Genomic DNA, 67027 nt, shown 5'->3' on the forward strand with positions numbered 1-67027 from the left:
GAGGAGGCCACCTTTCTCCCTTATCCTCTCCTCCCTGCGTGCCCTAAGATGCAGAGGGATTGGGCCTGGGTCCTCCTCTGCCCTCTGCCCTTCCCCAGCCTCCTCTACAACCTCCAGAACCACTTCCACTCCCTGTCGGCTGTTCCTCCTCTCCCTCGGAGTCAGTCTCCACCAGGGGCATGACAGATTTACATTCAGCTTCCTGACAACTGGCTCACATTTATGACCGTTGCGGTGTCCTTTGGCGACCTTGCGACAAGCAAAATCAATGGGGAAACCAGATCCGCTTGATCACCGCGTCGCTCGTTTAACGATGGCAGCGATTCCCTTAACAACGGTGTCGAGAACCGTCGTAAAATGGGACAAAACTCACTTCACAAATTTCTCACTGAGCAACGTCCACGTTGGGGCTCAAAATTTGTGGTCGTAAGTTCAGGACTGCCTGTAATCCATGTCGGCAATCTTTCTCCACGATCTGCAAAAAAAACCAAAAAACACCCCTGTTTGGCTGCCCATTTTGAGGCAAGGAGAAGAAGAAGAAAAGTCAGAATTCAAAGCGTTATTCCAAGTTTCCTTCTGGATTTTTCCAAAGGTTCCTGCAGGGAAGCAGGCGAGGGGGAACGCCATGATGCTGTTTTGTGAGAACACCACTTTTTTATTTAAGTTTTTTTTATTTTTAATATAATCTCATCAAAAAAAGGGCTGTGAAAGTATTTACTCACATCCTGGACATAAACTGTTTCAACTCCTTCCCTCAAAACGACGCTATATAGAGCACTGCACACCAGAACAACTAGACACAAGGGGAGTCTTTTCACGAAAGCCATCACTCTGCTAAACAAGTAATTCCCTCAACCCTGTTCAACTATTACAAAGTCTGCACTATTATTACTTTTAATCTTCTCATCACTCCTTATCACCCATCCCCTCCCACTTGTGACTGTAGGACTGTAACTTTGTAACTTTGATTTATATTGACTGTTTCCTAGTATTATTTGATTGCTTATTGTACCCTATGACTATCATTAAGTGTTGGACTTTATGATTTTTGATGAATGTTATCTTTTCTTTTATGTACACTGAGAGCATTTACATGAAGACAAATTCCTTGTGTGTCCAATCACACTTGGCCAATAAAGTATTCTATTCTATTCTATTCTATTCTATTCTATTCTATTCTATTCTGTTCTGTTCTGTTCTGTTCTGTTCTATTCTATTCGATTCGATTCCTTATTCATTCCATTCCATTCTGTTCTGTTCTGTTCTATTTTATTCTATTCTATGCTATTTTCTATTTTATTCCTTATTCTGTTCTATTCTATTCTATTCTAATATTCTATTCTGTTCTGTTCTATTCTGTTCTGTTCTATTCTATTCTACTCTACTCTATTCCTTATTCATTCTATTCTATTCTATTCTATTCTATTCTATTCTATTCTATTCTATTCTATTCTATTCTATTCTATTCTATTCTATTCTATTCCTTATTCATTCTATTCCATTCCATTCCATTCCATTCAATTCAATTCCATTCTCTTTTCTATTCTATCTTATCCTATCCCATTCCATCTTCAGTTGAACAGTGCATTGTCTGGTTACAAATATTCTTTGTATAACAACAATCAAAATTACCGCATCCTTCATTACATTATATTTACCATAGTAATATTCCACATATTAAATTCTACAATCTTAATAAAAGTAATATTATCCCACACCACTTCTGTGGATCTCTTTGGTACCCGCTGGACCTTTTCAAACACACACACACACACACACACACACACAAACATACACACACACACCCCGCCACTTGAGCTATGTGCGTCTGGATCCAGGTCTTCCTTCCAGGGAATTTTCTCTCTCTCTGTGTGTGTGTGTGTGTGTATGTTTTGCACAGCCTGTACGTGTCTGTCTCTACACGTTCCTTGGCCTGCGCTTGTGCCAAGAGTTTGGAATGTTAAGACAGGGAGCGCCAGCCAGCTCCCACCGCCTGTTGCACGCTTTCCTCGCTCTCTGCTGTGCTCGCCCGCCTTTGCGTTTTCAGATTGGCCCCCTCTCGCCAAACAGGTTGCCAACGGTATGTGGTGGGGAGACCCACCACGAGGCACGTCGATCTTAACACCTCGCGTTCGTGTTGCCGCCTCTGGAATATTAATCTCTTCCGCCGCTGCCTGCCTCCCCTTTGCCAAAAAGCCACCCTTGGATTGGCACAATTTGGGGTGCGCGTTAAAAGGCAAGCAACGGCGTCGTTGTTCAGTTCCAGGACGGCGTCCACGAATCCAGTGTGGATACGGTACTGACAGCTCAAGCGGATAACAGAATAACAGAAAGTTTGGAAGGGACTCTTGGAGGTCTTCTAGTCCAACCCTCTGCTCAAGCATTTCATTCCAGACGAACATGGCTGTCCGATTGCTTCTTAAAAACCTCCAGTGTTGAAGCGCTCCTGATTTCTGAAGCCAAGCTGTTCCACTGATTAATTGTCCTCACTGTTTGGAAATTTCTCCTTAATTCCAGGTGGCTTCCTCTCTCCTTGGTTAGTTTCCATCCATTGTTTCTTGTTTGCCTTCTGGTGCTTTGGATAATAAATTGACCCTCTCGTCTTTGTGGCAGCACCTCGAATAATTGGAATACTACTATCATGTCATCCGTCCCCCAGTCCTTCTTTTCTCTGGACCAGACATACCCAATTTGTCCAGATTTTCTGAAAACCCCCTCGAATGGATGTCATTCACACAGCACATAGGACTGTAAAAATGCAGCCCCAAGGGAAATGGGCGGTTTAAAACACAACATATAAATATATAAGTGACCTGGTTTATTGTACTGCCTTTGTACAGCCGTTCTCATTTTGAGCTTACAAATATTTATTTCTTCCTTTTCCTCCCTCCCTCCCTCCCTTCCCTCTTTCCTTCTTTTCCTTCCTTCCCTCCCTCCTTCCTTCCATCCTTCTGTCCTCCCTCCCTTCCCTCCCTCCTTCCTCCCTCCCTCCCTTCCTTCCCTCCCTCCCTTCCCTCCTTCCTTCTTTTCCATCCTTCCTTCACTCCCTTCCTTCCCTCCCTCCTTCCTCCCTCCCTCCCTTCCTTCCCTCCCTCCCTTCCCTCCTTCCTTCTTTTCCATCCTTCCTTCACTCCCTTCCTTCCCTCTTTCCTTTCCTTCCCTCCCTCCTTCCTTCCATCCTTCTGTCCTCCCTCCCTTCCTCCTCCTTCCTCCCTCCCTCCCTTCCCTCCTTCCTTCTTTTCCATCCTTCCTTCACTCCCTTCCTTCCCTCTTTCCTTTCCTTCCCTCCCTCCTTCCTTCCATCCTTCTGTCCTCCCTCCCTTCCCCTCCCTCCTTCCTCCCTCCCTCCCTTCCCTCCTTCCTTCTTTTCCATCCTTCCTTCACTCCCTTCCTTCCCTCTTTCCTTTCCTTCCCTCCCTCTTTCCTTTTCCTTCCTTCCCTCACTCCTTCCATCCTCCTCTCCCTTCCTTCCCTTCCTTCTTTTTCCTTCCTTCCCTCCTTCCCTCTTTCCTTTCCTTCCCTCCCTCCTTCCTTCCATCCTTCTGTCCTCCCTCCCTTCCCTCCCTCCTTCCTCCCTCCCTCCCTTCCCTCCTTCCTTCTTTTCCATCCTTCCTTCACTCCCTTCCTTCCCTCTTTCCTTTCCTTCCCTCCCTCCTTCCTTCCATCCTTCTGTCCTTCCTCCCTTCCCTCCCTCCTTCCTCCCTCCCTCCCTTCCCTCCTTCCTTCTTTTCCATCCTTCCTTCACTCCCTTCCTTCCCTCTTTCCTTTCCTTCCCTCCCTCCTTCCTTCCATCCTTCTGTCCTCCCTCCCTCCCCTCCCCCCCTTCCTCCCTCCCTTCCTTTCCATCCTTCCCTCCCTCTTTCCTTTTCCTTCCTTCCCCCCTTCCCTCTTTCCTTTTCCTTCCTTCCCTCACTCCTTCCATCCTCTCTCCCTTCCTTCCCTTCCTTCTTTTTCCTTCCTTCCCTCCCTCCCTCCTTCCTTCCATCCTTCCATCCTCCCTCCCTCCCTTCCTCCCTCCCTCCCTTCCTTCTTTTCCATTCTTCCTTCCTTCCCTCCCTCCTTCTCTTCCCTTCCCTTCCCTTCTGGTATTTATTTATTTTTCACACTTCTTAACAGCCCATCTCTCTCAGCAAAGGGCTCCAGGCAGTTTATAATTCAATCCATAAAATTAAGCAGTAAAACCAGAATAATTTAAGATTAAATATTTTTTTTAAATATAAAAGGACATTTTAAAATTTCATAAAGATGCAGAGATCCAAAATGGAGAAATTAGTGGTTATTTTTCGACTTAGGACCATAATTGGGACTGCTAAACGATGCGGTCATTAAACAAGTCACCATGGGACCAGATCTGATAATACGACCAGCTTAGAGTTGCCTGAACAATGAAATGGACAGCAAATAAATTTCATAATGATAACAATAAGAATCACTTAACAGAATTAACAGAACAGGGTTGGAAGGGACTTTGTAGGTCATCTAGTCCAACCCCCGACCCAAGCAGGAGACCCTACACCATTGCTGACAAATGGCAGGCCAGTCTCTTCTTGAAAGCTGCTCTCTCTGGCAGAAAATTTCTCCTTATTTCCAGGTTGAATCTCTCCTCGTTCAGTTTCCATCCATTATTCCTTGTTTGGCCTTCGGGTGCTTTGGAGAATAGCTTGACTCCCCTTCCTCTCTGTGGCAGCCCCTCAAATATTGGAAGACTGCTATGCTGTCTCCCCTGGTCCTTCTCTTCACCAGACTAGCCAGATCCACCTGAACACCATCGGCACTGTCAAATTCACCTTCGGTCAATTGCAAAAGGCAGATTTTAATCAGAACCGCTTACAACTTGCAGCAATATCTTTAATATTATTAAACACCCACATCTGCCTATCCCAGGTTCTTGGAAAAGACCCAATAAGGGGACGAAATTGCCAAATCCAGTCTGAACATCTGGCTGACCGTGCAACAAACCATAATCATTTGACCAGTTTTATTGCAGTTTGTTAAGCAAATCAACTGACTTTGTGTGTCGGAAGCTGGGAAGAGGGCAAATCACCAATTGTGTAACTTCAGGATGCTTGCAATCATCATAAATATGAACCGGTTGCCAAGCACCTGAACTGAGATCCTGGCTGTAGCCTCGATAGTGGTTCAGTGTTTGTAAGATCAGGCTGTAAGTCACTATTTCCAAGGTTATTACAGCTTCAAATGGAGCTGTGGACTTCAATTCCCAGAATTCCCCAGCCAGCTGGCTGGGGAATTCTGGGAATTGAAGTCCATACCTCATAAAATACCTAAGGTTGAGACACACTAACTAAAATGGCTGCTCATTTATAGAAAATGATCTAGCTGCTCAGAAAACCAACATAAAAACCTCAAAACCACACACAGACACAGCAAAACACGCTGCACCCTGAATGCAAAGGCCTCTTCACTCGAAAACCTGCTATCAATAACGTTCCAAAGCTGATTTAGTCATATCTGTATATTTCCCCAGGCCTCTTAATCTCCAGTGTGGCACCACAGAGTGCCAATAGGCTCACAATTATCTCTTTGGCATCTGTGCCGCCCTCTTATTTTCCACTCTGTTTAAAGCTTCTTTTTTTTTTTTTAATGAAAAACTGGCACGGCGCAAAAACTCCATTTTTCAGCCTACATTTTCCTTTTCCAAGAATACCAGAGAGGGAACAGCTTGCTTCGGAAACAGGGAAGATTGTTGGCTAAAACACAGGATGCCTTGGAAATGGCTTTCTTTCTGGCACAGCATGAAAGTGAAGTTGGGCCAGGCGGTTCCCTTCGGCCCAGCCTGCCTCATAGGGTTGTGGTTGTGGGGAGAATACAGGTAGTCCTCGACTTACGATCGGCTGTTTAGTGACCACTCGACGTTAGGACAGACCCCAAAAGGGGGCATTTTACGACGCACGTTTGAAATTCTGAATTTCTGGGCTGCTCTACGTCCTTGCTCCAACTCCTAGCAATTCAACCTAGCAATTCGGAAGCATACAAATGCGAGTAGATAAATAGGTACCACTTCGGTGGGAAAAATAACCGCGTTCCATGACATCATGCCGGCCACATGATTGTGAAGCGTCTTCGGGAAACGCTGGCTTAACGGCCTTGGAATGGAGATGAGCACCAAGCCCTATAGGTCTATGGAGATTTTCAGTCACCCAGGACATCAGAGCTGAAGAAGCTTCTGGGACCAGAAGCGAAACGTCTTCAAAGAAAAAATCAGAAAGTCCAGTTGGCTCCTGAAAGAATCAAAAAAACCCTTTGGGACAACCAACCCCTAGAGTTGGCAATAACTAGTGGAGTCAAATCTGCAGGGATTTCTTGATCCTTTTTACCTGTTTCATAAGATATTCTTTCTCTAGATGAGGGTACTTGTTTCAGATGTTACACCAAAGGCTGTTTTATAAATCTTAACAGGTCCAGGTAGAAGTTTGGGCCTTGACTTAGGACCATCATTGAGCCTAAAAATTATGTTGCTAGGGAAGACGTATGTTAAGTGAATTTTGCCCCCTTTTTATGACAGTTCTTGACCCAGTTGTTAAGAGAATCACCACTGTTTTAAGTCAGTGACATAGCGGTTAAGTGAATCTGGCTTCTCCATTGACTTTGCTTGCCAGAAAGTTAATAGATTAGGATAGGATAGGATAGAATAGAGTAGAATAAGATACAGTATAATATAATATACTAAAATAAATATAATATAGAGTAGAACAGAACAGAATAACAAACAGAGTTGGAAGGGACCTTGTAGATCATCTAGTCCAACCCATCGCTCAAGCAGGAAACTCTACAGCATTTCAGATGACAGTCCAGTCTCTTTTTTGAATAGAATTACAGAATTGGAAGGGACCTTGGAGGTCTTCTAGTCCAACCCGCTGCTTAAGCAGGAAACCCTACACTACTTCAGACAAAGGGTTATCCAACATCTTTTTAAAAACTTCCAGTGTTGGAGAATTCACAACTTCTGGAGGGAAGTCATTCCACTGGTTAATTGTTCTGTCAGGACATTCCTCCTTAGTTCTAAGTTGCTTCTCTCCTTGATTAGTTTCCACCCGTTGCTTCTTGTCCTGCCTTCAGGTGCTTTGGAGAATAGCTTGACTCCCTCTTCTTTGGGGCAGCCCCTGAGACATTGGAAGACTGCTATCACGTTACTCATAGTCCTTCTTTTCCTTAGACTAGACATACCCAGTTCCTGCAACTGTCCTTTAAATGTTTAACCTCCAGTCCCCTAATCCTCTTCGGTGCTTTTTGAAAGCCTCCAGTGATGAAGATCCCCCAGCTTCCAAAGACAAGCTGTTCCATTGGAAAATGTCTCCTTATTTCCTGCTTGTATCTCTCCTTGATCAAGTTTCCATCCGTTATTCCTTGTCTGGCCCTTCGGGTGCTTTAGAAAAAAGGTTCACATGACCCCAGGACACTGCAACCATCATAAATAGGAACCAGTCCAAATTTTGACCTCAGGGATTCTACAACGTTTTTAATTTTGAAAAACGCTCATAGCTTACTTTTTTCAAAGCCCTTTCCAGTGGTGGGATTAAAATTTTTGTGACTACCGGTTCTGTGGGCGTGGCTTGGTGGGCGTGGCAGGGGAAGGTCACTGCAAATTCCTCATTCCCTCCCCACCCCACTAACCTGCTTTCCAGCTCCGTTCTCCTGTGCAGGGCAACCAAAGGAGACCCAGCCGATCAGCTGGGACTCAATGGGAGGCAGAGAAGAGATGGGGTTGGTGGGGCCAGTCAGAGGTGGGATTGGTGGGGCCAGTCAGAGGTGGGATTGGCCGGTTCTCCCAACTACTCAACTTTCTGCTAGAACTGGTCAGAACCTGCTGAAAACGGTCACTAAAGGAACTGTGGTAAGTTGAGGAGTCCTTGTACGTCTCCATGAATTGGTATTGGCTTTATCCAACTCTTTTCCTGATTGTTTTTAATAGATTTCCTTTTCCTTTTCTTTTTTTCTGAACAGTCAGCATACAGTAATCGGTTTGAAATTCGCTCTTCCTGAATTCATAACGACTCACCTAAGGAGTTTCTTCAACCAACCTTAAAAGGATCGAAACTTTCATTTCTTTTGCACACTTTTCTCGTCATCCGTGCAGAAAATACACGTATTCAAGCCCTCCCCACCCCCAAATTCCCATGAGAAATGTCTGCTGCTCAGACTGTTTAAGTAATTTCCTTCTCTCTTGTGGTAGCACTGAAAGCCCATAATTTGGAGTTTTTCCCATCCCCCTCCTTGCTAAAAATTTTGGATTTCAAAGCTTTGGTAAAAATATGATCATTAGCAGCAAGAGCAATAAAACAAAAACAAAAAGTCAGCAGGGACTTAAAAAATTCCGTTTCAATTTTATTCAATCTTGCTTGATTTTATCCATTGGGAAACGCAAACCCGCCTGTACAAAAATTTGATATCGGAAAGATATTGCCTCATTTTAGCAGTTTAATAAACATCACTGATGTCCAGTATTGGTACTTCTTATGGCCTCTCAACCCGGACTAAATTTTAAGATATTATCCGGGTGACAATTTGCTTTTTTTACGGAGCAAATCTGGGATATTTAATCTTGGCAACTTTAAGACCGGTGGACTTCAACTCCCAGAATTCCCCAGTCAGCCATGGCTGACTGGGGAATTCTGGGAGTTGAAGTCCATCGGTTTTAAAACTGTCAAGATTGGACACTCCAGAGCAAATATTTCACATACTAGGTCATTTCTGAAGGTTTGTCTGCATTCAAACACAAACTTCCTTTAAATTCCCCATCAGGCCCCTAAAAGGGGGGAAATGGGGGAAAAACCCACATAAAGGTATTAAAAAACACCATATCAATTTTGAGGAATCCTTCCAGGGTTTTGGGGAGAGAGAGAATTATCAGATACCCGCTAACTGTTGCAAAGCAAGCCGTTGCAAACTTTTGCAAAGCCAAGAGCGAAGTCCAGATAAAACGTCGAAATATACACCGGCGTGTTATTATTATTAACCCCACACAGAAAAAGCAGGCTTGTCCAGAAGTTTTTCAGCAAGAGATTAAAACAAAAAAACAAAAAAAAAAAGCTGGAACGTTTTTCAGATTCTGCCTTGGTCTTTGGCTTACGTGGCGGTGAGGCAGGCATTTCCAAGTGTCAAACGTGTGTTGTGTCGTGCTGTGCAGTGGCATCGGGCATAATAATAATAATAAAAAAAAAATGGTTTAAAAACGAACGAAAAAGAAGAACGAAAGGGAAAAAAAAACCCCAAATCTTCCGGTTTCCCCTCTTCGTTGGATGAGTTCCAAAGGAAAGTAGAAAATACCGGATTAAAGGCAGATCAGATGGTCGCTGCTGGAATCGAACCAATTCAAAATCGCCCCGGTCACATAGAGACCTGATAGTTGCAGTGGTTACACTCCGACTCGCTTAGCGGCAGGGGGATGCTGGGTTTACGCCCAAGGTCCTGTTCTGCACACGATGACTGGGGCCTCTCCTTGAAGAAGTCGGAAACATAGCGGACCTGGGAAAAAAAGGGGGCTCAGATGAGAAACTGCCAAAGATGGACAGCTTGATTTAAGTGGTTAAAGCACAAGGTTAGAAACTGGGAGACCGTGAATTCTAGTCCTGCCTTAGGCATGAAAGCTGGATGGGTGACTTTGGGCCAATCACCAAGAGACGGTGAGTTCTAGTGCCGCCTTAGCAATGAAAGCAGGCAGGGTGACTTTGGGCCAATCGTCAGGAACAGTGAATTCTAGTTCTGCTGTAGCCATAAAAGCCGGCTGGATGACTTGAGGTCAAACACCAGGAGACAGTGAATTCTAGTTCTGCTGTAACCATAAAAGCCGGCTGGATGACTTGAGGTCAAACACCAGGAGACAGTGAGTTCTAGTTCTGCCTTAGGCATGAAAGCCAACTAGATGACTTTGGGCCAATCACCAGAGACTGGGAGTTCTAGTCTTGCCTTAGCCTTGACTGTCAGCTGGGTGTCTTTGGGCCAATCACCCAGAGGCTGGGAGTTCTAGTCCTGCCTTAGGCTTGAATGCCAACTGAGTGACTTTGGACCAACCACCAGGAGAGAGTGAGTTCTAGTTCTGCCTTAGGTTTGAATGCCAGCTGGGTGTCTTTGGACAATCACCAGAGACTGGGAGTTCTAGTCCTGCCTTAGGCTTGAATGCCAACGGAGTGACTTTGGACCAACCACCAGGAGAGAGTGAGTTCTAGTTCTGCCTTAGGTTTGAATGCCAGCTGGGTGTCTTTGGACAATCACCAGAGACTGGGAGTTCTAGTCCTCCTTAGGCTTGAATGCCAACGGAGTGACTTTGGACCAACCACCAGGAGAGAGTGAGTTCTAGTTCTGCCTTAGGTTTGAATGCCAGCTGGGTGTCTTTGGACAATCACCAGAGACTGGGAGTTCTAGTCCTGCCTTAGGCTTGAATGCCAACGGAGTGACTTTGGACCAACCACCAGGAGGGAGGGAGTTCTAGTTCTGCCTTAGGCAAGAAAGCCAGCTGGGTGACTCTGGGTCAATCAGTCCATTGCTTACCGTAAGGATAGCAATGAGTGCTCCCTGCAGGAGGCCAACAAGGACATCGCTCCAATGGTGCTTGTAGTCTGACACTCGGCTGTAGCCCACAAAGATGGCGAAGCAGAGGAGAAAGAACTGGATAGTTGGGCGCAACAGCCGGGCCCATCGGCCAACCAGGCGGGCCTGAACGTAGAGCTAGAATCCAAGAGAAAAGGGGGGGGGGGGCTTTAAAGATGGCCGCCTGAGGATTCTGACTTTGGAAGAGAAGGCCTTCCTTTGGACCCCAAGGCTGAACTCAATGCCCAAATAGAATTCCACCCATGCCGCCAACCCTAAATGAGCTCCGAAGCTGGGTTTGTCTGACGAGGCCACAGGAAATTAGGAAGGAGGGAGAGAAGGAGGCAGGGAGGGAGAGAGAAGGGGAGGGAGGGTGGAAGGAAAGGAGGAGGTAGGGAGGAAGGAAGGAGGGATGGAGGAGGGAGGAAGAGGAGAACGAGGAAAGAAGGAAGAAGAGAGAGGGAGGAAGGAAGGAGAGAAGTAAGGGAAGGAGAGAGGGTGGGAGGAAAGAAGAAGGGAGGGAGGCAAGGAGGAAGGGATGGAGGAAGGAAGGAAGGAGGGAGGAAGGAAAGAAGGAAGAAGGGAGAGGGAGGGAGAAGTGAGGGAAGGTGGAAGGAAGGAGAGAAGGAGGGAGGAGGAAAGGAGGAAAGAAAAAGAAGAGAGGGAGGGAGGAAGGACAGAAGTGAGGGAAGGAGGGAGGGTGGGAAGGAGGAGGGAGGGAGGAAAGAAGGGAGGAAGGGAAGAAAGAAGGGAGGATGGGAAGAAAGAGGGAGGAAGGAAGGAAGGAAGGAAGGAAGGAAGGAAGGAAGAAGTGAAGGAAGGACAGTGGGTGGGAAGAAGGAGGAAGGGAGGAAAGAAGGGAAGAAGGAAGAAGTAAGGGAAGGAGGGAGGGTGGGAAGGAGGAGGGAGGGAGGAAAGAAGGGAATAAAGAAGGAGGATGGGAAGAAAGAGGGAGGAAGGATGGAAGGAAGGAAGGAAGGAATGAAGAAGTGAAGGAAGGACGGTGGGTGGGAAGAAGGAGGAAAGAAGGAAGAAGTAAGGGAAGGAGGGAGGGTGGGAAGAAAGGGAGGGAGGAAAGAAAGGAGGGAGGAAGGAAGAAGTGAGGGAAGGACAGTGGGTGGGAAGGAGGAGGAAGGGGAGAAAGAAGGGAGGGTGGAAAGAAAGAGGGAGGGAGGGAGGAAAGAAGGAAGAAATAAAGAAATAAAGGAAGGACAGTGGGTGGGAAGAAGGAGGAAAGGAGGAAAGAAAGGACGAAGTGAGGGAAGGAGGGAGGGTGGAAGGAAGGTGGGAGGGAGGAAAGGAGGAGGAAGGAAGGAAGCAAGCAAATAAAGAAAGCACACCAGCGGTAAAGGAACAAGGGAAGCAAGTAAATAAATCAATAAAGGAAGCAAATCAATAAAGTTTGCAAGTAAATAAACAGGGCATGAAAATAAACACCGGGGGGGGGTCTCCCCAAAAAATAAATAAAGGAAGGAAAAACAAACATAGGACAGAACTAAGTCAATAAAGGAAGCATGCAAACAAACAAACAAACAAAGGGAGCAAGTAAATAAAGCGTGCAAATAAACTAATAAATAAAGGATGCAAATAAAAGGAAGCAGGCAAAGAGATGAATAAATAAATAAAGGGAGCAAGTAAAAAAGTCAGCAAATAAATAAAGGAGGCCAATGAATAAACAAAGGGAGGCTACCAATAAATATCCATGCAACATTTCTCGCCCTCCCCTCTTTGGGGATTTTGAAGGATCCTCAAAGAAACCCCCCTTCGCCCCTCCAGTGATCAAGGCAGCTGCTAAGGGGTTGCTGTATCTGTGCATTGTGACGGCCCCACTCGGTTCCTTTTTAAATGAGTAGAAAATCCCATCAGTGTTTTATAATTCAGAATTGAGGTAGAGAAAGCCTTGAGCGTAGGGAAAGCAGTACATCTGCTACCTTTTTAAAAATATATATATATATTTAGTTTAAAGAACCGGGGTCCTTTGGAAGTCAATCAGATCTCTTTTTTATTTTTTATTTATTTTTTCCTGCATTTGTGGGGAGAATGTTGGCCGCCTCCTGCAAAACTTTTCTGAAGAGACCTGGAGATGCCAACGATTTTTGAAGCTTGGAGACTTGAAGGCGGGCGGGGGGTGGGGACGGGGACTTCAACTCCCAGAATTCCCCAGCCAGCCATGTTTCTGAAGCTTGGCCCCTTGGAAGGTGGGTGGGCTTCAGTTCTGGGAGTTTGAAGCCCACACCCATTTTCTTCAGGTGGCTAAGATGAGAAACCTTTCTCATAATCGCTACCCAGCTGATTGTTGGGAGGGATGGGGAGCCGATCATGGGAACAGCTGATTGTTGGGAGGGATGGGGAGCCGATCATGGGAACAGCTGATCGTTGGGAGGGATGGGGAGCCGATCATGGGAACAGCTGATTGTTGAGAGGGATGGGGGAGCTGATCATGGGAACAGCTGATTGTTGGGAGGGATGGGGGAGCCGATCATGGGAACAGCTGATTGTTGGGAGGGATGGGGAGCTGATCATGGGAACAGCTGATTGTTGGGAGGGATGGGGGAGCCGATCATGGGAACAGCTGATTGTTGGGAGGGATGGGGAGCCGATCATGGGAACAGCTGATTGTTGGGAGGGATGGGGAGCTGATCATGGGAACAGCTGATTGTTGGGAGGGCTGGGGAGCTGATCATGGGAACAGCTGATTGTTGGGAGGGATGGGGAGCCGATCATGGGAACAGCTGATTGTTGGGAGGGATGGGGAGCCAATCATGGGAACAGCTGATCGTTGGGAGGGATGGGGAGCCAATCATGCGAACAGCTGATTGTTGGGAGGGATGGGGGAGCCGATCATGGGAACAGCTGATTGTTGGGAGGGATGGGGAGCTGATCATGGGAACAGCTGATTGTTGGGAGGGATGGGGGAGCTGATCATGGGAACAGCTGATTGTTGGGAGGGATGGGGAGCCGATCATGGGAACAGCTGATTGTTGGGAGGGATGGGGAGCTGATCATGGGAACAGCTGATAGTTGGGAGGGATGGGGGAGCCGATCATGGGAACAGCTGATTGTTGGGAGGGATGGGGGAGCCGATCATGGGAACAGCTGATTGTTGAGAGGAATGGGGAGCCGATCATGGGAACAGCTGATTGTTGGGAGGGATGGGGGAGCCGATCATGGGAACAGCTGATTGTTGGGAGGGATGGGGGAGCCAATCATGGGAACAGCTGATCGTTGGGAGGGATGGGGAGCCGATCATGGGAACAGCTGATTGTTGGGAGGGATGGGGAGCCGATCATGGGAACAGCTGATTGTTGGGAGGGCTGGGGAGCCGATCATGGGAACAGCTGATTGTTGGGAGGGATGGGGAGCCGATCATGGGAACAGCTGATCGTTGGGAGGGATGGGGGAGCTGATCATGGGAACAGCTGATTGTTGGGAGGGCTGGGGGAGCTGATCATGGGAACAGCTGATTGTTGGGAGGGATGGGGAGCTGATCATGGGAACAGCTGATTGTTGGAAGGGATGGGGGAGCCGATCATGGGAACAGCTGATTGTTGGGAGGGATGGGGGAGCTGATCATGGGAACAGCTGATTGTTGGGAGGGATGGGGAGCTGATCATGGGAACAGCTGTTTGTTGGAAGGGATGGGGGAGCCGATCATGGGAACAGCTGATCGTTGGGAGGAGAAAAAAAAAGAATGAAATACCATAAGGCCGTGATGGCGAACCTACGGCACGTGTGCCACAAGTGGCACGCAGAAGTCATTTGTGCCGGAATGCGAGCCGCAGGCAAACTTACCTCGCTGCGCAAGTGCGCGCCTCACAGCTGATTTTTCGGCTGGTTTGAGGCCCCTGCAAGGCTTTTCGGACTGAATAGGCCCATTTCATCACTTCCTATAATACCAGAAGTGATGAAACAGGCATATTACTCATCCTGAAAAGCCTTGCAGAGGCTTTTTCCAAGCCACTGGGAGGCCGAAAAATGCCTCAAACCAGCAGAAAAATCAACTTTGAGGTGCAATGCAGGTAAGGGGGTGGGGGGGAATGGGGTGGCATTGCACGCATAGGCGCAGAGAGCATGGGGGAGGGACGCATTGCATTCTGGGCGCTGTCACGAGAGTGCGCGCGTGCTAACGCGCATGCAGTTTTTGCCACAGCAGTCCAAAAAGGTTAGCCACCACTGCTTTGAGGAGTGACTGGGCAGGAGAGAATGTAATCAGTGATGTTGGGCGTACGTGCGATGTCGCGCATGCGCGATAAGGACTGGCTGGGCGGGGAGGGGAGGGGCGGGTGGGGGAGGGGCCAGCGATTTACCGGTTCTCTGAACTGCGCAGAATCGTAACAATTGGTTCTATAGAACTGCTCCGAACCGGTGGAATCCCACCCCTGAAGCTGCGTCTTTGGGTGACAAAAAAGGGCATCCATTCTGCTTCGCCATCACCCCTTTCTTCACCAAAAACCATTTGAACCCCGCGAATCCGTCACTTACCGCTAAAAACATCATGCAGTACATCCCGAAGGAAGAATGTCCAGAATAGAATGACAATCTAGAAAGAGAAGGGAACCAAAAAAAAGAGAGAAATATATAGATGACAGGTAAGTCCTTAAATTAGAATCCCACCATTGAACCCAAACTTTCTATCGCTACGTGAAAAAATTGGTTAAGCAAATTTTGCCCCCATCTTACGACCTTTCTGGCCACAGTTGTTAAGTGAATCACTGCGGCCATGAAATGAAAACACGGTTCTTAAGTGAATCTGGCTTGCCCCATTGACTTTGCTGGTCGGGAGGTTGCAAAAGGGGATTACGTGACACCCCCGCCAGGACCCCGCAACTGGCATAAGTACATGCCAGTTGCCGAGCATCTGAATTTTGATCCCGTGAACCCTGGGGGATGCTGCAAGAGTCATAGATGTGAAAAATGGTCATAAATCATTCTTTTCAGGGCTGTTGTAACTTTGAATGGTCATTCAATGAACTCTTGTAAATCCAAGACTCTCTGTATTCATTAACTATGATGAATCATTATTAATTTTTGACTATTTCCTGTTAATGGTTATAACTGCATTGATTTTAAGAATTGCCAGGAAATCCACTTCCTTATTTGCATTCATCTATTCTTGAAATAAGAGTTTTTTTCCTTTTACGTACTTCGCCCCCTTGGGGGAATGTTATATTTGAAATTCCCTTTTTGCACGTAGCTTTGCACACTGATCAAATTGCTGCTGTCATGTTTTGTGGCCTTTGCAAAAAAACGATACAGGGAAGTCCAAGACTTACGGCCACCAATTGAGCCCAACCTTTCCGTTGCTAAGGGAAACGTTTGTGAAGTGAATTTAGCGCCATCTTACAAGCTTTCTTGCCATGGTTGATAAGTGAATCACTGTAGTAGTTATTAAGTTGGCCACATGGTTGTTAAGTGAAATCTGGCTTCCCAGTTGGCTTTGCTTCTCAGAAAGTCGTAGAAAGGAATCACGTGCAGGGGTGGGATTCAAAAATCCCAGCAACCGATTCGCTGTCTGGTGGCTGGGTGGGTGTGGCCATGGTGGGCGTGGCCTACCGGAACTGTTTCCGGCTTCCAGTGGGCCTCCAGAGCCTAGGGGAGTCCGTTTTCACCTTCCCAAGGGTCTGGATGCTTCCCTTGGGTCTCCGGGAGCCTCCCCTGGCCTCTGGAGGCCCTCCGGAAACTGGAAACAGGCCCGTTTCCGGACCTCTGGAAGGCCCATTTCCCACCCCCTCCCAGAGCCTCCACACAGACCCTGCACCGAAAATGGAGGGGAGGTGCGAGGTGGGCGGGGCCATCCATATCGGTTTGGCCAACCGGACTTTAAAACCTGGTTCACCCGAACCGGTAGAATCCCACTCCTGCGACGGTCATCAACAGGAGTCAGTTGCCAAGCGGTTGAATTCTGGGGATGCTTGCCACGGTTGTTAAGTGTGGAAAACGGTCATAAGTCACTTTTCTACGTGCTGTTGTAACTTGGAACGGTCACTAAATGCACTTTTGTAATGGCATTTGGGTAACCACTCCCTCACCTCAATGACCCTGTTTGGACAGAAGCAATATTGTGTGTGTGTGTGTGTAGCCACTGAGTAAGCAAATCCTCACAATTTTTATAGACTTTAATTAAAAGGGCGGTTTGGTGCAGTGATTAAGGCAGCTGGCTAGAAAATGGGGCCTTTTTAGTCCAAGTTCTGCCTTAGGCAGAAAGCCAACTGGGTGTTTTTGGGCCGGCCACTCTCCCTCAACCCTAAGAAGGGAGCAATGGCAAACCACTTGCCAAGAAAACTGCAGGGACACGTTCAGGTGGTGACTGGAGTCACGACTGGTTCAAAAGAATCCAGAAAAGAACGGTTAATAGTTAATTATAGATACAGATAGTCCTCCTTTATGACTGTCTCATTTAGTGACCATCCCCTTACTACAGTGATGAAAAAGTAACTTTTCAAAAATCCTTGCATTTACAGACTTGCTGGTCTGTAAACAAAGCTAAAGTAAGAGTACAAACACCGTCACAGTTTATTAATGTATTTATTTTAGAAAATGTATATTGCCGCCTCCTCACACATTATGTTTCATTTAATGACCAAATTCCAGGTCCAATTGTGATCACTAAATAAGGACCAGCTGTTGTGTATTTTCCTGGAAGAAAAATTTCAGGGAATATTCCACTGCAATACAGAATCTATCTATCTATCTATCTATCTATCTATCTATCTATCTATCTATCTATCTATCTATCTATCTATCTATCTAAAAGCAAAATACCACTCACACATCATCACAAAATCTCCAGAACTGTAAAGCCAACAAACTTGAAATTTGGTCCCTATGTTCCTCTTGGCTTCTAGGTGCTCACTAAGAAAGGGTTTTTCAAAATGACCATCAGAGCATTTAGAGCATTTCCTGTATTATTATTATTAACACGCTCTGATGCTAAGGAGTTCTACTCCCCCTCCCCACCTGAAAAGAAATCTGTTCCAAATGCAAAACACAAGCAGAGGAGAGGAGTGTCAGGTTCAGTTTCAGTTTCACAGCACTAAGCAGCTTTAGTACAGAACAGTTGAGCTAAGCCACGCCCCAGGCTCCTTGCTGTCTCCTTCTTGCTCACACAGCAAATACTGTTTCAGTTTCCAAACAGCCCTCAACTCTCTCACACACTGACAGGACACTAGCCAGATGAGTAACGATGGATGCTGGTAGGCAGAGGTAGAATTCCCCCCACCCTTATTTTCCTCCCCCATATCTAAGCTCTACCACATAGTTTCGTAGCAAAGCACGGGTATCGAGCGAGTATGAAATATGGATACGGAAACCGGGATCCAACTGCGGTCGTAAATCCGAGGACCCTCTGCATCTCTGACGGCGTTGAACGTACCTGGATTCTGTGATGCTTTTGGAGTTGCCCTGGCACACGTCTTCCACCTGGATGTAAACCGAGCAATTCATTTTGGTCCAGTCTGGGTCACAGACGGCCAGGAAATTGGGGCGCAGGCGGCCGATCGTGTACTTGGCCAAGTCAGTCAGCGACTGGCTGACGGCGCTGCCAAACAGGAACGTCCCAATAACTTTGTAGAGAGCGGCCAGGTAATTGTTAAACTGGGAACGGGAGTACAAGCGTTCGGTGTAGACCAGGTAAGCCTCGCCTACGGAAATCTGAGGAGAAAAACAATGAAAGGGGAGGTTCCCCCCGGGACATCCATTACGCCCTCCCCCTCCTCAATTCCCCCCCCCTCCAAAGCTGGTGAGTCGAACGTGGGGTGACGCTACTTCCTTTAAGTCATCTGGTGACCATCCACAACCGAGGACACCTCTGTGAACTCTAGACTGGATGTTTTTAAGAAGAGTCTAGACTCTGCAGTCACTTATCTGAAATATTAATAGGTTGTCCTGCTTGAACAGGGGGCTGGACTAGAAGACCTCTAAGATACCTTCCAGCTTCTATTCTATTCTATTCTATTCTATTCTATTCTATTCTATTCTATTCTATTCTATTCTATTCTATTCTATTCTATTCTATTCTATATTCTCTATACTCTATACTCTACTCTATTCTATTCTCTATACTGTATTCTATTCTATTCTGAAATTCTATTCTATATACTGTATTCTATTCTATTCTATTCTGTAATTCCATTCTATTCTATTCTCTATATTGTATTCTATTCTATTCTATTCTATTCTGAAATTCTATTCTATTCTATTCTCTATACTCTATTCTATTCTATTCTATTCTATTCTATTCTATTCTATTCTATTCTATTCTATCTGCAATTCTATTCTATTCTATTCTCTATACCGTATTGTATTCTATTCTGCAATTTTATTCTATTCTGTTCTGTTCTATTCTCTATACCGTATTGTATTGTATTGTATTGTATTGTATTGTATTGTATTGTATTGTATTGTATTGTATTGTATTGTATTGTATTGTATTGTATTGTATTGTATTGTATTGTATTGTATTGTATTGTATTCCTCAAATGAAAAAAGGACCAATTGTGCTAAAGGCAGTCCTCAGTTTACATCTGTTCATTTAGGGGCCATTCGAAGCTACAACAGCACTGAAAAAAAGTGACAGGATCGTTTTTCACCCTTACGACCATTGCAGCATCTCCATGGTCAAGTGTTCAAAATTCGGGTGCTTGGCAACTGGTTCATCTTTATGACGGTTGCAGCGTCCCAGGATCCCCCTTTGCAACCTTCTGACAAGCAAAGTCAATGGGGAAGCCAAATTCAATTAACAACCGGGTTGCTAACTTACCAGCTGCAGCAATTCACTTAGTGACCGTTGCAAGAAAATAGCCATTGCAATAGCACTTATATACCACTTCACAGGGCTTTTACAGCCTTCTCTAAACCAGTGGTCACCCACCAGTGGGCCGGGGACCACTGGTGGTCCATGAGAAAATATTGGTGGTCCGCAGAGAAATGTCACACACACACCCCAAAGCAATTAATCCAGGCTGTGCGGGAACACAAGGCTGTGCCACCCACATGGCCCACAGGAACACAAGGCTTGCATCGCTTGCATTGCGAACAACACGAGGTAGTGAGGGGAAGGGGGAAAGGGCGGAGGGGGGAACTTGCCCCACTCGCCCCACATGCTTCGCTTGGCCACCAAGCTGCTTCTTTCCGTTTCTTTCTTCTGCCGCTTTTGGCTGCACGCAAGGAAAGCAGCCAAAGTCTTTCTTTCTCTCCCCCAAACTCCCCCAGAAATGAGTCTTTAAGACCCTGCAAGTCATCCTGCTCCAAGAGGCTGCGCCGGTGCAACAAAGATTCATTTCTGGCAGAGTTTGGGGGAGAGAAAGAAAGACTTCAGCTGCTTCTGCTGCTTTCCTTGCATGAAGCCAAAAGTCTCTCTCTCTCTCCCCCTGAGAACGGAGCTGGAGACGGTATCCTGAGATCCCAAGTAAAGAACTATTGATCGGTAGGAAAACAGGGTGGGGAATTTTCCTGCAGACTTTTTGGGGGATTTTCCCAGGGTCTCCGGTCCTCGGGATTTAAAATTATGTGTTTGGTGGTCCCTGAGATCCAAAAGGTTGGCGACCCATGCTCTAAACGGTTTACAAGTCGGCCTCTGGCCCCCAACAATCTGGAAAAGTTATAAAATGGGACCAAACTCCCTGAACAAACTCTGAACAAACAAAGAAACTTTGGGCTCGTAAGTTGAAGTCTACCTGTACTGGGAAAATGCAACGCCGACTTCTGCCCTTAAATTTTTTAGCTGGAGAACAAGCTCTTTTATCCTGTTCAGCCACCTCGAGTCGGAAACTTTAATTTAGTTTCTCATCAAGAAAAAGAGAGAGAAATTTAGAATGGCTGAGAAAAAACACACCAAGTTTTTAAAATTGTGTGAGGGTTCTTTGTTCACATCTGCAAACAATAGTAGAGTTCAGATGCTGGCATTAAATTTAAACGTTTAAGCTTCCTTTTTACATCATACAAAACAATTAAGCTCACTGCTCCTGGTCTCTTTTATTAAGGTTATATTGAGCAATTATTGTATAACCTCAGGAATTACCTGCTCATTCTTACTTTTTCTTTTGAGACTACACTTTTTGATTGTAATCAGATAAAAGGATTATCACAAGACCAAACAAAGACTGAGGACTGTTGATGTACTTTCCAAAAGGAGGGAAGTAAAGGCCAACCTTTCTCTATACCTGTGTATAGGCTCTATTGTGCTAAATAACGTAACGTAAATAAATCACATTTTAACTAAAAAGAAACTGGCTGCGGGGTATTTCTCCCTACACGAATTCACTGTACTTTTTAACCAATAAAACCACCTGCATGATATAGTAAGATACTGGGAAGGACTGGGTGAAGTAGGGGGAGAAGACTGCACCCCAAAATAGAAGTTTTGGATTAAAGAAAGAAATATGTCCACCCCTCCTCACCTGATCTGTCAGAAGGTCGCAAAAGGGGACACTGCAACCGTCATAAATATGAGTCAGTTGCCAAGCATCGGAATGTTGATCAGGTGGCCACAGGAATGCTGCAGCGGTCGTAAGAGTGAAAAACGGTCCTAAGTTACTTTTTTCAACGCCGTTCAGAGGTGGTATTCAGCTGGTTCTGACCGGTTCTGGCGGACCGGTAGCGAAACTGATTGACTGGTTCGGAGAACCGGCAGATGCCACTTCTGGCTGGCCCAACCCACCCGCCACTGCTCTTAGCTCTCCTATATTCTGTTGTTTATTAGCTCAGCTGATTTGTGCAGAGAGCAGATTCCCACGCCTCAGCTGAGCTAAAAGACAGCACAGCTGTCATGCCCTTGTTGGAGTCTGATTCTGAGGGGGAGATTGAGCAGCTGACGGAGTGGGAGTGTGGCTCCAGTGGTTGTGGAAGAAACGGTGGACGGGCACAGTCCAGTGGGCATTCAGAGGAAGACCCAGGGTCATCCCCTTTTCATCCTAGGGCACGCAGGGAGGAACGGAGAAGGGAGCAACATGGCTTACGGGAGAGAAAACGGCCCTGATCCCTTTCATTAGTTGCAGCTGGGAGAATAGGATATAAATGGGGCGTTTTACAAAACTCCTTGTTGGAAGCAAAGCGTGCATTATCTTGGTCAAGGCTTATCTGGGTTTTGGCGTCCTCCCAACTGTGATTGCTGAATTATCTTGTGGAAGTCTGCAACTTATCATCCTGGCCTGCCGTGTTAATGACTTCAGTTCGGTTTGTGTTGGGTTTTTTAAAATTTCTAATTATCTTTTACTTTGGGCTTGGACTGCATTTACTCCATTTGTAGACTGTTTTCGGAAGAGTTTGATATCCAGGATAATTGGACATTGAGGCCCAAGTTGGAGGCATTAAAGAGAATTTATTCTACTTTTGTGACTGTGTTATTTTTGTGTCACGCCCCAGGTCCTCACAACAGCTTACCAGTGTTGATACAGAGGGAGGTGTTTGAGTGTGTGTGCGAAGGGAGCTCTCTTGAATCAGAAGAAAAAAATTTTTTTGAAACCCACCACTGGTGCCACTGTAACTTCGAATGGTCGCTAAATGAACGGTTGTACGTCGAGGGCTGCCTGTATTCTGAGCTTGTCTTAGGTAGAGTATTTTTTTTAAAAAAACAACATTGTTCTTACTATAAAAACGGTGCAGGGGATGGTCACGCCAGCCATCACCCCGTGCGTAATGGTGTCTGGCTTGTGGGGATAATGGATGGAAGTGTCCTCACAGTAGAAACCCCTTTTGTAAGGAGAATTGACCAAGGTCAGGATGGCGAAAGGAAGTGAGGCTGCAAGGGAAAAAAAAAAAGACAGAACATTCAATAAGGCTCCTTGCCAACTTTTATCTCGCATCCATCCCTGCTCAAGCGGCTACGGTATGTAACTCCATTTATTGTCCGCAACTGTTCTGACCTAGGCTTCCCCAACTAGCACGAAGATCCTCATCCCAATAGACCTCTTTTATTGAGTTTACAGTGAATTCCTCTCCAATAAAGTCCTGGCCAACAGTCTTTCAAGAGATTCCACAGTTACAGACCTTTATCAGGCTTGGAGAGTTACCAGGCCGATATCTTTCAGACTCCACATTGCAGCAGACAATAATTAGCAAGAATGCAGCAACAGATCTTCAACCCAATGAACTAATTGTCTCCTGTAAAACCCCACTCTCCTTTCATTCCTTTTTTATTCCCTATGGGAAGGGCCATTCACCATCCACCTGTGGCTTTACTCCCCTGTTGACCCTTGTTCCTTAGCTGTTCTCTTCTCCTGGCAGCTCTGTGCATGCGCACACTGGGAACAGGCTCCAGCTGGTCTTCTGCCTCACTGATGTCTGACTCTGAAGGCAGCTGATAACTGTCAGATGGCCTTGGCCCCATCTCTGCCTCCGACGCAGAGCCCTCGTCAGAGCCTTCCCCAGACTCCAGGATTGGCCCATGTTCCTCCCCAACCTCCTCATTGTCCGAGTCTGCTGCCAGCTGTTTCCAGCTTCTGGACAGCCGTTTTCAGTTGTATTTATAAATTATATTATAAATCACATTATAAAAAAGAAGTTGAGACTCTAGAAAAAGTACAGAGAAGAGCAACCAGGATGATTAGGGGACTGGAAAAATGGCTGCAGGAACTGGGCCTGGCTAGTCTAGAGAAGAGAAGGACCACGGGAGACAGGAGAGCAGCCTTCCAGTATTTGAGGGGCTGCCACAGAGAGGAGGAAGGGGTCCAGCTATTTTCTAAAGCACCTGAAGGCCAGATAAGGAATAATGGATGGAAACTGATCGAGGAGAGATTCAACCTGGAAATAAGGAGAAACTTTCTGACAGTGAGAACAATCAACTCATGGACAGAAGTTGCCCTTGGGAGTTGTGGGAGCTTCATCACTTGAGACTTTCAAGAAGAGATTGGACTGCCATTTGTCAGAAATAGTGTAGGGTCTCCCGCTTGGGCGGGGGTTGGGGGTTGGACTAGATGACCTACAAGGTTCCTTCCAACTCTGATTACCTGTTAAAACGTTCTCTACTTTGATCAAAAAAATAAAGCTGGGATACGAATAATAAGCAAACAGATAAATGCCACATTCCTTTCTTTTCCACCATCACTTTCTGATGCTTTTAATTCCAAAGGAATAAAATAAACCAAAATGATCATATCTTCCACCGATGTTTTTGGAAGCTCAAATTCTGGAGCCTAGAATTATCCAAGCAATGTCATCAAATATAATATGTTCTCAGCAAAAAAAAAAAAAAATCCACATTGACATAGTAAAATTATTTAATTTTTTCTGCCTTAATGTACCAATAATTCTAGGGAGGAATGAGGAGATTTTTTCCATAATGTCACCCTTTTGATGGTCGACCATTGGCAATTTTTTTCCAGATGTTTTTTTCTCTCCATCAAATCAAAACCTTTCTAATGTCCTTTAAACCAGAGAATGCTGCCGTTTCCCTTGAGATCGTATAAATCTTTCACCTTTTTTTGCTTCCATTCAGCTGTCACATTGACAAATATTCCTCTTTTTTTCACCATTGTAGTTGTGTCTTGTGGTCTAAATAGAAAAGACTCCAGTCCTCGAATTATAACAGTTTGTTTAGTGACCGTTCACAGTTACAACGGCACTGAAAAAAGTGACTTACGGCCCAGAGTGTAACACAATGACCCAGAGTGTAATACAAACGTAACAAAATCCAAAACGTAAATAATTGTCCTTTAATGCCTCCAACTTGGCCCCACTGTTCAAAAATACTCAGCTGGAGATAAAACATACTCAATAGTAGTCTTCAAAAGAAAGCAATGCAGTCCGAGCTTAATGAGCAGATAGAGGTGAAATAAAAAAAACAGACAAACTACAATGATGAAATTTCCACAATGGAACAGGAGAAGTATTTACCAAATTCAAGGAGATAACAAGGCAGTCTGTTGGAAGGACGCCGACTTCAGACCAAAATAAAGCACGCTTTGTTTCCAGCGTTCGCCAGTACGCAGGTCCAAGCTCTTATTCAGTTATCACAGCTGCAGCCCATGAAGGGGATCAAGGCCCTCTCCTCCCGAGGAGACCACCTCTCTCCCTTATTCTCTCCTCCCTGCGTGCCCTGGGATGGAGAGGGGATGGGCCTGGGTCCTCCTCTGACTGCCCAGCCGGCCTCTGCCCTTCCCCAGCCTCCTCCACAACCTCCGGAGCCACACCTCCACTCCCTGTCGGCTGTTCCTCCTCTCCCTCAGAGTCAGTCTCCACCAGGGACATGACATTCACACTTACGACTGTTGCAGCATCCCCATGGTCACGTGATCAAAATTCAGATGCTTTTGGCCACTGACTTGTATTTATGACGGCTGCAGTGTCCTGGAGTCAAACGATCCCCCTTTTGTGACCTCCTGATGGAGCAAAATCAACGGGGAAACCAGATTCACTTAACAACCGTGTGACTAACTGAAACGACCGCAGAGATTCACTTAACATCTGTGACCCAAAAGGTCATAAAATGGCAAAAAAAATTACTGTCTCACTTAGCAACAGAAATGTGGGGGTCGATTGTAGTCGTAAGTTGAGGACTACCTGTAATTAATTATAGAACAGCTCAAGGTAGCACACAGTCATTGTGATGACCCAAAGGGGCGTGGCACAAAGGCAACACAGTCAGATAATCAGTAGAAGTCCCTTTATTAGATCCAACTTCGCCCCCAAGGTTCTGGGCTGGAGAAAAACTCTCCCAGGTACAGCCTTTGGATGCAGAGAATCAAGTCCAAAACATGGTCAACACAAACTGTAACTATAAGTCCAGTGAAGGCAAAATGAGGTAATTAGTCCGGCAGGGCAAAAGAAGGAGTTCCAGATGTGAAGGAACAACAGTACTTCAACCCGGTTGAGAGGATGCCAGGAACGCAGATAACCAAAGTCAACACAAGATAAACTCATGTTTGTTCCCAGCAGATGCCGCTCTCAGCTTGCCGCTCTTGTAAACTCTCTTCCCAGCTGTGGTAAATGAAGGGAATCAGGGCCCTTTCCTCCCCTGTAAGCTACGCAACCCATGTTGCTCTCTTCTCCATTCCTCCCTGTGTGCCCTAGGATGAAGAGGGCCTGGGCCTGGGCCTTCCTCTGAATTCCCTCTCCCTTGTTCTATCTCTCCCCTGCTCTGCCCAGCCGGACTTTGCCCTTCCCCAGTTTCCTCCACAGCCAACGGAGCCACACTCCCGATCCCTGTCAGCTGTTCGTCTTCCTTCTCTGATTCAGACTCCAACAGGGGTATGACAGGCATCGCTATATATATTGGTGCCTATTTAAAATTACGTTTAATGTACTTACTAAGCTTTCATTAGTCTCTGCTAACATCGTCAGAGTATTAAGCTACCAGAGGCTGACGAAAGCTTAGTAAGTACATTAAATGTAATTTTAAGTTTGAGATCACAGGATGTCTGTTTCTTCTTTTACAATATATATATATATATATATTATATATATATATATAATATATATATATATATAATATTTGTTTTCTGAGGTTCTCATGGGTATTTATATGTGGATCTTTGGTTGTTCGGGTTTTCTCCCGCGTAAGATTCAAGTATCTAGGCAACGTTTCGATGAAGTCTCATTCATCATCTTCAGGCTTCTGTCTCCGGCTCTGTGCTTCTCAGAGTAATGTGAGATTGCAGCTGCTTCCTCCTTTTAACTGCCAGTGTGGGTGGGACTTGATTGGGTGGGGGCTTGGCTGTGTTCTGATTGGGTGGGGGTGTGTTCTCATTGGTAGGGGGTTTGGCTGTGTTCTGATTGGTTGGGGGGTTAGCCGTGTTCTGATTGGTTGGAGGCGTGTTCTGTTCAGGTGGGGGCTTGGTTGTGCTCAGGTTAGTCTTAGTTGCTGGGGGATTTGAGCTGGTGAGTTGTGGTCTTGCTGTTTGGCTTCTAGTTCGTGGTCCTGCTGCATCTTCATAGTGGGTGTCGGTTTGCTTCATGTATGGCTCGGAGGGGTTTGAAGTGGGTAGTGATGCAGCTGCAGTGCAGCTTCTGGTCCATGGTAGTTTCTCATTTTCTGAATGGGTGGGAGTCTGTTTTCTACATGGAAGTGTGGTGGTGGCACAGTTCATCGAGATCATAAAGAAACAAAACTTACAACCTAGCGACCTACTAGTAAGCTTCGATGTCATATCCCTCTTCACCCAAGTGCCAATAAAAGAAGCCTTGACAGCCATCCAAAACAAATACAACCCCCCCAAGCACATCCTAGATCTAACCAACCACTGCCTATCCAATACTTACTTCACCTACAATGGACAAAAATACAAACAAATAGAAGGAGCACCCATGGGATCACCCCTCTCACCTGTCATCGCTAACCTCTACATGGAACACTTTGAAACACAAGCTCTAGAAAAATACGACCACAAACCCAAACTCTGGCTCAGATACGTAGATGACACCTTCATAATCTGGCCACATGGGAAAGAAAAACTGAACAACTTCCTCACACACCTCAACAGCCTACACCCCAAAATACAATTCACCATGGAAACAGAAGCCAACAACCAACTTCCCTTCCTAGATGTCTTGGTATACAAAAGATCCAATGGCTCCCTAGGACACACCATCTACCAGAAGAAAACACACACTAACCGCTATCTACATGCACTCTCACACCACCACCCAGCACAGATCAATTCCGTAGCCAAGACACTCATCTCCAGAACAAAATGCTTAGCCGATGAACAACACCAAAAAGCCGAACTACACACCCTCACCAACGTACTTACAGCCAATGGATTCCAAAGAAAGAAGATTACCCACCTAATCCAAAAAGAAACCCCAACCAAAATCCAAGACAGAGAACAAGAAAACGGCAAAGCCCTCCTCCCGTATATAAAAGGCACTACAGACAAAATTAGCAAGATCCTCCAAAAACACAACATCAAAACAGCATTCTGCACAAACAGAAAAATATCCACCATCCTAAGAAACCCCAAAGACAAAATTGAATTAGAAAACCAAGGAGTATACGAAATCCCCTGCACTGCCTGCCCTACCACATACATTGGACAAACTAACAGAAGAATAAGTGCACGCATTGAAGAACATAAGAACTCAATCAAAAAAGAAGAAACGACCTCTTCCCTGGTCCAACACCTCAAAGCCACAGGACATGAAATTGATTTTAAAAATACCAGAACCATCGCCAAAACCGAACACTTCAACAGCAGAATAATCAGAGAAGCCATAGAGATAGAAAAACGCCCACACAGCATGAACAAACGAGATGACACCTCCCGCCTTCCAGCCATTTGGAAACCCGCCCTCATGAACAGACGAGTACCTAACATGAAGAAGGACACCAGACCCACACCCATGAGAGCCACACAAGATGCCACCACCACACTTCCATGTAGAAAACAGACTCCCACCCATTCAGAAAATGAGAAACTACCATGGACCAGAAGCTGCACTGCAGCTGCATCACTACCCACTTCAAACCCCTCCGAGCCATACATGAAGCAAACCGACACCCACTATGAAGATGCAGCAGGACCACGAACTAGAAGCCAAACAGCAAGACCACAACTCACCAGCTCAAATCCCCAGCAACTAAGACTAACCTGAGCACAACCAAGCCCCCACCTGAACAGAACACGCCTCCAACCAATCAGAACACGGCTAACCCCCAACCAATCAGAACACAGCCAAACCCCTACCAATGAGAACACACCCCCACCCAATCAGAACACAGCCAAGCCCCCACCCAATCAAGTCCCACCCACACTGGCAGTTAAAAGGAGGAAGCAGCTGCAATCTCACATTACTCTGAGAAGCACAGAGCCGGAGACAGAAGCCTGAAGATGATGAATGAGACTTCATCGAAACGTTGCCTAGATACTTCGAATCTTACGCGGGAGAAAACCCGAACAACCAAAGATCCATATATAATATTATATATATATATATATATAATGGGGGGGGGGAAACGGGACTATTTTTCTGAAAGCTAGCAAAGTTGGAGCCATGCAAATGTTTTGCAGGAAAAACTGTGTTCCCAAAAAACAGAAGTAGGTCACACAATAAATAAATCTTAATATTTGGCTAATAGCTTGGTTAAGTCCCTGAAGTTTTCTTGGCGTCATTTTTGGATGTTGTTTTCCTTTAGTGTCTTTTTCCCAGGGCCGAGTGAGTGAGTAACTGGCCCAAGGTCAGCACCAGCTGGCTTCGCGCCGGAGGCAGAATTTGAACTTGCATCCACCTGGTCTCTAGCCTGAGGCCTTTAATTACCGCACCAAACTGGTTCTCGGGGGGAGTAGGTTAATGATACATTTTTTCTACATATTATTAGCCTGCTTCCGAGGCTCTTTTGACTGAAAACATGCATTGTGTATGTGTGTGAGGTGTCCTTCTAGATAACAACAGGGTACAAGTCCCTGTTGTTTTCTTGCCAATAAATTTCGGAAGTGGTTTTGCCCATGTCTTCTTCTCCCTGAGGAGAAGAGAGAGAGGGACAGGCCCAGGGCCTCCAAGCTGGTCTCATAACTAAGGCAGAATTAGAACTCAGCATCTCTGGTTTTTAACCTGGTGCCCAGTGTATCCTGAACTTGGCCATTTAAAGACATGCGGACTTCAACTTCCAGAATTCATCAGCTAGCCACGCTGGCTGGGGAATTCTGGGAATTGAATTCTGGGGGTTGAAGTCCACCTCTACAATATAGCCTGTACGAATTCTGAGATCTCATGAAAACAACCTGAAAATCGAAGCACAGGCTAAAGAAAAGTAGGCTGTCTTTTTATTCTCATCATAGTTGGGAACTAAAAAGGTCCATGCATCCACACAGTCAAATGATCCCATTTTGGGTGTTCGGCCAAATGGTCATTTATGACCATCTGTAGCATCCCACAGTCAAGTAAACCACAATTTACGACACTTTTCCTGGAAACCAGTATTAACAAAAATCTAGAAAAAAATGCCCTTTGTGAACCATGAATTCACTTAATGACCACGGTGTTTGTTTAACAACCACTGCAAAATATGTAAAATCAAGTGATTAACGACCTGCAGGGCTCACGTCCATAATTCGAGACTCAATTACAGTTAAGTTGAGCACTGCCTGTACTGTATATAATTATTATGTTGGCTCCCTTTTTCTCACTCAAAATGGCCAAATTAACTTATTTGATTAAAGGCAATAGCTAAATTTATGACTGACTGGAAAACTCTGATTGACTTTTTGCATGAAACAGAAATAAATGCACTTGTGGTTTTGGTAATTAGAAAAAAAAAAGGGGGCAATAGAAAAAAGTGAGCTTTCCTTTGTCATTTTAAAGCAAGAGATAACTTTGCAATGCTACTTTGCATTTGCTGCAAAGAAAACTGGAAGCGTCTTTGTTTCTCTATATTTTTGCAGTTTCCTTTTTCCCCCCCTCTTCCCTTTCTTCCTTTTCTTTGCCTTAGTTTTTGTTTAGTTATCTCCTATTCAAAACCTCCAATACAAAAAAAAAATATGTAGCAAAGACATTCGCTTCGAAATCTTTTGATGGATAACCTGATTTGCTCTAAAAGGCAAGACAGTAGTCTGTTGAAATTCCCAAAGTTTCATTCCATCTGGCTTGGCCCTGCAGTAAAATTCAGAAATTCAGTAGCATGGATGGTCTTCATCCAGAAATCTCCTTTTAATTTCAATTTTCCATTCCTTTTAGGGAATTTGTTGACCTCTCTGTTGTTTTAAGTATGTGGGTGTTCTTTTGCACACACAAACTGTTTTAGTTATATAAGGAATAGTCTTCACACTGGACATCCATTAAAAAAACTGTTAGTTTTATTGAAATTCTTCAAGCCAACTATGGCAGAATGCTGGTGTAGAATCTGAATGAATTAATAAAATTAAGATTCTGCCATGTTTTCTCCCCAAAAGCTGCACAACTGCACCACAACCACATTTCAGGAATCTGGACATTTTACGAAACTATCTGTGGTCTATTAAGTAGCCCCTTATAACATTTTTTACACACACACACACACACACACACACACACACACACACACACGTTTCTGCTAGGAGTTTGCTGAATGAGCAGACTTCAAACTGTTCTGCAGAATTCTTTTCTATATTAGGGTGCATTCCGATGCAATTTTTATTCCTCCGTGGTTTTCTCAAAAGGTTTAAAACAAATAAACTCCTGATTCCATCAAGCAGATGTCAAACATTCTTCTTTTTAACTGAATCAAGCCAAGTTCAGATAATAATACGAGTCCCTGCATCCTAGGCAGAATATTTACAGAATATTATGCTATTTTTGCAGCCTTGCGAGAGGAAAACCACAAGATTCTGATGATCAATTTGATCTGCTGATAAAAATTCCAGGCCAGAAACAATGGCAGGAGGGCTGAATTAATTAATCATTTTTTAGAGATTTGGGCTATTGCTTACAAATCACGGTTCCAGCAGCTATTTTAAGATGCTCACCCAATCTGGCTCCTTATCACAATCTCTGATACTCATTTTGGGGAAGGGGGGGTAACTTTTTATTGGTTTATCAAAATATCAAACACAAAGAGAAATTAAAAAACAATAGTAGAAACTTAGGAGGAGGAGTGAAAAGAAAAAAATATGGTGTAAAGATGGAAAATAAAGGAAAAATGACACCAACCTCCAACTCTCTTTAGCACAGGAGAACAACATTACAACCACAACTTTTTTACTTTTACACAACAGTACATACAAGCCATTTCTATAACAATAAACCTATTTAATTAGCAAAAAATAAAAAAATTAAAGTTTCATTTTTTTTTATTTGCATGCACAAAATCTGGAAGCAATTTCAAAATAGAAACAAGGTTAGAGATATACTTTTCTTTGAATAAAAGAATAAATTTTGACCATCTCTGCTTCTCTTTCCTGTGGGGAATAACCTTCTATCTTCTATCTATATATATAAAAGCAAAAAAGCACTCATGCGTCATCACAAAATCTCCAGAACCATAAAGCCTACAAACTTGAAACTTGGCATGTGTGTTCCTCTTGGATTCTAGGTGCTCACTAAGAAAGAATTTTTCAAAATAACCACCAGAGAACTAGTATTTTGTATATTATTATTAACACGCTCTGATGCTAAGGAGTTCTACTCCCCCTCCCCACCTGAAAAGAAATCTGGTCCAAATGCAAAACACAACAAGAGGAGAGGAGTCTCAGGTTCAGTTTCAGTTTCAGAGCACCAAGCAGCTTTAGTACAGAACAGTTGAGCTAAGCCACGCCCCAGGCTCCTTGCTGTCTCCTTCTTGCTCACACAGCAAATACTGTTTCACTTTCCAAACAGCCCTCAACTCTCTCACACACTGACAGGATGCTAGCCAGATGAATACCGATGGATGCTGGTAGGCAGAGGCAGAATTCCACACACCCCCGCCTTATTTTCCTCCCCAAAATCTAATCCCAACCACACACTTTCTTGCGAATCACGGCTATTGAGCTAATATCATATGTTATAATATATTATTCCCCACAATCTCTGATACTCTTAAGTTTATACATTCATGATGAATGTATTTATGATGACAACGATCATGATTTATCACTTATATCTTTTATGTACACTGAGAGCTTATGCACCGAAGACAGATTCCTTGGGTGTCCAATCACTCTTGGCCAATAAAAAATTCTCTTCTCTTCTCTTCTCTTCTCTTCTCTTCTCTTCTCTTCTCTTCTCTTCTCTTCTCTTCTATTCTATTCTATTCTATTCTATTCTTATTCCATACATTCTATTCTATTCTATTCTATTCTATTCTATTCTATTCTATTCTATTCCATTCCATTCCATTCCATTCCATTCCATTCCACTCCACTCCACTCCACTCCACTCTATTCAATTCTCAGTTAAAAATAAATTCAGAAAACGCGGCTGCTGTGATCTCATTCCGGCTGAATTTTTTAATGGTGCATGCAGGATGCAGACGTTTGCTGCTCCCAGCCACTGCTCAATCTGTGCAAATCCTCAAGGACACCCCCAATCTTTTCAAAAGGGGTGACAGATCTAATTATATCCCCCTATACAGCTTGCTAAGCAAATTACACACTCCCTCGGCGTCTTTATGCAAAGCTGATGGGGTCGGATGGCTGAAGAAAAGACTGGGAGACATGGAACAAACTAGCTTTAGGTCACGCTTCGCGTCTGTTTAACCAAGGTTTTTACCCTCCCCCGTGGGCAGAAATACAGGTTGTCCTCGACTTACAACTTATATTTCTATCCCTAGGCGAGACAGGGGTGAAGCGCATTTTGCCCCGTTTTATGACTTTTCTCGCCCCGGTTGTTAAGTGAATCGCTGGAGTTGTTAAGTTAGTATTCTGGCTGTTGAATGAATCTGGCTTCCCCATGGCCTTTGCTCGTCGTAAGGTCACAAAAGGGGATGACATGATCCCGGGACACTGGAACCGTCATAAATACGAGTCAGTTGCCAGGCGGCCGAATTCTGATCATGTGACCACGTGCAGTCGGAAGTGCGAAAATGGTTATATGTCACGTTTTTTCCAGTGCCATTGTAACTTCGAACGGTCACTCAATGAACCCTGGTAAGTCAAGGATTACCTGTATAGTCTTGCAACCTCCTTGGGATCTTAGCTTCTGACTTTGGCTTTGGTTCTTTGGCGAGAGGCAACTGTGGAATCAAGGACTGTATGAACTGGAAGGGACCTCAGAGGTCATCCAATCCAACCCCATCTTGCTGGGTGCAGAACTCCACTAAACCAGGGTTGTCCAAAGTTGGCATCTTTTAAGATTTGTGGACTTCAATGCCCAGAATCCCCAACCAGCCATGCTGGGAATTGAAGTCCACAACTCTTAAACTTGCCAACTTTGTAGACCCCTGCAGTAAAACCATCCTGGCCATTCAGAATAGAATAGAATAACAGAGTTGGAAGTGACCTTGGAGGTCTTCTAGTCCAACCCCCTGCTTAGGCAGGAAACCCTACACTACTTCAGACAAATGGTTGACCAACATCTTTTTAAAAACTTCCAGTGTTGGAGCATCCACAACTTCTGGAGGCAAGTTGTTCCACTGGTTAATTGTTCTCACTGTCAGGAAATTTCTCCTTAGTTTGAAACTCCATTTTCATTTGAATTTCAACCCAATTTTTCTCTCCTGCTTTTGGTTTCAACAGAGAACTGGAAGAGTAAGCCTTTTAAGAGAGCTGCAAGCCACAATCCGTATTTCCCCTTTCTCTTTTCTTCTGCAAGCTAAACCAGCCGGCTCTTGTTCCCATTAGCAACAGGGCTTGGTCTCCATACATTGAACGGAATATGTTAAAAAGACCTGGGAATAAATATAATAGTGGCGTGGTTAAAAATTAGAAAGGGGGTAAAGAGCAGAAGATTATAACCCAATATAAATTGGTGATTTTTTATTCGAATGATGTAAGTCTGTTAGACATCACAAATATGATTAATACTATTTTATTTGTAGCTAAAAGGGGGATATTCAGTATGTGGAGACGGAGACAGAAATGAGATATTGAAATGGTGAATAATGAAAGGAATGAAAGATTACAATTTAACGAACTGTGTGTGTTGATATTAAGACTGTCAACTGTATTAAATATGAAGAATATTGTCATATTTGTTCTAAAATGTAAGACACTCTGGTTCCACACTATTCACACAATGACAGGTTTGTAAAAAACAAGTGTTTGTGTGTGTGCGCACATGCACGCACGCACACACACACACACACATCAGCTGGACAACTGGCCCAAGGTCATCCCCTCTCCTGGTTTTATTTATTTATTTATTTAATGGGTTTATATCCTGCCTTTAGTATCGCTTAAAATAATTCAACACTAATACTTCGTCCTCCTCCTATTTTCCTCACAACAACCCTGTGACATGGTTGGGTCGAAAAAGAGTGACTGGGCCCGAAGTCACCCAGCTAAATTTCATGCTTAGTGGGACTAGAATTCACTGTCTCTGGGTGACTGCCCCTAAATCACCCAGCCAACTTTCATGCCTAAAGTGGAACTAGAACTCGCCATCTCCTGGTGATTGGTTCAAAATCATCCAGCCAGCTTTCATGCCTAAGACAGAACTCAATCTTCTGGTCATTAGTCCTAAATTACCCAGCCAACTTTCATGCCTAAAACAGGACTAGAACTCACAGTCTCCTGGTGATTGGCCCTAAGTCACTCAGCCAGCTTTCATGTCCAACACTGGACTAGAACTCACAAGTCACCCAACAGATTTCATACCTAAGCTAGGGCGAGATCTCACCATATCCTGGTGATTGGCCCAAAGTCACCCAGCTAACTTTCATGGCTAAGACAGAACTCACTATCTTCTGGTCATTGGTCCTAAATCACCCAACCAACTTTCATGCCTAAGACAAGACTAGAACTCACCATCTCCTGGTGATTGGTCCTAAGTCATCCAACCAGCTTTCATGCCTAAGGCAGGACTAGAACAGGACTAGAACTCCCTGTCTCCTGGTTCCTGCCCTAATGCCTTGAGCACTACACCAAACTGGCTCTCCGTTAACATAGCCTTATAATAAAGTAATATTAGCACATCTGTGTTTGCTTGAGCTCTGTCTGGTCCGTCTAAGATTAAAAAGACAGCTTAATATCCCACCCAGTAAAGAACATTATCATTAAGGGGCTATTTAGCACAACCAAGGATTGTTATTGGCCTTTTTAGTTGCTGCAGATCCCTATTTACTCCTATTGAGAGGTGGGAACATCTGCAGAACCTCACACAGCCATCTATCCAGGCCTGCATCTTTTTTTTTACTTTTTGAATGCAGAACCGATACTTGTCACAGCTCAACAATTTCTGGTTTGATTTGGGCCAGGATTCAAGGCTGGCAAGATCATTTTGGGTTGGGATTTGAGTTGGGTCGGCAAGATCATTTTGGGTCCGGGTTAGTCCATCTGTTGAGCTCGGAGTCAGATTTCACTTAACAACTGGGGCTCGAAATGTTGTAAAATGGGGCAAAATTCACTTAACAACTGCCTTGCTTTGCCAGGGAGATTTAGAGTTAGTCATAAGTCGAGGACTACCTGTATTGCTTGCTACTTCCTGACCTGGCCTGCCTTGCAAGGCTGGCACCAGATCAAAGCAGAAAGCTGTCCTGTCATTTGCAAAGTGCAATGTCCTCACATGGATCTGTCTGGCCCTTAAGAATATTGCTTTTATTGAATCAAGATATACTACATCCGCAGCATTCCCTTGGTCTACTACAAGCGCTTTCAAACTTGGCCAGTTTAAGACTTGTGGACTTCAACTCCCAGAATTCCTCAGGTAACATGACTGGAGGAGGAATTCTGGGAGTTGAAGTCCACAAGTCTTTTTTTTTTTAAAAAAAATAATTTTTATTAAACATTTTTTTAATATACAACATTATTTCCATTCACTGCAACGCTTCCATGACGGTATACATACTTTTACATAAATCTGAACTATCTGTACATTTATATTCCTTAATCTATCTTTGTCCGCTATAACCTTTGCCTTATTACCCTATTGTCATCTTCTCTGCTCATCTCTGTATCTATTATTTAGCCAATCATACAACGCATTCCACGTCAAATAATAATCCATTTCCTCTCTGACTTTTATCTTCATGGTCAACTTATCCACCTTGGCGCATTCTAGTATCTTTTTTCCTATAATGGCATACTATCTTTTTTCCAATTTGATGCGTAAGTTATTTTTTCCACCGTTAATAGATATAGCATTAGATATTCTGTTTTCTTATCATATTTTCCCATTATTATACCTCATAGAAACGCTTCCGTCTTAGTTCAATTTGTGGTTTAATTATTTCTTCTATCCATTTTTTTGTCCTTATCCAATATTTTCTTGCTACACGGCATGTCCACCACTGAAGTCCACAAGTCTTAAAAGCTGTCCAGTTTGAAGACCCTTAGTCTACTAAAATACAAATAGTCCTTGACTTATAACAGTTCGTTTAGTGACTGTTCCATGTTACAATATCATTGAAAAAATGATGATTTAATTGTGGTCGTAAGTCGAGGACTACCTATAGCTTGTTTTATCACAGAAAAAGAATCATAGCAAGTAAGGAATGACTGGAATGACATTGGATACCAGATACCATTTTTAGGAATCCGCTTTTGATTTGAATTGTTCTTGATAAAACCATGTTGGCTTTGAGTAATGGCAGCTTTGTGTGTTCCCTGAAACTACGCTTGCTCTTCACTGATTTTCCAGCGTTTCACTTACATTTATTCGTGCTTAACTGCACTGCTTCAAAATCACTTTTTTTTTTACAACTGTGGGATGGTCTTGCCAGCCTCCAACAGCACAGCAACTGTTGTCAACTACACAGAGAATACACAGTAGTGTCAGATGCCAAGTATATTTGAGTACGGCAGTTAGGAATGTTAGATGGAAGCTTTATTCTATGCACAGGTGTAGAATAGAATAGAATAGAATAGAATAGAATAGAATAGAATAGAATAGAATATAGAATATAGAATATAGAGTATAGAACAGAATAGTATAGAATAGAATAGAAAATAGAATATAAAATATAAAATATAGAATAGAATAGAATAAAATAGAATAGAAAATAAAATAGAATATAGAAAATAGAATAGAATAGAATAGAATGGAATATAGAATATAGAACAGAATAGTATAGAATAGAATAGAAAATAGAATATAGAATATAGAATATAAAATATAGAATAGAATAGAATAAAATAAAATAGAAAATAATAGAAAATAGAATAGAATAGAATAGAATAGAATTCTTCATTGGGCAAGTGTGATTAGACACACAAGGAATTTTTCTGGGTGCAAATGTTCTCAATGTAATGTACATGAAAGAAAAGATAAAAGAGTCAAGAATTATAAGGTACAACACTTAATAATAGTCATAGGGTACAATAGTTGCTACCTGGCTCAATAATAGTAACTATGAGAAGGATCTCAGGGTTCTAGTAAACAACCATTTAAATATGAGCCATCTGTGTGATGCAGCTGCCAAAAAAGCCAACACAGTTCTAGGCTGCATAAACAGAGGGATAGAATCAAGATCACGGGAAGAGTTAATACCACTTTATAATACCTTGGTAAGACCACACTTGGAATACAAGCATCCAATTTTAGTTGCCATTCTGTAAAAAAGATGTTGAGACTCTAGAAAGAGAAGAGCAGAGAAGAGCAATGAAGAGGATTAGGGGCCTGAAGGCTAAAAAGTATGAAGAACGGTTGCTGGAATTGGGTAGGTCTAGTCCAACGAAGAGAAAGACTAGAGGAGACATGATAGCAGTGTTCCAATATTTGAGAGGCTGCCCCAAAGAAGAGGGAGTCTAGCTATTCTCCAAAGCACCTGAGGGCAGGACAGGAAGCAATAAGGAAGGAAACTAGTCAAGGAGAGAAGCAACCTTGAACTAAGGAAAGATTTCCTGACTGAGAGAACAATTAACCAGTGGAACGACCTGCCTCCAGAAGTTGTGAATGTTCCAACACTGGAGGTTTTTAAGAAGAGAATGGACAACCATCTTCTTAAATGGTATATAGGATTTCCTGCTTGAGCAGGGGGTTGGACTAGAAGACCTCTAAGGTCCCTTCCAACTCTGTTATTCCTGCACAGGAGCAGTCTACCTTGAAGTTCTCAAGATCCATCAATGCACGGATGGGAGAAGCAATGTTTAGGCCATTTGGGGCCGGCTTCCTTAAGCATCTGACTGGAAACATGGAACGCTATAGTGGAGGATTGTTTGGGCTGATTCAATCAGTTTCAGGATATTGATCAATGTCAATTACACTATCAATTACATTATCAGTCAATCCCCCAACTGCTCCAAGAAACTTCTGGTTAGAGTGACAAAGCAGGAAAACCCGGTTCAAATACTTGCTCAGATAACATCAAGATTATTAGGCAACCCTGTAGCGGTTAAATAAATCAATTGTCAAAAGAAGCCATTTCTTCCCTGGGAGTAACTCTGCAAATTCCAACACTCCTTAGAATTGTAATTTGCATTTCCAGAGTTATTTGCCTGAACAAGCCAGCGAAGAACAGATGGAAATGTTCAGATGTTCAGAAGTGACCTGCCGTAAGCAGTCCTCTACTTATGACAACTGAGCAAAAAAATTGTGTTGCTCAGCGAGACAGTTGTAATGTGAGTTTTGCCCCATTTAAGGACCTTTTCCTACCACTGTTAAGTGAATCGCTGCAGTTGTTAAATCGGTAACATAACTGTAAAGTGAATCTGGCTTCCCCATGGACGTTGCTTTGTCAGAATGCCGCAAAAGGGGATCACATGACCCCCAGGAAACTGCAAGCGTCATAAATATGCTGCAGTGGTCATAAGTGGGGAAAAATGGTCATAAGCAGAGGTGGTTTTCAGGAGGTTCTGACCAGTTCTGGAGAACCGGTAGCAGAAATTTGTAGTAGTTCGGAGAACTGGCAAATCTCACCTCTGACTGGCCCCGCCCCCATCTATTCTCCGCCTCCCAAGTCCCAGCTGATTGGCTGGATCTTCTTTGGTTGCCCTGCACAGGAGAACGGAGCTGGAAAGCAGGTTAGCGGGGTGGGGAGGGAATGGGGATTTTTCAGAATCCTTCCCCTGCCACACCCACCAAGCCACGCCACAGAACCGGAAGTAAAAAATTTTTTGAATCCCATCACTGGTCATAAGTCACTTTTTTCAGTGCCGTTTTAACTTCAAATGGTCACTAAAGAATGGTTGTAAGTCAAGGACCACCTGTAAAGAAGCGGGAAGGAGCCAAAGATTTCCTGAACTTCCAAGATGGACCCTTTTGCAATTACAGTTGTGTACTTTAAACCTTCCAACACACCTTTATTGAAGTGCACCCAGTCTTTGTGCTAAAGTTCTTGTTGACCTTACTCGAAGTCACCTAACCAGTTTTACAGGCAAGATGGAAGAATTGCAACACGGGGAAAAGAATTCATTTCACTTTGATGTCCGAGGAGAGGGGGGGAAGGGAGGGAGGGAGGGAAGGAAAAGAGAGAGTGGGGGGGAAATAGATATTTATTTCTAATTTTCTGGGAGGCTTGTATGTGTGTGGCAGACAAAGAGGATTTTAATCAGTTGCAATGAATAGTGCCAACTTCAGAATAGGCCTTGTCTGAACCCCTAAAGTTATTGTGCCCGGCTTTGCAAAGTGCTGGTGGAGAGCTGAGGGTGAACTATTGCTTAAAATACACATTTTATACTGGGACAAAATTCAGCCTCCCCTCATAAATGTTAAAAATATATTCTTAGCTTTCCCGTATAAAATTGCATGTCGTTACTTGTTGTTTCTCAATGTCTGGACTTCAACTCCCAGAATTCCCTGGTCAGCAGTGTTTCTCAACCTTGGCTATCTTAACACATGTGGACTTCAACCCCCAGAATTCCCTGGTCAGCAGCTTTTCTTAATTTGGCAATCTTAAGACATGTGGACTTCAACCCCCAGAATTCCCTGGTTTCTTGGCCACCTTAACACATGTGGACTTCAACCCCCAGAATTCCCTGGTTTCTTGGCCATCTTAACACATGTGGACTTCAGCCCCCAGAATTCCCTGGTTTCTTGGCCATCTTAAGACATGAGGATTTCAACTCCCAGAATTCCCTGGTCAGCAGCTTTTCTTAACCTTGGCCATCTTAAGACATGTGGATTTCAACTCCAGAATTCTTCAGCCAGCAGTGTTTCTAAGCCTTGGCCACTTTAAGATGTACGGATTTCAACTCCCAGAATTCCCCAGTGGGGAATCCTGGTCCAATATTCTCTGTGGCTTCTCTCCATGCTGACCCAAAATGGAGGCCAAATGCAGGGATCTTTGGCCACTCTGCTATGGACTTAAGAGAACCCCAGATCTTGTGGCGGGAAGTTCCATAAGCTAAACTTCAATCTCATGTATGCTTCCCGGATCTGTTGACTTGATGGGGTTTTATTCCCAAGACACCCCATGAGTATCTTCTGTTCTGGTTCTGTCCTGTGAAGTACAGGTTGTCAAGGCTCCGACATGCACCCCCATTCAAATCATAAGTCTCTAGCCGCGTCTCTCGGAGTAAAAAATGATTGATTTATTAGGAGTTGACATGTCAGAGTTTCCTGGTTGTAGCCGACTCTGAGACACATCATTCATTTCACCCTTGACCCTGGTCTTCCCCACACCCCCTGGATGTATATTCTCCAATGGGACACATCCATAGCCAAGAGTCATCGATCATGCTCTCCAGTAATAATCTTGCGCGCCAACAACGTTGACTGCCAAAGCAATTATCTGAAGCATGCTGACAACTAAAAAGACCCAAATAAGTATTTTTTAGTTGACACAGGTAGTCCTTGACTTATGACCACAACTGAGCCCAACATTTCTGTTGCTAAGTGAAACATTTGTTAAGGGAATTTTGCCCCGTTTTATGACATTTCTTGCCACAGTTGTTAAGCAAATCATTGCAGACGTTCAGTTACTAACACGGTTGTCAAGTGACTCCGGCTTCCCCATTGACTTTGCTTGTCAGAAGGTCACAAAAGGCGATCATGTGACCCCAGGGACACTATGACCATCATAAATACAAGTCAGTTGCCAAGTGTCCGAATTTTGATCACGTTGACCATGGGGACAACAGTCCTAAGTATGAAAAATGGCCAGAAGTCCCTTTTCCCAACACCGCTGTGATTTTAAACGGTCACTAAATGAACTGTTGTAAGTCAAGGACTACCTGCACGGCTTCTTGATTCTCAGAAGTTGGCCACAAAAGATATTTATAATTTTTTTCTCTCTCTCCCACAGAGAACCTCTGTGATTTGCTCTGCCCTGCAGGTGATTCCAAAATAAACGGCTCTTTCCTAAAATGTGGATTTATTTTTAGAGCCTGTGTATGCACCGCACACAGGAAAACAAAGGAAATTCTAAGTTACGGGGCCATTTTAAGCTCTCCCTGGTGTACTAATCTGTTCCCTGACTAAAAATACAGATGTTCCAGATGTGGATCTAAAACCAAAACACTGCAACGTCATCCTTCACCTCTGATTGTACCCAATTTTAGGTGGCCGGGGTGAGAAGTCCAGGGCAAATGAGCAATGGAGGTGGCCATGGGTGAAAATTAAAACCTTGGTGCTCTTTTTAAAGGGCACTCTTAAAATTACGGAGGCGGAAACCACTATTTTGGAAACAAGGGCTGTTGCTTCTTTCCATTTTTTCCCTGGGCGGAGCAGGTCAAAATTGGATTGTTTATGTGCGTGAAAGGGGTGGAGAAGAAAGGAGGAAGAGAGAGAAAGAAATAGAAACAAAGAGAAACGGAGAGGGAAAGAGAGACAGAAAAGATGGAGAAGGAAAAAAAGAGACAGAAAGGGGGAGAGAGGGAAAGGAAAAAGGGGAAATAAATAGGGAGAGGAATAGAAAAAGAAAGGAAAGAGAGAGAGACAAAAGAAAGAGAACATGAGAGAAAGAAAGAAAAAAGAAATAGAAAAAGAAACAAAGAGAAAGGGAAACAGAAAGGGAGGGAGAGGGAGAATAAAAGACAAGAAAAAAGAAAAAGAAAAAAGGAGAAAAGGAGACAGAAAGTGAGAGAAAGAGAAAGGGAAAGGAAAAGAAAGAAATAGGCAGAGGAATAGAAAAAGAAAGGAAAGCAAGAGAGACAAAAGAAAGCATGAGAGAAAGGAAAAAAGAGAAATAACAAAAAAAACAAAGGAGAGAAAAAATAGAAAAAGAAATTTTAAAAAATAGAAAAAGAGATGAGAGTGAACAAAAAGCAAGCAGGAAGAAAGGAAGGAAGGAAAGAGAGAGAGAGAGAGAGAAAGAAAGAAAGAAAGAAAGAAAGAAAGAAAGAAAGAAAGAAAGAAAGAAAGAAAGAAAGAAAGAAAGGATGCTTATAGCAAACCAGGCTCTAAGAAGGCTATTTATGGTAACCAGGATGGGTTATCATTCTGGGCATCTCCAGCTGGGCCATGAAAGGTCCAATCAACTTGATGCATTAAAGGCAAAGGCGAAGAGGCAGGAAGGAGCTTTAAAATACGAGCTGGATGCTAAATCAAGAAAAAAGAAGGGCGAAGAAAGGAAGAAGGAAAGTGTAGAGAAAGGAAAATCCAGTTTTTGTTCATACATTTTAACACAGAGCATCTCCTCCACCCTCAAAACCAGCGTGTTCCTTTGTTGTGTTTCCTTGCTGTTGAAATGAGCTTCTGCAAAACCGCCATTTATTTCATGAACAGATCTCTCATGGACCTAATAATATCTTCATGTTATTCCCCCTTTTTAAATTCCCTTTTGAAGACATACCCCTTGATCTAACCCCTCAGCATTCCCTTCCTCTATTATTCTTAGGGGTTTAAATAATGGAATTAAATAATGGAATGTATTATTTCACATACACACACCTTCTAACACTGATGATGTTACCTAGCTGGGTCAAAAATGTCTACAAGGAAACAACCAAGTTCAGAGAGCACCAAGGACCCCACAGTCCTCCTCCCCCTCCTCCTCCACTCCACAAAAAAAACCCTCCCTTCTATGTCCTATTTCACACACACCTTCTAGCGCTGATGAGGTTACCCAGCTCAGTAAGCACCCAGGATCCCCACCGTTCAACCTTGGAGCTACAACTATTTTCTTCTATCAATAACACATTAATTCTATGTGCTGGTCCTACTGATAGTATGTCTGAGCCATTGTAAATTGGTTTGCCTTTTTCGCATTCAAATAGGACTCACCCAACCTCCTTCGAAGAAACTGAAGAGGCGCTAAAGAGAGAGAGAGAGAGAGAGAGAGAGAGAGAGACAGCTGCTGATATACAGGAAGTCCTCGACTTATGACCACGACGGAACCCAACCTTTCTGTTGCTAAACGAGACACTTGTTAAGTGAGTTTGGGATCGTTCTACGGCCTTCCTTGCCACCGTTCAGTGAATCCATGCAGGGGATAAGTCCGTAACCCCGTCCGTTTAAGTGAATCTGGTTTTCCCCGCTGAACTTTGAAGGTCACAAAAGGACACTGCAGCCGTCATAAATACGAGTCGATTGCCAGGCATCTGAATTCTGGTCACGGGATCATAGAGATGCTGTGAGGTTCGTAACTGTGAAGCATGGTCACAAGTCACTTTTCTTCAATGCCTTTGTAACTTTGAACAGTCACTAAATGAACTGTTGTAAGTCGAGGACTATCTGTACACAGGCCTCATTGCAAATCCAGATAGAGTGGCTAAGCTATGATCAGTTAAGTAGCTCGGTACCTGTGCTTCGCTATGAAACTGTGTGGCCGGGCTTAGTTTTGGGGAAGGAAAATAAGGGGGGGGGGGAATTCTGCCTCTGCCTACCAGCATCCATCGGTATTCATCTGGCTAGCGTCCTGTCAGTGTGTGAGAGAGTGGAGGGCTATTTGGAAACTGAAACAGTATTTGCTGTGTGAGCAAGAAGGAGACAGCAAGGAGCCTGGGCGTGGCTTAGCTCAACTGTTCTGTACTAAAGCTGCTTGGTGTTGTGAAACTAAAACTGAAACTCCTCTCCTCTGCTTGTGTTTTGCATTTGGAAGAGATTTCTTTTCAGGTGGTGAGGGGGAGTAGAACTCCTTAGCATCAGAGCGTGTTAATAATAATATAGGAAATACTAATGCTCTGATGATGGTCATTTCAAAAAATCCTTCCTTAGTGAGCACCTAGAAGCCAAAAGGAACATAGGTGCCAAATTTCAAGTTTGTAGGCTTTATGGTTCTGGAGATTTCGTGATGATGCGTGAGGGCATTTCGCTTTTTATATATGTAGGAAGTTAGCACCCACCCCTTTCCTAGGAAAATGAAATATCCTAGGATATACTAAAAAGGCAGAATATTCCCCTTGAAAAGAAAAGTAGAAACTCAGAGAGGCAGAAACTCAACCCCCACCTCACCTTTGCTAATGGACCATTACTCTGGCCCAAGCCAGTCTATTTTACATAACAGAGATCTACTCCAGGTAGAGCTATAATAGGAATTGCTCAAAGCCCTTTCATTACATCATCATCCAGCAAAGGCTCAACCAAGCCTGGGACTCAGGACAGCCTACAGAGTTGCCCCTGCATGGCCTCATGGGAGTCTGACAACCAATCAGAATACAAGCTCAAATTCAAATCCCAAGAAATGATATAAAACCCAGGGACTCTCAGCATTTCTGCCCTTCCTTCTCTTCCTTCATCTTGAAGCGTGTGATTGTCCTTTTTTTCACTTTGGAGCTCCAAGCCACGTGGTCCTGTCCACCAATAAACCATCTTTCCAAACAGCCTCCATGTTTCCAGTGTCTTTCTTCCCCACTTGAAACTAAACCCAGAAGGAAATTTCTTCCAACATATAGATTAAAACCTGGTTTGCTAAATCAACGCTGCCCTGGAGCAATTCACTGGCAATCCAGGAGACAAATTCACTGGCTGGAGCACAGGTCGTCCTTGACTTACAGCAGTTCATTTAGTGACTGACGTTACAGCGGCACTGATAAAAAGCGACTTATGCTCATTTTTCAAACTTACGACCCCCCCATGTGATCCAAATTGAGACGCTCAGGAATGGACTCGTATTTATGACGGTTGCAGCGTCCTGGGGTGACGTGATCCCCTTTTGTGACCATCCGACAAGCAAAGTCAAACGGGGAAGCCAGATTCGCTTAGCGACTGGGTTGCCAGTGTAAACAATTGCGGCGATTCACTTAACCACGGTGGCAAGAAAAGTCATAAAACGGGGCAAAACTCACATTAATGACTTCCTCGCTTGTAGCAACGGAAATTTGGGGTCCTGCTGCGGTCATGAGTCAAGAACCCGCCGTATTACGTTCCTTTCCTCTTAAGAATCAATGCATGGAGAAATCTAGAAAGCGAGACAACTTTTACCAACTTCAAAACAAAACAAAAATACCCCCCCCCCCAAATAAAAATAATAATCAGGTGATTGACAAAGAGGGGAAAAAAGGGTTGCTCAATCCAGCTGGAATTTCTCCATTCCAAAGCTGCTCCATCAAGTGTCTACAAGAGCCTCTTCAACGGCATTTTCCGCAGCATATAAACAAACCGCACCCCAAACCCCTGACCAGCCTTGACCCACACTTAAGATGGGAGGATTTTCGACTGGAAATTTTCTCTCCAATCCTCAGGTCTGAAAAATCTAGGACCAGTTTTTCCACGGGGAGGATGGGTTACAGGTAGTCCCCAACTCACGACGACAACAGAGCCCAACGTCTATGTCGCTGAGTAAGAAATTGGTTGAATTTGGCCCCATTTTACTCATCTCGCCAGCTTTATTAAAGTGAATCCCTGCAGTTGTTAAATTAGTCACACGGTCATTAAGCGAATCTGGCTTCCCCATTGGATTTGCTTGTCAGGAAGTCACAAAAGGGGATCGCATGACCCCAGGGACCCTGCAACCATCATAAATGGGAGTCAGTTGTCAAGCATCTGAACGTAAATCATGTTGCTCAACGGTCGTAAGTCCCAAAAGTCGACGCGAGTCACTTTTTTCAGTGCTGTTGCAACTCTGAACAGTCATTAAATGAATTGTTGTAAGTCGAGGATTCCCTGCAGTTGTTACTCCCTGTACTTCCAGTTTCCCAGAGTAGTGGCAAAAAAATAACCAAATGCAAAAAGCATTACAGGGAGTCCTCGCTTAGCAATCGTTCGAAGTTACACCGTCACTGCAAAAATAACTTAAGGACCATTTTTCATACTTACAACGCAGCAATGTGATCACAATTCAGACGCTTGGCAACTGACTCATAGTTATGACAGTTGCAGTGTTCCCGGAGGTCATGTGATCCCCTTTTGCGACCATCTGAACAAGCAAAGTCAATGGGGAAGGCCGATTCACTTAACAACATCTTACTAACTTAACAACTGTTGTGATTCACTTAACAACAGCGGCAAAAAAGGTCATAAAATGGGCTCAATTGCAGTCGTAAGTTGAGGACTACTTATACAGATAGTCCTTGACTTACTACCATTCATTTAGCGACCATTTGAAGTTATGACAGCACTGGAAAAATATGACTTAGGACCAGTCCTCATTCTTAACAACCATCACAGCTTCAGTCACGGGTTCAATATTTGGGCCCTTGGCAACTGACTCGTATTAATGACGGTTTACAACCTCCCAGGGTCCCCTTTTGCGACCTTCAGACAAGCAAAGCCAATGGGGGAAAACCGGATCCGCTTAACGTCCGTGTGATTCACTTAACAACAGCAGGGATTCGCTTAGCAAGAGAAAGGCCGAACGGTTTGTAAAATCAGGCCTCGCTCAACTGCACAATTTCTCTCACTTAGCAAGAGAAACCTGGCCCCAATCGTGGCCGTAAGTGGAGGACTCCCTGTACGGCTGAAGGGATCCAACCTCAGGGCTCTGCCACCCATGTTCCTGAGCCTGTCGCCAAGGCCCAACGGCTCAAAGGTCAGTGGCTTCTGAGTCACCCAAGAGGCTGGATGAGTTAATTAAAATGGACGACCTTAGCCGCTCAAAATACATTTGCACTGACAGAAAGGATCGTTTTGAAAAGAGCTGGCTGAGAAGAGGAGAAAATGTTATTTTATTTTGTGAAAAGAGGGCACTTTTGGGGGGAGACTTTGGGCCCCAAATTTTCTGTTGCTGAGCAAGACACTTGCAAAGTGGTTTTTAGCTCCGTTTTACAACCTTTCTTGCCACGGGTTGTTTAAGGGAAGGACTGCAGTTCTTAAGCTAGACATTCAGTCGTTAAGTGAATCCGGTTTTCCCCATCGATTTTGCTCAACAGAAAGTCACAAAAAGGGAATCACGTGACCCAGGGACACGTCATAAATATGAAACAATTGCCAAGCCTCCGATATCACTTGAGACTTTCAAGAAGAGACTGGACTCCCATCTGTCCGAAATGGGCATAGGGTTTCCTGCTTGGGCAGGGGGTTGGACTAGATGACTACAAGGGCCCTTCCAATTCTGATTATCTGTTATTTGTTAAATTTTGATCACATGGTTCTACAAATGGTTGTAAATGGGAAAAACAGCAGTGTAACTTCAAACGGTCACTAAACGAATGGTTGTAAATTGAGGATTACCTAAAGTTGTAGAACAAAGCTAGAGTGCAACCAATAAATCAGAACAGCACTGGAAGGGGCCTTGGAGGTCTTCTAGTCCAGCCCCCTGCTTAAGCAGGAGACTCTATCCCATTTCAGACAAATGGTTGTGCAGTCTCTTCTTAAAAACCTCCAGTGATGGAGGTACCCACAATGTCTGGTGGCAAGTAGTTCCATTGGTTAATGGTCCTCATTGTTAGTTACTCTCTCCTTAATCCTTAAAGTTGCTCCTCTCCTGGATGAGTTTCCATCCACAATATTCATCCATTAAAAATCAGAATAGCATTTAAGAGATTCAAAAACACAGCAGCCAAACCAACGAAACGGCAAATACTGATGGAGTAGAGCTACTCCTTGACATACAATTCATTTAGTAACCGTTCGAAGTTACAACGGCACTGAAAAAAGTGACTTATCACCGTTTTTCACACTTATGACCGTTGCAGCATTCCCACAGTCACGTGATTTACATTCGGAGGCTTGACAACTGACTCACATTTATGATGCTTGCTTTGTCCCAAAGGGATGTGATTCCCTTTTACGACCTTCTGACACTCAGTGGCTACACACACACAATATTGTTTCTGTCCAAACAGGGTCATTGAGGTGAGGAAGTTGTTGCCCAAATGCCATTACAAAAGTTCATTTAGTGACCGATCAAAGTTACAACGGCACAGATAACACATGATCAGAGTTGGAAGGGACTTTGTAGGTCATCTAGTCCACCCCCACCCCCCGCCCAAGCAGGAGACCCTACACCATTTCTGACAAATGGCAGTCCAGTCACTTCTTGAAAGTCTCAAGTGATGACGCTCCCACAACTTCCGAAGGCAACTTCTGTTCCATTGGCACGTAGAAAATGACCGTTTTTCACACTTACAATCGTTGCAGCATCCCCAGAATTCAGCCGCTTGGAAACTGACTCATATTTATGACGGTTGCAGTGTCCTGGGGTCACATGATCCCCTTTTGCGACCTTCTTAGAAGCAAAGTCAAACTGGGAAGTCAGATTCAGTTAACAACCGGGTTACTAATTTAAGAACCACAGCGATTCACTTAACGGATGTGGCGAGGAAAGCCATAAAACCAATTTCTCACTATGGCAACAGAAATTTTGGCCTCAATTGCGGTTGTAAGTTGAGGACTACCTGTAAAAAAGAAAAAATCGCTTGGATTGCCAGTGGCAGAAGGAGAAAAACCGCTTGGCGTCCTTTAGCAGGATCTCTCGGCACAGCCATGGAGAAATTCTGCCAAAAATCTCAAAAGCAGCTGGATGAGACCCGAACGAAAACTTCCTGGAACTGGGATGAGAGCTTCAATTCCTGGCATCATCCTTTAATCAGCCAAGGGGGAAATAAATGACGCTTTTCACCAAAGGCTGCTTAGCTAATCTTGTTCCCTTCTCGTCAACCCTTGTCCCAAAATACAGACGAACCCACTTCCAAATACAGCATACAAGTTCCAATTCTGGAGCACTCTACCTTAACGGCCCACGCAACCCGAGGTATTTATAAGTATGTATAATGTCTCTTCCTGAGTCAAAAATTTCCTACTCTTAACTTTCCAAAATATATTTAACCCCAAAGTCGTTTTGGCTACCCCCACTCCACCCCCAACATATCTCTCTATCCTGCCTCTGGTTAAAAGCAACTTAGAAACGTTGGATGTGCCGTTCCAGAAGTGTGGGAAATACAAATTTAATTCCAATGATGTGCCGTTCAACGCTGGCATTTTTTCCCTCCCCCAAAACATCTGCAGGGTAGAAGTTTTTTGGGAGGTGGGGGAAGTATTGTAACCGAATCCACAAACACCCAGGAAAAAACTAGGCCGAGTTTACAGGACCCGACTCCATCTGAGCAACAAGCACCAACATGCAACTACGCAAAAAAATAAAATTATGGTAAGCGTCTTGTTCACCTATTAATTTCCTTGTTCTCGTGTTAATAGGGCAAAGATTCAGATCTAAAGTCCCGAAGTCTCCGGGAAGCTGAAAACAATACATGCAAAAACACACAAAGCAGAAACACACAATCAGCATTTGCCAGAGCACATATTTTATATATCTGATTCCAGAAGGAAAGGGCAAAATATTTTTACGTTTCTTTTACGCAGTCCTCTTTTAAAGGAGGAGAGGAATGCTTTTGAAGAAGGAGATCCAAAGCTAGAAAAATTAGATCCAACGTCAGATTTGTTCGGTGCCAAGTTTTGAATTTTTTTCCCTGTTGAGTTGAGATAACCATGTAGAGGTGACTCATCGGCTGGCACCAGAAGGGCGGGGAAATTCATCTTTTATAACTGCCAGGTGAGGCCTGTTTGGCTGTGGCTTTCCTTTCTTTTTAGGGCCATAGTCAAACTCAGTTTTCTGAAGAACCGAGTTTTCCATAGAAGATAGGATACAAAGAGTTGGAAGGGACCTTGGAGGTCTTCTAGTCCAACCCTGTTCTCAGGCGTGAGACCCTACAACATTTCAGACAAAATGGTTGTCCAGACTCTTTCAGAAAGCCTCCGGTGATGGAGCACCCATAACTTCTGAAGTATGTGTTCAGGCAGTCCTAGATTTACAGCAGTTGGTTTAGAGTGGAATATAGAATAGAATATAGAATAGAATGGAATGGGACAGAACACAACAGAACAGAATGGAATATAGAATGGAATGGAATATAGAATAGAATGGAACGGAACAGAACACAACAGAACAGAATGGAATATAGAATGGAATGAAATATGGAATGGAACAGAATGGAACAGAACACAACAGAACAGAATGGAATATGGAATGGAACAGAATGGAACAGAACACAACAGAACACAACAGAACAGAATGGAATATGGAATGGAATGGAATATAGAATAGAATGGAATATAGAATAGAATGGAACGGAACAGAACAGAACAGAACACAACAGAACAGAATGGAATATGGAATGGAATGGAATAGAACATTATTGTCACTTTAATGTACACTAATCAGCATACATTAAAATGAAATAGCCCTAAAAATATTTTAAAATCAGGTTGGTCATGTTATTGACTTGCTTTATGACCATCATGGGAAGGCTCCATTATGGTCATAAGTCGGGTACCATAGCAGTGATCCTTATTTATTTATTTATTTATTTTATCTGAAGTGTGTGTCATTTAGGGAGGGTAATGATAAAAACGGGAACTCTATTTCATCCCTGAATGGTTTGAGACAGGAATAGAACCCCTGACCACCACCCCGATTCTGACATTTACAGGTAGTCTTCGACTTATGACCACAAGGGAGCCCAAAATTTCTGTTGCTAAATAAAAAATTTGTTAAGTGTTATTGGCCCCATTTTGCGACTGTCTTGCCACAGTTGTTAAGTGCATCACTGCGGTTAAGTTATTAACAAGGTTGTTACGTGAATCCGGCTTCCGCACTGACTTTCTTTCTCAGAAGAAAGTCACAAAAGGGCACGACCCCGTCATAAATATGAACCGGTTTCCAAACACCCGAATTTTGGTCACATCACCAAGGGCCGTAAGAGTGGAAAATGGTCATAAATCACTTGGTTTAATGCCACTGTAATTTTGAATGGTCACTAAACAAACTGTTGTAAACCGAGGACTACCTCTATTCTACAGGAGAGACCGAATGGTGGCCTATTGTTAGAGTCCAAACAACCAATTCAAAAGAATCAAATCAACATCTCTGTCCAACTAGCTAAGACCACTGCAAGGCCCAGGAGTATTTCTGCTGGGAGGGTCAAAAAAATCAAGATGGCGGCTTCAACCACGTAATCTTAGGGCTGCTGCTTTGCAAAGGCACAAATCAAGGCAACTGGGATTCCATCACACAGTGGCAACCAACATTTTGACTTTTTTGAGGCCTCTGAGGACAACATTGGGGGTCCTGACACAATTCCTGCAAATATAGACACTAACTAGAGCAATGCTTTTCTACCTCAGCAACTTTGTCTGGACTTCAACTCCCAGAATTCACCAGCCAATTCTTTCCTCCCTCTCTCCCTCCATCCCTTTTTTTTCCTTCCTTCCTTCCTTCCTTCCTGCCTCCCTCTGCCTTTTCCTTCCTCCCTTGTCCTTCCTTCCCACCCTCCCTCCTTCTTCCCTCCCTCTCCCTCCCTTTTCCCCTTCCTTACCTCCCTTTTTCCTTCTGTCCTCCCTCCCTCCTCCTCCTTTCTTCCCTCTCTCTCACCTTTTCCTTCCTTCCCTTTCTTTTTCCTTCCCCTTCCCTCCTTCCTTCCTCCCCCTCCCTTTTTCCTCCCTCCCTTCCTATTAGCTTTTAATCTTCTTTCATGCAAAATGCAACATCCCATGAGCCCTATCTTAGCGCACAGCATGTGTCTGTCTCATTCTATCAGATCATCGCCCTCCAAATATGTTCCCCATATTTACCTGGGATGCCCAGTTTTCATCCTACAGAACAAACAGATGTTGAACCTTCATAGCAATGCATAACTGGACATCTGGAACTCACTGCCACAAGTATTGAAGGCGGGGGGACCAAAATGCTCAAGAAAAGGAATTTAAATCTCTGGATGAATGAAACTGTCACCTTAGGTCAACAGAGCCGCACTTAACAAGATGCTGGCCTTTCTACTCACATATTGATTATTGAACTCAAAAAACATCTAGACAATGGAGAGAAGGACCTGTACATTGACTACCATGCTGATTGTATCAAAAGTAAGTCACACAAACCGCAACTTAGCGTTAACCTTCAACCACAACCCTACCTCAACCAATCCACCATCACCCAAGACTAGGCACGCACGCCCCTAACTACCTCAATTCCAACTACTGCTGGCCTTAAATGCAAGCTACTCAATGCAAGAAGCCTTGCGAATAAAATACCTGAATTTTTCCTCTTACTAAATATGGCTAAATTCGACATCATATTTGTCTGTGAAACATGGCTCAACGCATCTCTCCCTGACTCCAATACCACAGTAAGAGACTATCATGTTTACCGATCAGATCGTGAAATTCGTAGAGGAGGTGGTGTTGCTATCTTCTATAAAAAGTCCTTACATCTAAAAAACATCCAAGTTACCCAGGAGCTTGCTCTTCCTGAGACCATCATCTGTGAACTATCCTTAAATATCACATTTCGATTCTTACTATGTTACAGAGCACCTGATTATGACATCGAACATGTAAACAAGCTAAATTCACTACTAATTGGGCAACATCCTGCCCACACACTTTTATCTTTCTTGGTGACTTCAATCTACCTCACATTGACTGGACCCTAAATGAATGTACAACTGAACCCATACACATAACCTTCTACAATGCTGTTACAAATCTGGAACTGGAACAACTAGTAACCAACAACACTAGACTAAACAACTGCCTCAATCTCATCTTCTGCAATAGTTTGAATTTAATTTACGGAATACAAACTAAACAACCCTTTTCCAGCAGTGATCACAATGTGATTTTGTCTCAACATACGCCCACACAAAAATAATCACAATGACCTAATCCCCAATGAAACTTCAAAAAAGGCAACTATGATTTTATAGACAACTATCCCTTGATTGGCAATCTCTATTCACTGGATGCAATACTGTTGAAGACCATTACAACATATTTTTACTTGAAGTCAAAAGAGTCATCAAACTATATGTACCAACAACAACTCCCAAAACAAAACAAAAAACAGATTATCCATAACAATAAGGAAACTTCAATCCAGAAAGAGATCACTCTGGCGGAAAAACAAATCTGGTCACGTTACCAATTTCAAAAGCCGATACAAAAATTTATGCCACCAGATAAAGACTGAATGCACCAATTACCACATTAAACAAGAGGAAAACCTTCTATGCACCAATTCCACCTGCACTTTTTACAATTTTGTAAACAACAAACTAAAAGACTCAAGGTCCATCCCACCCCTGATCGGACCTAATGGTAAAGACTGCAACGACGACACCATTAAAACCAACCTCTTTAACACATTCTTTGGCTCAGTATTTGTAAACAGCAATGGATCACGCCCAGTATTTCCTAGTTGAACCACAGACAACTACAATGATCTAATACATATCGATTTTACAGAAGACATTGTTGAAAAAGCACTGCGCAATCTAAAACCATCCCTATCTATTGGACCAGACAGAATATGTGCCTACTTCTTAAAAAAGCTATCCACTGCCATAGCCGAACCCCTAAGCATAATCTTTGAAAAATCTTTCAGGACCAGTTCCTTGCCTAACCTATGGTCACAAGCCACGGTCATCCCCATCTTCAAAAAGGGAGACCCCAGCCTAGTTGAAAATTACAGACCAATCTCCTTATGCTGCATCACCTGTAAAGTCATGGAATCAATTATTAACCAATCCATTATCCTCCACTTAGGGACAAGCAACCTACTCTCTAATAAATAATTTGGTTTCAGGAAAAAACTATCCTGTAATCTGCAACTCTTACACTGCAAAAACATATGGACTACACAACTCGATCAGGGCAAAGCAATAGACGCAATCTACATAGACTTCCGTAAAGCCTTTGATTCAGTGGTACACAACAAACTACTCCTAAAACTAAAATCTTATGGTATCTCTGGACAACTGCATAACTGGATAGAAGCATTCCTGTCAAACAGACAACAAATGGTCAAAATTGGGAGTGTCCTATCAAATTCTGTACCTGTCAATAGTGGTGTCCCCCAAGGCAGTGTTCTAGGACCAACTTTCTTCATATTCTACATAAATGACCTCTGTGATCATATTAAGAGCAACTGCGTTCTCTTCGCTGACGATGTAAAGCTATTCAACACCACAGACAATACTGCTACCCTTCAAAAAGACCTCGAGTATGTATCAGAATAGTCAAACAAATGGCAACTTCAAATCTCAACAAATAAATGCTCAGTCTTACATATTGGCAAAAAAAATCAGAAAATAAAATACAGGCTGAATAGTCAAGACCTTGTTGATGATCCAAGCTCTGTAAAGGACCTTGGAGTATTCATCTCTAATGATCTAAGTGCTAGAGCCCACTGTAACTACATAGCCAAAAAGGCATTAAGAGTTGTTAACCTAATCCTATGTAGCTTCTTCTCTGGTAATATCACACTACTAACTAGAGCATACAAAACATTTGCTAGACCAATACTCGAATACAGCTCATCAGTCTGGAACCCACAATTACGTATCTGATACTAGAAAGTCCAGAAATATTTCACAAGAAGAGTTCTCCACTCCTCTACTCGTTGTAGAATACCTTATGCCACCAGACTTGAAATTCTAGACCTAGAAAACCTTGAATTACGCCATCTTCGGTCCGATCTAAGTATAGTATATAAAATCATATATTGCAATGTCCTACCTGTCAATGAATACTTCAGCTTCAACCATAACAACACAAGAGCACACAATAGATACAAACTCAAGGTTAACCGCACCAAACTTGATTGCAGGAAATATGACTTCAGCAACAGAATGGTCAATGTCTGGAATACTCTACCTGACTCTGTGGTTTCTTCCCCTAACCCCAAAAACTTTAACCTTAGACCATCTACTATTGACCTCACCCCTTTCCTAAGAGGTCTGTAGGGGGCGTGCATAAGCGCACCAACATGCCTACCGCCCTGTCCTATTGTTTCTTTTATTTTTCTTATATGTACCCATTTCATGTATTCATAACTATGTATATACTTATACCTATTATCTTGTAAGCAATTGACAAATCAAATAAATAAATAAATAAAATAGAATCAAACACTCCTTCCCCATTTATATCGGGGGCATTTATACCAGCACCAGCTTCATTCACGTCTCAGTTCAGGCCAGTCTGTTTAGAAACTGTCAGGGCAAAATATTTCAAATTAAGAAGAAATGGGAGCTAGCATTCTGACCTAAATACATGTTTTAAGAATTTTGCTGAGTTTGGAGCGCAGGACAAACACCCACTGAAAATGATGCACGCCAAATCCACAACCACAAAGCTACATTTTGAAAAGTCTGGGTGTGCACCCCAAAACAATCCAGTTTTAAAACTCCACCCACATCTGACACAACATCCCTCTTGTTTTGGCTAAAAGGGTCCATCACACAAGATAATCCTAAAACAAAAAATCTCTCAAATCTTGGTCAATTAGTCCAAATTGGGTACAGGGAGTCCTTGGCTTATAATCATTAATATTAATCTTATAATCCTTTAATGACCATTTGCAAGTTATAGCAGCGCTGAAAAAAGTGACTTATGTCCGTTTTTTCACACTAATTGCTGGTCATATAATTAAAATTTAGATGCTTAGCAACTGGCATGTACTTATGACAGTTGCACTGTCCCCGAATCATGTGATCACCATGTGACCTTTCCCAGCCAGTTTCCAACAAGTAAAGTCAATGAGGGAAGCCAGATTCACTTAACAACTGTGTGACTCACTTAACGATTCCAGGGATTCCCTTAACAACTGTGGCAAAAAAAAGTCATAAAATGAGGCACAATTCACTTAACAATTGTCTGTTAAGTTGCCAATTTGTTAAGTTGGTGTTTTGTTGCTAATTGTCAACAATTAGCAACAAAAATGTGGGGCTCATTTGTGGTCATAAACCGAGGACCACCTGTAAAAGTAGGTTTTGTTTGCGGAACAACATACAAGCCCACAAACCCATCACAACAGGGACACTAAAACTGACTTAAAGTTTGCCATGTATGCTATATTTGAAAATCTCCCAGTTTTGCCCTGTAAAACAAAAATAAATGAAATGACCAATGCTAATTCTCATTCAGTGAGATTTGTTTTTATAATACAGTATAGGTAATCCTCGATTAACAACCACAATTGAGTCCATTGTTAAGACAGTCGTTAAGTGAATTGTGCTCCATTTTAGTACCTTTCCTGCCACAATTAAGTGAATCACTGCAGCTGTTAGTAACGTTGTTAAGTGAATCTGGCTTTCCTATTGACTTTGCTTGTCAGAAGGTCATTAAAAGGGGATCATATGACCCTCGGACACTGCAACCGTCATAAATATGAGTCCATTGCCAAGCGTCTGAATTTTGATCATGTGACTGCAGAGATGGTTGTAAGTGTGAAAAGGGGTTGTAAGTCACTTTTTTCAATGCCATTATAACTTCAAACAGTAAGAAACCCCGTACATTGTTTCACATGTGGTGGACCTGCCCAAAAGCGAAGGAATTCTGGAATAAGATAAAGATCTGATTACAGGAAATAACAAATTTAAAGATAGTACCCAAGCCTGAAATCTTTTTTACTAGGGATAACTAAAGGTGAATATGTAAAAGAGATAGAATGTTTAATGATACATATATTAACAGTGGCTAGGATATTATATGCTCAAAATTGGAAATTAGATAGTACCCCCCCAGATGACATGATTATAAAAAAAAGTAATGGATTGCACAGAAATGAACAAATTCACAATGGAGAGGGAAGAAAAAGAATATTATACTGCCTGGGAAAAGTGGTATGTCTGGTTAGACAACAGAAAGAAAACAGAATGCAAAAGTAAAAGTGTTAAAGTATAATTGTAAATAGTGTGTGTGCGTATATGTATGTATGTATGTATAGCAGAATGGAATAACTGATATCACAAACAACTGCAAAAAATGTATATAGAATTTGTTTTTAAAGGTGAAAATTTAATAAAATATAATTTTAAAAAATAACTTCAAACAGTCACTAAATGTAAATGTTGTAACTTGAGGATGACCTCAAGTTATGGCCATTCGTATAGTGACTGTCCCAAATTAAAACATGGCTGAAGCAAGGGATTTATGACCAATCCTTAAAGCTTGATACATGCGTTTTGCTCATGAAGGGGAAAAAAATTGGGGACTTTTAAAGACTGAAGCAATAGCTCTCCTCATGTGACCAAGCCCTATAGCTGGTCCAACAGTGGTTTATAAACAATGCACATTTGGCAAGGGTTCGTGGAACAAGCCAAAATCCAAATAACGCTGCTTGGATGTTGAAATGTTGCAATATGGGGTTCAGATCACACATAATATTTCAATTAGCCAACTTAAGTCTAGAAACGCAGGCAGTCTTTATTTTTTTTGGGGGGGGGGGTGTTTGCAAATGCAGAAAAGCCGACTTTCTCACTAAACCATGATTCAATCAATGAGGATTAAGTTTGTTGGACTGCAAAGCTGTGCTGGCTATTTCTTTCCATTGGGAAAGCTATCAAAATGGTGTCTTTTTTTTCCAACCTTGGGTATTTTATGAGGTATGGACTTCAACTCCCAGAATTCCCCAGCCAGCTGGCTGAGGAATTCTGGGAATTGAAGTCCACCCATCTTAAAGTTCCTAAGATTGATAAATGCCACCACAAAACTTTTTCCCAGAACTTTTCCCCCCAAATTTTTTCCACAGTTATAAGCCCAGAGTTCAGATCCTTCCCTCTGCCTGGCTGAGCATTCACACAACCTGCACGCAATCCTCTCCCCACACAAGACAACAACAGCCAAGCTGGTTCTTCTTCACCTAAGGCTTGCCACTTCTGCATTGTCCCACAAACCAGCCCTTAAGTTCATTCCGGGTCTTATGCAAAGTCAGAAAAGGGGTTTTATTCGGGAAAGCAGATTCAGCGTGTCCTGTGAATGCAGCCCTTGCTGGGGAGGGGAGGGGGAAAGGGGTTTTATTTTGTTAGAAAGTGGGGAGACACGAAGCAGCCTTCAAACCAGAAGAGCAGGGATGCTGGGTTTGTTTGCCCCAATGCAAGGGGGAGCATTTCCCCCACTCCAACCCCCCCGCCCAGCTGGTATCAATAAAAAGAGGCGGCAGCAATACAAGAAATGACGAATAAGGCTCCACACCAAATTGGTAAAGTATGAATTTCTCAGAAAGTTTTCCTTCCCCAGGAATGCAAACCAGGACCAAAGAGAGGTGGGGAGGAACACATTTACCAGGAAGAAAACCCCCAGGGAAAAAAAAAAGTCCTGGGAAGGAAGGGAGGGAAGGAGGGAAGGAAGGAAAGGAAGGAAGAGAAGGGAGGAAAGGAAGGGGAAAGGAAGGAAGGGAGGGAGGGAGGAAGGAAGGAAGGAAGGGAAGGAGGAAGGAAGGGGAAGGAAGGAACAGAAGGGAGGAAAGGAAGGAAGGAAGGAAGGGAGGAAAGGAAGGAAGGGAAGGAAGGGAGGGAGGGAGGGAGGAAAGGAAGGAAGGAAGGAAGGAAGGAGGAGAAGGGAGGAAAGGAAGGAAGGGAAGGCAGGCAGGAAGGAAGGAAGGCAGGAAGGAAGGAAAGGAAGGAAGGAAGGAAGGAAGGGAAGGAGGAAGGAAGGGAAGGAAGGCAGGCAAGGGAAGGAAGGGAGGAAGGAAGAGAAGGCAGGGAGGGAGAGGGGAAGGAAGGAAAGAAGGAAGGAAGGCAGGCAGGGAGGGAAGGAGGAAGGAAGGGAAAGAAGAGAACGAAGGAAGGAAGGAAGGAAGGAAGGAAGGAAGGAAGGAAGGAAGGGGGCTTAGAACAACTTTAAGGGGAGCAGAAGAAGAGAGTAAAACTTTTCCCACCCCTACATTTTTTTTAAAAAGGCAAAGAAAAAAGCAGGAGAAATGATTGCTAAGGGGACTCAGATCAGTCAGTCAGTCAGGCCATCAATCAATCAGCCCGCCAATCTATCCATCAGCCACCCACCCAATCAATCAGTCAGTATCAATCTATCATTCAGACAATCCATCCATCCATCGAACGGCCCGTCTTTCAGAGGAGAGATGCAAAGCCGAAAAGCCCTCCCGGGCTCTGGAGCCTGGACCCCACTTTCCCCATTGCATTCAGGGAGGTCCCAACTCGGAGCCAGGCTGGGGAGCGGGGGGCGTGAGAAAGAGGGGCTCTCTCCTCTCTGGTCCCGCGTGGAAGGGGGGGGCTCCTTACCGACCACCAGGCACAGCACATCCAGCGCCACGAACAACTTGGTGCGCTCCATCGCGCTGCGCCCGCCGCTTCTGCGATCCACAGGCTCACATCGCGCAAGCAGCCCGGCGAAAGACGAGCCCCAGCGCCGCCGCCGCCGCTGCTGCAGCTTTGGAAGGGAGGAAGCCGAGAGGCGGAGCCGGCCCGGTGGGTGAGATCGACCGGGGTGGGGTGTGGGGGGGAAGCACCGCCCTCGCCTCGCTTCTCGCCTTCGGGGTGAGGCGAAGGGCCGGGCTTAAGTCGCTCCAGCGGGGCGTGCTCGGAGCATGTGCAGAGTGCCTCGCTCTTGCGACCCGCAATTTGGGCTCAGCCGACACAGCCACCACCACCCCGCCCCGCCCCGCCCCACCTGTTGGAAAGGAGCCGTGGGCGGAAGGCTCTCGAGGAACTCGGATTCCTGAGCACGTCAAGAGTGACGTGGATTTCAGGGAGGAAGGACAGGATGGGATAGGATAGGATAATTGGAAGGGACCTTGGAGGTCTTCTAGTCCAACCCGGTGCTTAGGCAGGAAACCCTACACCACATCAGACAAATCGTTATCCAATGTCTTCTTTAAAACTGGATAAAAACCAGTATTAAGCAGTTTCTTTTCCCCAAACTAACAGAATAATTGAGTTGGAAGGGACCTTGGAGGTCTTCTAGTCCAACCCTTTGTTTAGGCAGGAAACCCCCCATGTGCCATTTCAGACAATCTCTTCTTAAAAACTTCCAGTGATGGAGCATCCACAATTTCTGGAGGCAAGCAGTTCCACTGGTTAATTGTTCTAACTGCCAAGAAATTCCTCCTTAATTTTCCAGGTTGCTTCTCTCCTTGATCAGTTTCCACCCGTTGCTTCTTGTCCTGCCTTCTGATGCTTTGGAGAAAAGCTTGACCCACCCTTCTTTGTGGCAACCCCTTAGATCAAGGGTGTTCAAACTTGGCAAGTTTAAGACCTGTGGACTTCAACTCCCAGAATTCCTGAGCTAACATGACTGGAGGAGGAATTCTGGGAGTTGAAGTCCGCAGGTCTTAAAGCTGTCAAGTTTGAAAACCCCTGGTCTAGCATAGGGTCTTCAATGTCGGCCATTTTAAGACTTGTGGACTCCAACTCCCAGAATTCCTGAGCTAACATGACTGGAGGAAAAATTCTGGGAGTTGAAATCTGCAAGTCTTAAAGCTGTCCCGCCTTAAATATTGGAAGACTGCTGTCATGTCTCCCCTAGTCCAAATGAGACCTATCCAGTTCCTGCAACCGTTCTTCATGTGTTTTAGCCTCCAGTCCCCTAAGAACAGAGAATTTTCTTTCTCCCTCCAGCCCAACAGATCTGGTGGTCATAAAGCAAGGACTGAGGCTTCCCCCACACAACCCTTTCTAAACCGCTTTCTAAAGTGCCTTGTAGGCCAGACAAGGAATAATGGATGGAAACTGAACAAGGAGAGATTCAACCTGGAAATAAGGAGAAACTTTCTGACAGTAAGGACAATCAACCCATGGAACAGAAGTTGCCTTCGGAAGTTGTGGGAGCTTCATCCCTGGAGGCTTTCAAGAAGAGATTGGATGGCCATTGGTCAGAAATGGTGTAAGGTCTCCCCCTTGGGTGGGGTGGGGGTTGGACTAGATGACCTACAAGGTCCCTTCCAACTCTGATTATCTGTTATCTGTTACCCTTTCTCTCTTCTGCTTTGATTGTTGATTTTGTTACAGGTAGTCTTCAACCTACGAGCACAACTGAACCCCGACATCTCAGTGGCTAAGCGAGACATCGCGTGTCTATTTTGCCCCGTTTTATGACTTTTCTTGCCACGGTGGTTAAGTGAATCGCATTGTTTCAGGTTGTAACACGGTTGTTAAGTGAATCTGGCTTCCCCTTTGACTTTGCTTGTCTCAGGAGGTTGCAAAAGGGATCATGTGACCCCCAGGACACTGCAACCATCATAAATACGAATCAGTTGCTCGTCAGAAGGTCAGAAATGTGGAAAACGTGACCCTGGCACGCTGCAACCGTCATAAATGTGAGTCAGTTGCCAAATGTCTGCATTTTGATCACGTCACCCACGGGAAGGCTGGTATGGCCGTAAGTGTGAAAAAACGGTCCTAAGTCTCTTTATTCGGTGCCGTTGTAACTCCGAATGGCCACTAAGCGGTACTGTTGTAAGTGGAGGACGATCTGTATAAGTGCTTGTGAAGGAGAAAATTTTGTTTTAATCATGATTTCAAGACAATTTGGGGATCTCCATTGTGGGAGCCCCTGCGATGTTCCTCCTCCTTTCTTCTTCTTCCGATTGCAGGGAAGGAAGGGTTCCCACCAGGTGATCCACAAAGAATCATCCCCACTCAAAAGGGGAATATTTGTGGCTCTGGATCGAAATAAGGATCCTTGGTACTCTCTGACCTTCCTTGTTTTCTCACAGACATTTCATTACCCTAAAGTGGTAACATCATCGGGGCTAGTCAAACCTACACTAGTAATAAACTAGTCTGGGTAACCTAGTTTGATGTAACCTAGTTTGAGTAATGAACTGTCTACAAGAAAACAAACAAGCTCAGAGATGCCTCTTCGAAATGGGGAACAGAATAATTCGGAGCAGACACGCTCTTCCACTTTGCTCCTCAGAAAAGAGGAAGGTGAGAACTGACAAAGGATTTCTTATTAGCATCCCTTTGATTTTGATCCGGTCCAATCCTGTAGCATTCTGGTAGATGGGGGGGTGGGGACAACTCTCAGCAATCAAGAGCATGTGCAGAGTGCCATGCCTTCCTGAGGGAAAGTCCCACAGAATTTTAAAGTCATAAATAAAATAAAATAATAAAACAACATATAAATAAAACAACATATAAATAAAACAACATATAAATAAAACAAAATACAAATAAAAAAAATACAAATAAAACAAAATACAAATAAAATAATAAAATGTAAATAAAATAATAAAATGTAAATAAAATAATAAAATGTAAATAAAATAATAAAATGTAAATAAAATAATAAAATATAAATAAAATAAAATATAAATACAGGTAGTCTTTGATTTATGACCACAACTGAGCCCAACATTTCTGTTTGTAAATGAGACATTTGTTAAGTTCATTTTGCCCCGTTTTTATGACTTTTCTTGCCACCATTGTTAAGTGAATCACTGCGGCTGTTCAATTAGTAACACAGTCGTTAAGCAAATGTGACTTGCGCATTGACTTGGCTGGTCAGGAGGTCACAAAAGGGGATCATGTGTCCCTGGGACCCTGCAATGGTCATAAATATGAACCAGTGGCCTGGAGCCTCAATTTCAATCATGTGACCCTGGGGACACTGCTAAGGTCATAACTATGAGAAAACGGTCCTAAGTCACATTTTTTCAGTGCCGCTGGAATGTTGAACAGTCACTAAACGAACTGTTGTGAGCTGAGGACCGCCTGTAAACTGAGAACGATGACCTTTGAAGAAAAAACTCCCCGCCTCCCTTCCCAAAAACATAAAATATACGGTAAATATAGAGCACTTATAACTTAGTGGGGAATTGGGTTTCCCTATTTCAGGAGTCGGCAACCTTAAACACTCCAAGAGCCATTGTGATGACCCGGGGCGTGGACAAAGGCAACACAGTCAGATAAACAATAAGAGTCCCTTTATTATCTCCCAATTTTGCCCCCAATTTCCAGGTTACCTTTGGCTGGAGAAAAACTCTCCCAGGAACAGCCTTTAGCTGTAGAAAATTTAGTCCAAAACAAGGTACACACAAACTGTAACTTAAAGTCCAAACAAGCCAAACTGAAATAATTAGTTTGGCGGGGCAGGAGCAGGAATTTCAAACTTGAAAGCACAGCAAAACTCACGCAGTTGGGAAGATGCCAGGAACATAGATAAGACACGATGAATCAAGATAATCACGTTTGCTCCCAAGTTTGCCGCATGCAGCTTGCCTTTTTTATACACTGTGCTCCCAGCTGCAGCTAATGAAGGGAATCAGGGCCCTTTTCTCCCCCGTAAGCCACACAACCCACGTTGCTCCCTTCTCCGTTCCTCCCTGCGTGCCCTAGGATGAAGATGGGGTGGGCCTGGGTCTTCCTCTAAACTCCCTCTCCCTTGCTCTACCTCTCCCCTGCTCTGCCCAGCCGGACTTTGCCCTTCCTCAGTTTCTTCCACAGCCAACGGAGCCACACTCCCACTCCCTGTCAGCTGTTCAGCTTCCTCCTCCAAGTCAGATTCCGACAGAGGCATGACAGCCATTTGGACCCATTTCCCACAGAAAATAAAACACCAGGAGCCACAAAACCTGGGGTGGGCGTGGCCAACTCAACATCCCTCCCTCCCACCCAGTCACCTCCTGCTCTGGTATATGGAGCAAGTCTCCATCCCCCGCCACCACCCTTACTTTCTCCGGCCAGGTGAGGAGGGACGGGGAGGGGAGGGGCCAGCCAGTGGTGGCATCAGCCGACAGAGAACTACAGCAGAGGGCCAAAAGAGCCGCATGTGGCTCCAGAGCCTTAGGTTGCAAATCCCTGGCCTATTTCTTTAAAACAAAATGCAGAGCAATGCGAAAAACAGTGTCGGGGCCACCTGCTTTGTTTTGGAAATAACAGTGAAAATAGCTGGACATTATTGTGGAGACAGTCTTTGGGATTGGCATGCAAGCTCGGAGCACAGGCCGTTCGTATCGTGTTTAATTAACCTTAACCCACCCAACCTCTCTAACATGAGCCCATTTAGCTGGACCACGGTGGTTCGGTGGCGAAGACGCTGAGCTTGTCGATCAGAAAGGTCAGCAATTCGGCGGTTCGAATCCCTAGCGCCACGTCACGGAGTGAGCTCCCGTTCCTTGTCCCAGCTTCTGCCAACCTAGCAGTTCGAAAGCATGTAAAAAATGCTAGTAGAAAAAACGGGGACCCCTTTGGTGGGAAGGTAACAGCGTTCTGTGCACCTTCGGCATTTAGTCATGCTGGCCATATGACCACAGAGATGTCTTCGAATAGTGCTGGCTCTTCTTCGGCTTTGTGACGGAGATGAGCAGCGCCCCCTCGAGCTGGCAACAATGACTAGCTTGTATGTATGTATGTGCAAGGGGAACCTTTATTTTACCTTTAACCAGAGGTTAAACCCAGGCTGTGGGCAGAGTTTGCCTGCAATCCTGCACATAGCTGGCTGGAGAATTCTGGGAGTTGAAGTCCACAAGTTGCCAAGTTTGAGGACCCTGCCTGATCTACACGTTAGATTCAACTTTGCTACAGTTTTGTTTGGTTTCCAGCTTCTTGGCATATGCCAATCTACGCGGTGTGGTTTGCGAGCCACAAGTTATGATTTAGCGGCATTCTAGACTTGGTTAAACTGGGTCGATCTTCTGTTGTCTCTGTAGGAAAAGATAATGAAAAGGCACACCGTGGGTTTCTGCCTTTAGGCGACGTGTGTGATGGAGCAGAAGAATGGCATTTTGTTCTCCTGGCTTGAATCAGCAGAAATGTAGTTTCCAAAACATGGGAAGTCATTATACTTTTTTCTGCTTTGGCCTTTGGCCACGTGACCTTTCGGGACTTTCCTTCCCCCTCCTTCGCTGAACCGGGCGTGGGCGTGGCCAGCACGTGATGCATCCGGCCCACGGAACGGGAGTTTGACCACCCTGTCTTAATGCAATGTTTTCCAACCTTAGCCATTTTAGGCCGTGTGGACTTCAATTCCCAGAACACCCCCCCCTCAGGCAGCAAGGTATTCTGGGAGCTGAAGTCTACCTATCTTAAAATTGGGCAAATGTCGTCCTAATGCAGGGGTGTCAAACTCAACTTCATGGAGGGCCGCATCAGGGCTGTGGTTGGCCTCGGGGAGTGGGGGGTGGGGTGGGCGTGGCTGACTGGATGGGGGGCGTGGCCAGCTTGACGCCACTCCCCAAACTGCTGGCATGTTTCCTGTTATTGGGTAGACCCAGGGGTGGGATTCAATTTTTTTTTTTACTACAGGTTCTGTGGGTGTGGCTAGGTGGGCATGGCCATGTGACTGGGTGGGCGTGGCATTTTTTTGCAGCAGCACCCCCATTTTCTGGGCCTTCGGGGCCTCAGGGAAGCCTCCTGCGGGGTGTTTTTGCTCTCGGGAAGCTTCTCTGGGGCTCAGGAAGGCAAAAAACGGAGCGTGGGGAGGCGGCTCCTTCCATTTTTTGCCTTTCTCGGCTTCCAGGAAGCCTCCTGGGTGAAGCAATAAGACAGCGAGGAGATTCCCGGCCCAGCTGATCGTAGGAATAGCTGATTGTCAGGAGAGGGGGAAAAAAACCCGAAGAAATATCCTTAAGGAGTGACTGGACAAGGAAGAACGCAGTCAGCGATGTTGCGCATGGGTGCAATGTTGCGCATGCCTGATAAGGACTGACTGGGCAGGGAGGGGGAGGGGCAACCGGGCCGGGGGTGTGGCCAGCCAGAAGTTACTACCGGTTTGGTGACCCACGCCAAATCCTTGCTACCGGTTCGCGTGAACCGGTGCGAACCGGCTGAATACCACCCCTGGGGTGAGACCCAGACGTGAGCTTAAAAAAAATTCAGCAACCGGTTTTCTGCCCGGTTGCTGGGTGAGCATGGCCACGGTGGGTGTGGCCTAGTCGGCCTCCTGCACCATGGTTGGGGGGGGCGTTTTCACCCTCCCCGGGCTCCGGAGGCTTTCCTCGAGCCTCTGGGAGGGTGAAAACGGCCTCCCCTGGGCTCCGGAGGCTCCGGAGGAACTTCTGGGGGGGGGCATTTTTCACCCCCCACAGCTTCCGCGCTGGCCCTGTACTTACCTGGGACGCATGGGGACTCCTGGGAAAGGTGAGGCAGGGTGGGCGGGGCCAGCCAGGGGTGGGATTTACCTGTTCACCGAAGCAGTAATTAAAAACGATAAAATTAGCTACCGGGTCACCTGAACCGGAGGGAACTGGTAGCAGCCAATCCTTGGCTAGACCAGGCTGAAGTGATGTGGGCCAGCCCCTTACATTTTCCAGGACTGCCCTGCAGGCCGGATCTGACCAGATCGCGTCTGAAACCCCTGTCCTAATGTGTCCAGGCTCCCACTTAAAGACTTAGGGAAGCCCAAGCAGATTCAGGAGGGGGCAGCGTACATCAATATTTCTGAACCTCTATGACTTTAAGATGTATGGACTCCAATTCCCAGGATTCCCTAGCCAGCATGGGGAATCCTGGGAGTTGAAGTCCATGCATCTTAAGGTTGCTGAGATTGAGAAACACTGGCATAGATGAGGAGAAATCAAAAGCAATGACGAAAGAATTGGGAGGAGTAAAATTATTTAGCTCTGAGAAGAAAAGACGGACTTAACTCCGAGAACATTCCTGAAGCGTCTGGAAATTTAGCGCAAATTCAAGAGCTGATATCTCTCATTCCGGACATGGAATAATGAAGTTAAAGGAAGGAAGATCCCAAAACTTCAAAAACATTTCAATGCTTTAATATGGATTCCCGAACTGAGGAATTCTCAACAAGTTGGAGAATCCTAGACTGTCTTCAAAAAAACCCTGCTTGAAGGAAACTGTGGTTTGTGTGAACTCAGTCAAATACTGAAATGGGAAGAATGCAGAACGCAGCAATTCCTTTGAATAACTGAGTTGAACTGACATCCATCTATGGAAAAAGCAATTTCTGTTTACTTCAAAATTACACAGCAGTATAATTTTGGGCAGAGATCGGAGTTTAAGTTGCTGAGTCTTTTCCCACGGATGTTAAACAATCGAGAGTCATAATA

General features: G+C 44.2%; 1 protein-coding gene across 1 annotated transcript; it reads right to left on the reverse strand.

Annotated features, from left to right (window-relative positions):
- Nucleotides 1-8330: 8330 nt before the first annotated feature.
- PLPP2 (phospholipid phosphatase 2) lies at nucleotides 8331-59467 on the reverse strand. Its single transcript, XM_026699115.2, has 6 exons — nucleotides 59301-59467; nucleotides 22131-22282; nucleotides 17918-18195; nucleotides 15028-15085; nucleotides 10507-10683; nucleotides 8331-9483 (listed from the first exon to the last, which is right to left on the reverse strand). Exons 1-6 carry the CDS (start codon nucleotides 59350-59352, stop codon nucleotides 9346-9348), a joined length of 855 nt encoding a protein of 284 aa, XP_026554900.1. The 5' UTR covers nucleotides 59353-59467; the 3' UTR covers nucleotides 8331-9345.
- Nucleotides 59468-67027: the final 7560 nt, after the last annotated feature.

Source organism: Pseudonaja textilis, chromosome 1 (genome assembly GCF_049901715.1).
Source record: "Pseudonaja textilis isolate UNSWEBS1 chromosome 1, rPseTex1.2, whole genome shotgun sequence".
NCBI lineage: Eukaryota > Metazoa > Chordata > Lepidosauria > Squamata > Elapidae > Pseudonaja > Pseudonaja textilis.

Bases quoted from the DNA above. Each gene is read 5' to 3' on its own strand.
- PLPP2 (XM_026699115.2), bottom strand. From the start codon at position 59,352: ATGGAGCGCACCAAGTTGTTCGTGGCGCTGGATGTGCTGTGCCTGGTG. The intron at 18,196-22,130 runs GTAAGAACAATG...TTTTCTCCTCAG, and splicing joins TCCCCTGCACCGTTTTTATA to ATTTCCGTAGGCGAGGCTTA. The intron at 9,484-10,506 runs GTAAGCAATGGA...TTTTTTTCCCAG, and splicing joins CACTCATTGCTATCCTTACG to GTCCGCTATGTTTCCGACTT.